We start from the raw sequence: 72,089 nt of genomic DNA, 5'->3' as shown, positions 1-72,089 counted from the left end.
AACATTTTTTTTATTTTTTTTTAAATTACAACTATTCAAATAGCACTTTAGTCCCTCGATAATTTGTCAAATTTCACTTTAAGCTCTCGATAATTATAAAAAAAACCGTACACACGCATCGCATGTGCCAAGTAGGTAGTTATAATGATGATAATGGTGATGTAAAGGAAAAATATTGTATGATGCTGATATTTATTAAGTCCAAATGTCAGTTTCCTAATTTGAATAATATTTATCAATCCATTGTTTATCACCGTAAAATAATATTAAATATATACATTCGTAAATAATTATGGAAATGAAAAGGAATTGGCCCATTGGAGTTACATCACTTGACTCTAAGATCCTTTTAGTCTCCTCCCTGCAAGAGCCGAAACAAGAACTTAATTATCTTCCTGCCCAAAACAAATCAAGGATTACTGGTTTTGTGTAAGAAGCAGAAGAAGAAAATGGTATCTATCTCTCATGAACCATAATCTGTTCCAGCAGTACTCCTTCGGTCATGATCGCAGCAGAGTGAGTTCCTTGCATTAATCTCTCGTTCATTCAGATCTGATGTTAAAATGCCTCAAATGTACTATTTTTGTCAGGAACTTATGGAATAATCTAAATAGATTGAACTTGTCAGAAAAATCAGGGACCATTCGGTGTTGACATAGACGGTACTGTAGGAACAGTGCAAGTCAACCCCGTCTCTAATCTCATCGCCTTTTCTGTTTCAGTGGAAGAAAAGTGAGAGAAAAATGCTTTCATGTGCAACTGTTGAGAAAAATTTGTCAATATTTTGTCGAATGCTGTCAAAAAAGTAGTAATTTTGTCGGCAAATTTTTGAATAAATGTATCTAAATGAAAGCAATGAGAAGAGGTAGGTCATTTGGGCCTGGCATATGGTATCTAACTCAACTATTCTACGTCGAAATCCATTTCTTCTTTAATCTCATTCCATCTTTCTCTGTTTCAGATAACATAAGGGAACAGATCCACGTTGGATTTTCCATCTCCATTCGCTTGTTTTCTAATGGCAGACTGTTATTCAAATCCGCTTAAATATGTAAAAGATGTTGGAAAAGTCATAGTTACTGAGGTCATTTGGCCTCCCGTCAAGCTCCTTATCAATTATTGGTGGTGCTTCGACGGAAATGTTCAAGGCCTGAGGGATGAAATCGGTTGTTTGGAAAGGGAAAGGCGCAATATGGAGGGAAATATTGAAGAGGCTCGGCTTCGTGCCGAGAGTGCTACGACTGAGGTCGCAAACTGGTCAAACGAAGGCACTCAGAAGCTTGCGGAGGCGACGAGGATTTTGCAGGGCTGCGATGATCTTAAGCGATGGAATATAATCCCGCGGTATTCGGTGGGAAAGAGTGCCAAAGAAACAGCAGAAGGCATCGCAAAACTACGAAAAGAAGGAAATTCGATTAGGATTGCTGATCCAGCCCCTCCGGCATCAATGGTATCTGTCTCTCACGCACCAACTCCGGAGTTTCAATCGAGAAAACGCATCGAGGAAGACATCATGGAGTCTTTGAAAGATGGAAATGTCCACATGATAGCGATCTGGGGCTTGGGAGGTGTTGGGAAGACAACTATGGTGCGAAGAATGGAGGATAGGGTGAGAAAAGAGAAGTTATTTGACGAGGTTGTGACTGTAGTTGTCAGTCAACAAATTGACGAGCTTAAAATTCAGAAGCAAATTGCAGAAATATTACGTTTGGATTTGAGCGAGGAGACTTTGGATGGTAGAGCACATAAATTGCGCGCCAGGCTAATGGATTCGAAGAAGAAACTCATAATATTTGATGATGTTTGGAAAAGCTTTAAGCCGGAGGCTATAGGAGTTCCTTATGGAGGATGCAAAATTATTTTGACATCTCGGCTCAAAAATGTATGTGGAAAAATGGAAGCCAATAAAGTTATTGAAATACAAGTCTTAGACAAAAAAGAAGCTTGGACACTTTTTAGAGAGAAATCTGGTGATTGCGTTGATGATTTATATTTGCGTCCCATAGCAGCAGAAGTCGCAGCAGAATGCAAATGTTTGCCAATTGCGCTTGTAACCGTTGGTATAGCTCTGAAAGATGGAAGTATACAGACATGGAAAGATGCACTTTCACAACTGAGAGGAGCTAACCCAACGAATTTCCCGGAAGTTGTGAAAGATGTTTATATGCCTCTGAAACTGAGTTACGATTTCTTGGAAAATGAAAGTGAAAAGTCCCTTTTCCTGCTATGTTGCTTGTTTCCCGAAGATTATAACATCCGGATTGAGGACTTGGCTTTGCTCAGCTTTGTGTTACGCATGTTTGAGGGAATCTACAAAATTGAAAATGGAAGAAACAGAACATCTAATATATTGGAGAGGCTTAGAAGTCGTTCTTTATTGATGACTGGTAGCGATGAAAATGAGGTAAAAATGCATGATGTTGTTCGTGATGTTGCTATTTTCATTGGTTCAAAAGAAAAGCAAGGGTTTTTGAATGTGTCCTCGATGGATTTGTCTAGTAAAGATTCATCTCGCAATTGCAATTGGATGTCAGTGGACATTTCAATTGCCAATGCCAAGCTTCCTGTTGGGTTGGATTTTCCAAATCTTCGTCTCTTGATGATTCTGAATTCCAATTATTCAGAATTTCCTGAAAGATTTGATGTCAGTGATATTTGTTTTAAAGGAATGAAGGAGCTGACAGTCTTGTATTTTTCACATCAAAATTTTCAATCACTTCCATCCTCTCTGGAATTCCTAAAAAAACTTAGAAAGTTGCACTTGGAAAATTGTGAGGTGAAAGACATATCAATTGTTGGAGTGTTAGCAAGTTTGGAAATTCTTTGCGTCTGGCGCTGTCACGAAATTGAAGAGTTACCAGTAAATGTTGGGGAATTGAAATTTCTAAGATTATTAGAATTGAGGAATTGCTTGGAACTCCGAAGAATAGTGGCTGGTGTCATAACAAGCTTGGTTGGGTTGGAGGAATTGAAGATAGTTGATTGCTTTAACAAATGGGAAGCAAAGGGAAATGTAAGTGAAGAAAGGAATGCTAGTCTTTCAGAACTTGAGTCTCTCGGCAATTTGACTTGCTTGGAGATTGATATATTTGATCCCAACTTGGTTGCCCAAGAGATATTGCTTTCAAAGCAGTTAAGAAGATAACGAATATGTGCTTCTGAGTACCGATATTCATTTGATGGAAAGAAGCATGAGAGAAGAATCACACTCCAATTACCGAGAGACGTGACAGTAGGAAATTGGATTCGGCGACTGGGAAAGAACACCGAGTCACTAGCATTAAGTGGAGATGGTTCAAACGATTTTAATCTAGGAGAGATTGAAAGCTTGAGGGAGCTCGTATTTCATAATTGTTCAACGGTGGAGAAATTGATGAATGCAATCGATTGCAAACTCCCCATGTTGGAGCACCTGCGGCTGAGAAATCTCGGAGAGTTGGAAGAGATAATTGATGGTCCAATTCCAGAGGGATCCAATTCCTTCCAAACTCTAGAATCACTAGCTGTTGACTATCTTCCCAAGTTGGGATATTTGTGGAAGAGTCCAAATCAGAATGTTTCACTGGTCAACCTCAAGACCATAAGCATTGAAGATTGTTCCAATCTACGATATCTCTTCTCAATGGCAACAGCAAGGAGTCTTGTACAACTTCAAAGCCTTGTAATACATTCATGTGATACGATTGAACAAGTGTTGTGGAATGAAATGGAAAGCAACACAGAGGCTTCTGTTATTGAGTTCCCAAAGTTGAAGGCACTGACACTGTTATATCTGCCAAACCTTTTAGCTTTCACCCAAGGAGTTGAAATCATAAAATCCCCCCTGTTGATAGAACTAGAAATCGGAAACTGCCCAAATCTCCGAACCAAAATCGACCAATTCCCTGCCGGCATGATTGAGAAGATCGTCGTTAGTGGTTCTGACAATATAGAAGAAATATTTAGGGATGATGGAAATCGCCACATCATATTCCAAGAATTGAGGGTACTGAGACTGGAGAATCTCTCATCCCTGACAACATTTTACGGAGGTGTTGAAAGCATCAAGTTTCCAAAGCTGGAAGAGTTGTTGATTGGAAATTTGCCGAGGCTGAATAGTTTTGTGGCAATAGATTCAGAAGCCACCCACGACCAGAATTCTCTTCATTTATTTTGCAATAAAAAGGTACGTCTTTTCTTCGTATTTTAAATAATATAACGTCATATGTGTCAAGATGCTAATTAATATACAGATCGAGAAACAAATATTTCATCGTTATTGGGTTTGAATAGTAGTATAAGGAATATGTATAAGATTCATATACTGTTTTTTGTTTTATTTTATAATCATGGCCATTGCTAAAATGGAATTTCTTTGAGATTTTTTTTAATGTTTTGTTGCATCAACAAATAAATCGTTGATATTTTATTGTTGTGCTATTTGTAATTTAGTGTTAACTAGCAAAATGGGAAGTGATTATGTTTTCATACAGTTTTGATTACTTATAGTCTATTTGGATTCTACATTTACATTAAAATGATTTCATTTTGAGCAATCGATGAAATATTATATAATTTGTCTATCTTTTACAGGTTGAAATTATTGGCCTAAAGACACTTGATCTATGGAACATGCCCGATAAAATAAACAATATGTGGTGTCGCCACATCCCAATCAGTTTCTTTCAAAATCTTGAGACCTTGATTATATTTAAAGTTGATGGCATCAGAAACTTAATATCATCTTCAATAGCAAAAGCTCTTGTTAATCTCAATACACTACATATATACCGTTGCAAAGAGATGATTGACGTGATTGAGGATGAGACACATGTAACTGTTAACTCTGTCTTTCCTAATCTGGAATATTTGGATATTGAAGTCAATTGTAAGTTGAGAAGTTTTTGCCAATGGAAGCACGCATTTGAGTTGCCATCACTTGTCGATATTCAAATAACTGATTGCCCCCTGATGAAAATTTTCACTTTGGGATCGTTAAGTACGCCGAAATTACATCGGTTCCAGATAAATGGCGAGGACATTGAAATGAAAGACTTGAACGGTGGCATACATCATTTCAAAAGTACTAAGGTAAGTTTCTACGAATATCCATTACATAACTATCATCTTATTACAATGTATATTTGTTGTTTATATGTTGCATATGTTAGACTTAATTTTTGTTTCAGTCAAAAAAGTATGACCCCTCTTTATATTTTGTCTTCATAATTATACTAATGGTTATGATGTACTGAACTTGTATATTTAACATGTGTCAAATTCATTGTTTTGATAGGTTAGCATTTTTATTATTGTAATATGCTAAGAGTATACTTTTTCTTTCAATATTACAAATCTTTTTATTTGGTAAACATGGTTTACTCATTGAATTATCGTAACTACTCTTCATTATGATAGGCTAATCCTAAATTTGTTTATTATGAAACTGCTACCTGATCGGGGCCTTGTCATTTCGCTTAAATGCGATAATATATAGCAGAATGCAAACGAAGATGAGAACAAGGACGAGAACAATGAGGATGAGAAGCATGAGGACAAGAAACAGATAAAAGGCGAGGAAAACACGGAGAGCAGCAACAACAATCTTATGTGAGGTGATGGTATTCAAATTGATTTGTTTATGTTTTGCTAGTTTGGATTCACTTGGGTGATAAATATCATAGGAGGAAGCGTGATAAGACAACAAGAGCCTCTGATTTCAGCAAGTGCTCTGTAAACCCTTGTTTCTTGTATCTAAAAATAATCTTCCTTTCAAGTTGGATTTTCTTGCTTTAATATGTCATTGGATGTTGCGTACTTAAACCAACATATAATAATGTATTTTGGTTGACTTTAGATGTTAAATCTTTCTCCAAGCTGCTTTCCCCTGCTTCTCAGCTTGTTTAATAAAAATATGAGGTGCATGCAACAGGTTGTTGTTAGCTTAATATGAATTTTTCAAAATTCTGCTTTAATATATTTCCACATTCTTGCATTCAAAATTCTGCTTTAATATATTTGTGCCTTCAATTTTTGTTCTTCGTACTTTATAAGAAAATATTGTATGTAGTTCAATCCTTCCCCTATACATCCAGAATCACCCTATATAAGTATACAAAATATTAGACAACAAAAAAAAACACACAAACCATATATGTAATAAATTAATCAACCACAATAGTATATGAAATGACAAATATGGTGTCAAATCGAGTTGAACCTGAAATCTGGCCCGAAAAAATAATCAGGTCGGGTTCAAGTTGACCATAGGCGAAATCCTACATTGCCAAATCACGGGAGAGATACTGGACATCTAAATGAGCGTGTAGCAACCTCTTGTGACGTGTTTTAAAACCGTGAGATCACGGACCAAAGCGGATAATTTCACAAATGGTTGGGCCATTACAAACAAATGTACAGTATCAAAACTATAATTTTACCCATAAATTACTGATCATTTGGATGATATGGAGTCTACATTTTTGCTTACCTTGAAGAAAGTACATTAACAAGCTGCTGGCTTAAACACGTGTTCTAAGTAGTAACAAAAATCGCATAGACCAGAAGTTAAAAGAGCGAAAATGGCAACTCCCACAGGAAATTGGTAGCTCCAACACCACTGCACATTGTCGTCACTTATTATGCGGCCTCCCAAAAACCTAAAATCATGGATCCACCCATGGTCCTATTCTCATAGGAAACCCTTCAATTAATCTTTTCTGAGTGTCACTACGTCCTTGTAATATATCTTTGATGATTTCAATATATGTTACTCTTATATATTTCTTTCCTAAAACCATCCACACAATTTCTTTGTGCACTCGGTCAAATATTTTTTCTAGGTTAATAAACAACATGCTTAAGTATTACTTTTCCTCTCAAAACATTCTTCTAAGGAGGTGTATAGCCTCCATCTTCGACCTTCCATGCGTAAATCCGAATTGATTTTTTGTCACCTTACGTACTCTTTTATCTTAATTTTTTTTCAATCACCCTTTCCCAAAGTTTTATGGTATGACTCATTATCTCAATGTCACTATAATTCACGGAGTTTTGTATATCTCCATTGTTTTTAAACAAGGGAACTACTATACTTTTTCAACTGGTTGGGCATTTTCTTTGTTCTTCATATCTTGTTAACTTGCTTTGCAAGTCATCCAATGGCTACCTCGATAAGAATATCATTAGGTCTTACTGTCTTTTCGGTCTTCATCATTTTCAAATCTTCATCTACCTTTGAAGTTTGAATTCTTCGATAAAAACACATTTTTTTGAATTTCCTATGAGGCTGATTATCTTGACCTTCATTATAAAGGTGATGAAAATACTTCTTTCATCGCTCTTTTATTTCCTGGTAATTCACTAACACCCTACTTGACTCATCTTTAATGCATCTTATTTGATTGAGATCCCTTGTTTTCCACTCTCTTGATTTAGCTATTATATAGATCTAGTTTTCCCTTATATTGTATCTTGTTTTCGATAAAAGTCTGCAAAAGCTTTATCTTTAGTTTATTGCACCACTTTCTTGGCTACCACATTTTTTTTCTAAGTTTTACTCATTTTTAAAAGTGTAAAGTAATATACAGACGGCTCTTTTGATCTCGATCACTTTCTTTTCTACTTCGTTTTTCACGACCAAGATTCTTTTTTTGGTGGAATTCCTTGAACCATCTCATCCTGATCTTCATAAAACTTTTGTTTACTAGCTTCATCTAATCTTACTTGAGATGCATAAATAATGCGAAGTATAATATTAAGGTTTTTTTTACTACTACGTTCGAGTTCCTAAGGAGATGTAGCGGTCCTCGTAGTCGAACCCTTTCATATTTGACACTACACCTGAGTCCCTTTGGAGAGGTAGCAGTCCTTGCCAAGATGTTGCAGTCAGACCTTGAAACACCTTCTTTCTGGGGAACATCCTAGCATTAGAAAAATAGTTAAAGGGGGAGTGCATGCATGAAAATTACCAAAGTTTTACGTTGGCGCAATCCTCCTCCTTTAACTGGGCTTGGGACCGACCAAGGCGGAATTTCTTAAATTGTGTGTGGCGATAAATACAATTAGAGCACAAATACAAATAAATTCAAACCAAACAATAAAAAAAAAATAATAACAATAATAAAAATAAACCAGATCTTTCATACAGTTAATCAAGAAATAAACTTCGATATCTATTTTTTTCAATCATTTGTGTTTTGTCTTAAATCAAATTCCTTTTTTTAGTAAAATGATTTTTAAAATGTTATGAAAGTACAGAAATAAGGAGTTCGTCGGTACTTATGTTTGTTTTAGTAACAAGGGATTTTTTTAGTAGTTTGTAAGCTGGATTAACATGTGGTTAATTAGGCTATTTAATGAGTTTTTTTTTTCTTTTTGAATTTTGATTAACTTGTGTATGGAAAATAAATAATTAGATATTTGTGGAATTTCGAAATTGGTTTCATCTACACCATGAAAAATATTAATAGACTAATACATTCTTACTTTTAAACAATCAAACACATTTCACCTTTATGTTATAAAAATTTAAGTATATTTACCCCTCTCATATGGGTTTTATATTTGATTTTTAAAAACCACGAGGTCTAAAATACTATTAATTTTACATAAGATGTTTTTTGTTTTTTTGATTTATTACATGGTGTGTGTTGATGCAATTAGCCCAAAATTTAACTCTTGAATTTGAATTTTTTAATTACAAATCACTTCATCCAAATATATCATAAATAATGTGAATAATTTCTTTCACTATAATTCTCAATATCAATATGATGTAGTGACATAAACGTCTCTCAATAAATATAATAACATAAATATCTCTCAATAAAAAAAACGTGATTTCGAATCCAGATTCGACCAGCCGTGAGTCCTGATTGTAAAAAAAACTTTCACTAATCCCACTACTATCATTTAAAACCTTATTTNAGAATTTTTAACGTACAAAATGGTACTCAATTAGAAATTTAATATATTGAGACAAAAAAATGTCGATTTGTTATGTTTTTGCTTCTTAATTAATTTGGTTTCTTATTGCTTATTTATAGCAGAAATTGTTTTTTGTTCTAATTTTATAAACAAATATATATACTATTTATTTATNGGAACCAGTTTGGGCCAAAGAAAGCGACTAGCATTTATTCGGCGTTCAGGACCATTCACATTATTAGGAATAAATTATTATTAATTATGGCAACCTTGGAAGGTATGTTACTTTGGAAAATAAATAATTAGAATTTTTAACAAACAAAATGGTACTCAATTAGAAATTTAATATATTGAGACAAAATATGTCGATTTGTTATGTTTTTGCTTCTTAATTGATTCGGTTTCTTATTGCTTGTTTATAGAAGAAATTGTTTTTTGTTCTAATTTTATAAACAAATACATATAGTATTTATTTATGTACATTTTTTTGTGTTCATTTGGAAGAAATAAAAAAAAAATGTTTTGTGAAACTGAAAGATATATTTTATTTTTTGAAATGATTCAAATGAGCATCAATATATACGGTCTTTATTTATGTATATTTTTAATTTAAGTAAAAACAATTGTCATATATTCAAAAAGCAAGATGGTATAATTTAAATTAAATAATATTAAATTAGAAATATATGAAAGTATAATATATTCCGTTGACTTATACAATACCTAAATTGTAATTGATCATTAATTCCTCAATGCAAAGAAGTGCGGTAGATGAAAATAATTTTTAACAAAGTAAAAAAATTATAAAATTATTGATCGGTGTATATATAATCACCATTTCAAATGAGAAACATCTAAAAAATATACCAAATGTAAGATTGATTTGTGTTTTTACTATCAATAATGCAACTCAAAATTTTAACAATCATATATGTTTGGATCATTCGTCGAGGCTCCCAAATAATTATATATTTAAAGTCATAACAATTGAATACGTCATTCATTATAAAATCGAACAGTTATCACTTTTATCGAAATTTGTATAAATGATATCACTACGACTCAAATGTTTTAAGGAACACAAAACCAAGACTATACAAAATAGGAACAAAATGTGACATTGTACTTCAAAAATTACATTATTGTCCATTACATGGGATCCTAAAATCGAATTTCAACACCAAAAAAAAACAGAAAGAAAGAAAAACAATGTAATAAATCTATACAACTTCTTTAACCTCACCATTATTATTATTATTATTATTATTATCATTATTATTCCTATATTTTCCCAATAATTCTTTACTCCAATCCCAGAAATTCAAAACAATGTAAGTCCCAATCCCACCAATCAAACCATACGCAATTGAATAAGTCAAGGGCATCAAAAGCAAAGTGACAAACGCCGGAATCGCCTGCCGCATATCATCCCACTCCACCTCAACAACCGCCCGCATCATCAGCACGCCCACCAATATCAGCGGCGGCCCCACCGCCCACGCCGGGATTGACGCCAGCAGCGGCGTGAAGAAGAAAGCCAGCATGAAGTACCCCGCTGCAGTCAAAGCCGTCAGCCCCGTCCTCCCTCCTTCCCTTATCCCCGTCGACGACTCAATGAACGCCGTCACCGGCGATGTCCCTAGCAAAGAACCCACCACGATCGCCGAAGCGTCGGACATGAACGCGAAGTATTGCCCCTCAAAATTGCCAGCCGAGTCTGTAAATCCGGCGAAACGTGCCATGGAGTAGAGGGTTCCCGTGGTGTCTAGTATGTCTACGTATAGAAATGTGATCAGGGCTTCCCAGAAATGACCGGTTCCGATGCTTTTGAAGCTCAGAGCCCCGGCTGTGCTCTCGATTTTGTGAATATCAACCACTTTCTTGAAATAATCATAGGCAGAATCGCCGGCGGGAGTATTTGGAAAAGCTGTAACCTTAGTGTTTCTGAACCAAGAAACAGCGGTAACGAAGATAATCCCATAAATCATAGCTCCCTTAATGTTTTTCACCAAACAATAAGCGATAATCACAAATCCAACCACGCCTAGCCAGAATGTGGGGCTCTCCATTCTGCCATTCAAACAGAGTATATCACCGGATACTGTACCACCGGGGATCAACGAAACAGTTCCGTTTTCAAATGTCGTCACCGGCGCCAAGGATGCGCGGGATGAACTGGGGCAAGCCGCCAGGGTGACTAATGTGGAGGAGCTGTAACCTACTAAACCAATGCCTTGATTGCTCTGCAATCCAATGAAAGCCAAAAACAATCCGATTCCGGCAGAGGAAGAAATCCTGACAGGCTTTGGTACCAATTTTGCAAGCTTGGCACGGAATCCAACGGCGGAGATTAGTAAAAATAATAATCCTTCGATGAAAACGGCGGCTAATGCGCTTTGATAGGACACAGTGCCAGAGCCGTGGAAGCCCACGACGGTGTAGGCGAAGTACGCGTTGGTGCCCATCCCTGGTGCTAAAGCTAACGGGAGATTGGCGAAAACTCCCATGATTACGCAGCCTATGAGGGAGGAAGCAACGGTGGCGACGATCAAATCCTTTCGGGTTTTCTCCAAACACGCGGCGTAGCCGGGGTTGACGGGCTCGAATTTGCAGGTGACGTCTGGTTGAATAAGGCGGAGATTGGAATTGTTCACACAGTCGGAGGGGGAGACCGAGGGATCTGAGCAGAGAGGGATGCAGTCGGATACCGAGCACGTGCCGCCAGAATCGGATAATATGGAGGCGTTGACGGCCAAGATGTAGGCCATAGTGAGAAACGTGGTGGTTCCGGCACGGATCTCGGTGGTGAAGGTGGTGTTCCTGTCCTTGAGCTTGAATCGTTTTCCGATTCGGGTTTTCGCGACGTACGAGTTGAGGCAGGATACCGTGGACTGTATGTCGGTTGGCGGCGGCGGCGGGCCTGACTCGACGTCCATTGTGGCGGAGGATCTTATGATTCTTGTTTTGGTATCTGAACTAGCTAGTTTTTCGAAGTTCGGTGAACTTCTTTTTATATTGTGTTTTGATTCTATTTTTAGACATCACATATTTATATATTAATTTATTTATTTAATATGAAAAATTAATATTTAACATTAATTAAATTGGTTTTAATTACTAATTTATAAATCTTAATTATAAGTACCAAAAATTAAGGAACGAAACATGTCCCTCTGTTTTATTTAATACTACCACATTGTGAAAAATTATAAAACAAAAAATTAATAAAAATGCGGTATAAATAGTTAGATGGTTAGAAAAATCAGATTTAAAATCTAACAATAATATAATAAAGATATAACAATAATTTTAATTTAATAATTCACCAAATCAATATAAAACCAAATGAAAATTAATTATTAAGTTTGAGATGAGTTTAAAATAAAATGGATATTTACAGTATTTCTGTAAAATTAAAAAACACCTCACCAAATTGATGCAAATTAGTTAATAAAAGGTAGTCAACTTTAATCGAACTTCAATTATATTTAATTTTCATTCGTTTGGCAATCAAATCTTGTAGGTAATTAAAATTACAAAAAAAAAATCCTGTGAGACAATATCATATGTCAATTTTATGAGACATATCTTCTATTTGAGTCTTTTATAAAAAAATATTATTTTTTATTATAAATATGAACATAGTTGATCCGTCTCACGAATAAATATCTATGTATTTATACGGTAGAAATGCTATTCCATCCCGATAAAATCGGTATTTTATTTTATTGGCCATCTAAGAATTTTTATGATATTAAACGTTGAATACAGATAAGATGGTTGACTTTATGATTCCTTGGTCAAAGGAAGCTTTTACCATGCCATGAAAATAGGGATTTGATTATTATTTAAACCTGAAAATTTCAAAATTATAACCAACTACAGCTGTAGTCTCGACGCGGACATGCGATTTCAATCAAAATAATATTTTGCCAAATATGAACTCTACCAAAAAATTCAACGTTTGACAAATCTTTATTCATTACCGCAGGTGTGAAATTGAATATGAAAATGCTATTCAGATTATAGAGATTTCAAATTCAAATTGTGTTTCCGACAAAAAAAAGTGTTCGAGCTGATAGAATATGTGAACATTTGATCAATGATCAAAAGTTCGATTCTTCCTACCAACATTTTATCGGACGAGTTTGTCACGCAGGGCTTGCCCAATGTGGTTAACATAAATAACATGATTTGCAGGATATTGTGTTGGTCTAAAAATTTACTCATTACATATCGAAAAATAACAGTTATGAGTTCCACGCCATTAAAAAAAAAAAACAATTTATACTCGATAATTTTTTCTCTCTATACATAAATATAAAGTTTATCGGTTGTGTCCGTTGAAGACAAAATTATTTCTATAATTTATTCGACCGTATAATGTTGTTTTGAAGAGTTGGATTCTAAATATTGTCAGATCATCCCAATTAACAAATTTGGTTATGTGTACCTAGAGCCGTACTTATGTTCGATGAGGCTTGAAGCGAAAATTTTAAAATGGGTTCTTTTGTTGCTATAAATAATGCTAAAATTCAGTTAGCAAATAATAAATACAAGAAATAATATATTACATAAAAAAACAAGTCAATAAATATTTGATATAATTACATAAATAAAAATGGTCTAGCTATTTTAAAGGGAAAAAAATCATATCAAATTTGTATAATCTAGTTTTCGAATAATTTCTTTGTCAATTAACAACATAGCTAGCTCATTTAGTCTATTTTGTGACATTATTGATCGAAGATAAATGTTTATTATCTTCAACTTCAATAAGCTTTTTTTACTTATGCAACTGTTACTAGGATATTTAACAAATTTCTTATAAGTATATAAGTATTTGATAATAAATCATTCAATTTTGCCAAACACTGTAGCATCTTAAAAAATTGTTGAAGTTCTATACAATACTTCATCAAACTAGTTAAAGATTAACTCGTTAACTTCTCCAAACTCAACAAATGCCCCAAAGTCTTTTGATATTATTTAAATTGTTCAAACCGAACTTGAAGGAAAGATCGAGTTTGATCAATTATAAACAAAAAATAATCAGATTACTCTTCTTTTTATTTAATATTGGGAAAAAAAAATTTATTTCAACAGATCATCAACTCAAAATATATATATTGGACACCTCAAGGACCGGGCCTTGAGGCGGTGGCCTCCTTAGCCTCATAAAAGATCCGGCCCTGCGTGTACCAATAAACTAAAATTCTATTACGCAATATGTAGTAAAAATAATAATAATTTATAAATAAATAAATAAGCTAATTTAATTTTTCGTTATCGCCATTTATAAAATGGTCAAATTAATTTTCTGTCAATATTAAAAAGATACAACTTTTTGGACCTCTCAATTATTTGTTGATAAAAAATGTGAATGTTTGAACAAAGATCAAAATTTTGATTTTTTTTGCCAACATTTTTTTCGAACGATCTTATCACATAGGGCTTATCAATGTGGTTTACTTGATTAATGTGATTTGTATTATATTGCGTTAGTCCGGAATTTACACGGTACGTACCGACAAATAGCAGCTGCGGATTTACACATCATAAAAAAAATATGAAACATGATTTTCTTCGATTATAGTTTTTGTTCGATTGATATAAGAAAATAAAGGTTTGTTTCGCTGAAAAAAAAGTTCGGGGAAATGATTTTTGGACTAACATGAATATTTGAATTTGTTTAAAGAAAATAAAATTCTTAGTATAGATGTTAAATAATGTAAGAAATTATTTAATAAAATTATTTCAAAAGTGTTTTAATCTAATTATTTCAAAATTTAAAGTACTTTATTTTACAATAACATGATAAAATGTTTTTTTAAAAAAACATTGTGAAAGATTCTGAAAAAATGATCATATTTACGTCGTGTACGTGGGTAAGAAGAAAATTAATCATGGAAAATGATTAATGTTTTTTCAAAAAAAAATAAATAAATAAAACAAAACAAATTTCGTTTGAATAAATTGACTATGTTTTTCGAGTATTGTAATAAGTGAACGTAAGTCTCTTGAATCTTCATCTGATTGATTAAATAAGTAACTTGGAAGAAAAACTTTTAAAATTACTCAAACACGCACAAATAAAGAATAGTTCTATTGTGAGACGATCTAATATATATATATATATATATAAGCCAGAGGAAAAGAAAGCAAAAGCGATTCCCGTAGTAGCGGCGAGCGAAATGGGAGCAGCCTAAACCGTGAAAACGGGGTATATATCGTTTAACGGATTGACCTGATACATCTCTATCATAAAAAGTAATATTTTTACACAAAAAATAATATGTTTTCATAATTTGGATTGGATCATAGTTATCTTTCATAGAATTAACGAGTGAGACGATATGAATGACAAATTTTTTTCCAATAAGATGGGTCCACTTGTCATGAAGGCCCTCATTTATCGGAGCATGATTTCTCCACGTAACTCAAGCAAAACCAATTATTATTTTTTAAATAAAAAAACAAAAACAAAACACTCGAACTAAACCAACAAATATTTGAGCCACCTCCTCTATTTTAAATCACTAATTTTTTGTGGTCCAATCTGAATTATGAGATTTTCAATGGATAAAAACCAAAATTTTAAATATAAAAATTTCATCTTAGAATCATACAAAGTCTCCCTCCCCCTAATTCTAGGGTGTTCCAAAACATCAACTTCCTAATTAATATAGGGTTTCATCGAAACTTATTACAATCCAAATTAAATAAGGCAAAAGTGAAATTGGTTCAAATGATTTGACAATAATAATGTAAATAATTATTGAAAATTATACTTTTAATGGTATAAGATAGACATTGAATGTTCCTCATGTTTTGTTTTGTCTTCACTTTACTTTCACTTGCAAAGATGGACCCAGCTATCCTTTGTTTAGTGAAAGGAGACTTGAGATATTAATGTAATTTTAAATTATTTCCTTTCCATGTAAAGAAAATTAAGTGCACTTGCCCTTTCAAATAAGTAGTTTTCTTAAATACACATCTCCATGTTTTCCGTTTCACAATGGATTGAAATTTTGTATAATTAGCATCTGAATCGGGTGGCCAGTTATAATTAGGGATGTCAATGGATCCGAGTTTTACCCAAATCCGCAATGGACCCGCCCCGTCTGGGGTGGGTTTGGACATACTAAATGGGTCATGAGACGGGTCTCGGGTCCAATTTTTCAGACCCGTCTGGGCATGGGACGGGTCATGGGTCATGGGTCCTATAATACCTACCCTATATCCACCCCATATATGTGAATATAAATACTCTAGGGTTTTAGTTTTATTAATTTTTATTTTTTTAGCAGCTCACCTCAAGGCTCAATCATAGACATCTCTGATTCTCCCACAGACTCTCACTTTCATTTCTTCAGCCACCATCAGCAGACAGCACCGCGGCCATCCGACCACCACTGATCACCGGGTGAGTATGTACTAAAAACTTGATTTATTAGTTTTGGAATAAGGATATAATTCTCGGTTGTGGCGATTTTGGAGCTGGAGGATTATTAGTTTTCTATTGTGTTGTATTTAGAGACTTGTTTGTTTTATAATTCAGTCATGTGATAAGAAGATTACTGTTTTCATTAAAAAAAATCGGGTCTCACAAGTCTCGCGGGTCTACCCGGCCTCATTTCGTATTCGGGGTGGGACGGGTCCGAAGAATATTTAATCGGGGTGAGACGGATAATGTGTCAAAGTTTTCTTCATGGGACGGGTCTTGGGTTTAGTCATACCCGCCCCATTGACATCTCTAGTCACAATTTATCGATCTTTCGTTATGAATTATTATTGTTGTGTGACTATATATACGATATAATAATCATGCCAACTTGCAATTTATTGAAATCGAACATGAATCATTATATATGATATTGACTCTGATATCAATTATAAAATTCAACCACTTCAAGTTACTTAGGTGTAGTTGTCATAGGTTGTATTTGTAAATATATAGCCGCCAAAAAATAGTGTTTTGATGACTAAGTAGGGGTGATTATTAGTTCTTATTCATGATTTTTTTTTAAAAAAAAAACATTTAGTCCCTTATTATGTATTCATGCATCTTACAACAACAATGCTTTGACACAACATGCAATGTTTTAGGTAATTGGTCTGACGACTTATTATTGTGTGGAAATTAAAATTTACATTATCTATGTCTAGGAGTAGGAAGACATATGTTTAATGGCATGTCGTTCATTTCTTATATGTCAATATACCAAGAACACCAAATTAAAACATAATATTGAACATGAGATAACGATACCCACACACTAGTTTAGTCTTTTTGTTATGGTTGTAAAAATAAGTGAAAAAGGTATTTTTTATCTTATATATTTGTCATTTTGAGATTCTGGTTTTCGATTTTATCAAATTTCAATTTTAGTCATGTATCTTTTATTTTTTGTAAATTTAATAATTTTACATCGAGAGTGTTGATATGACATTACATAATTCATCGTCACATTGGAACAAAAACTAAAATTACCAAAAAAAATAAAAATAGATAATTAAGACTGAAATTTGATTACATACATAACCAAAATCACGAACGTTTTTTTTTTTAAAAAAAAAACAAAACAATTTTCCTAAAAGTAATGTCGAGTTTGAAAGTTACAATAAAACTAATTTCATTGATGGATGACTCGAGAGGTTGATGACTTGATGTGATATATATACAACAATTTTTTTTAAAAAAAAATTGTTTCAAATATTTACAACTCCAAAATAAAATTGAAAACAAGGAATAAGCGTATCGTGTTTGTCTAAATAATATGGTGAAGGATGAGATCTCTCCGGATTCAATTATTTACATATAACATTTACAATCATGACAATTATATATGCACAAAAAATAGAATAATCACACATATCTATTCTTAATGATTAAGAGAGCTTCCCTTGAAAAAAATGATTAAGAGAATTATTTAGGTAACCATCGTAATCATCTACTTTTTTTTTCTTTTTTCTTTCCTTTTTTTTTTTAAAAAATCTTTGGGCAGTTGGGATAAAAGCACGTAGTGAAAAAAGATCCCACTTTCATTTGAAAGCGCGCACACATATATACGAGTAAGTATTTTGTGAGATGATTTCACGAATATTTGTCTATGAGACGGGTTAACCCTACCGATATTCACAATAAAAAGTAATACTCTTAGCATAAAAAGTAATATTTTTCATGCATGACCAAATAAGATATTTGATCCACGAAATTTATCCGTTAGATCGTCTCACAAGATACACACACTTAGTATATTATTATGTGTATATTGTGTATTTGTACAGTTTGTTTTTTTAAAAAATTAGTTTGAAATTAATTCAAATTTTCTCATGCTTATAATATTTATTATAGTTATAGATGATTGATAGAAAATAAGAATATATTGATTGAAATAAAGGAACGCATCAGTTCAAAACCTCACCAAAAGGGCATAATTTATTAGCTGTGTGGATGCTATTGGCTTACAGGCTTGGGTTCCTCCAGAGAAGCCACACTATCCTTTATGCAAAGTGGTCAAGGCGAGTGAGACCAATCATCATCTCAAAAATATCATATTCTTAAGCTCTACAATTCAAAGGAAAGATTTGAGTTATTCTCCAAAATTGCTACATTTTTTCGGAATATACATACCAAAATTTGCATTACCAAGTAATTCATATTTTGAGTTGGATTCTAACCCCAAAACAAGGGATTTTCTTTCACTCGTCAGAAGAGTAGTACAACCAACGGGAGGAGATCCTCCGATGTAACAACGCGAGCGTCACGCTAGTATGCTCTCTTGACCAGACCAGATGATATTTATGGAAATATAGGAATAAATTATGGGATGCATTGCATTATGAATATGGAAATGTCAAATTATATGATTGAAACCAATATTTGGATTCATTGATTCAATCCACGAGTGGGGATTATTAATCACTTCAATGGAACTGAATCTCTCTTTCTCATCTTCCTTTTCTTGAAGGGGACGTCTTCAAGTACCGCATGTGTGTGCAATTGGCCTAACACTGTAACTAACAACCAAAAATCCCACCAATTTACGTATCATTTACATGCCGTGTTTTTTCAAAGTGCTCACTGGATAATCAAAAAATACCTCGGGGTGATGCCGGTTTGTCGAGGTTTACGCTCGAATCCGTCGAGAAAAAAAGAGCTCGGGGTTGAGATGGCGTGGGTTTCATTACAACCTTTGGAGGTTTATATACACGGAATCGGTGGGAAATCAGGGTAGCTAATTTCACCTTATCTTCAGGTAGACTCGGTCTGGCTGACTCAGACCTTAGAAGCCCACAGTTTTATGCTTGGAAGTCGTTGCTTAGGTTCTGCAAATTTATGGCCATGGACATCATCTGCTTTCGAAGTGTAGTCGCCACACCAACAAAATGGATTATTAAGAGAAATGTGAAAAGATCCACAGCACTACTGCTTCATTTTTCACCTGGCAATATCGTGCAAAGGTTCACCAAATTCAGAAATATTCCATTGCTACATAATTCAGGCTACCGTTTATTCAGTAGTATCCCATGTTTGAGGTATGGCTGAACAAGAACATAAACAATATTTCAAGTAATGCCAGAACAACGGACCCACATTTATGCATGTCTTCCGAAACATGGATTCGATGTTGAGCCCTCTGCCTCATCTGATGAACGTCAACATGCTACAATGCAGTGTGACCTAAGAAAGGTTCAACTTTATGCGTTCTCCTTTCCTTTCCTCTTTCAATCCAAACACCCAACATCATAAAATCTAATCCTTATGGTCAGTGGGCGAACTCCAGCCATCCACCCTTCGGTCGCCTTCCTTTATCATGTTAATATTACCTTGATTGCAACATCCTCTTGCTTATTACCAAAATGCTACAATGCAGTGTGGCCTTAGAAACTTCCAACTTTATGCGCTCTTCTCCTTCCAACACCCAACATCATAGAATCTAATCCTTATGGTCAGTGGGCGAACTCCAGCCATCCATCTTTTTATTGGTCACCTTCCTTTATCTTGTTAATATTACCTTGATTGTAAAAGTGAGATCATGAGACTGATTCTGCAATGTCAGGAAAGGTATTTTTTGTTCAATTTTAAAACATAAAACTTACTACATTAACACAAAGACGATTCTCCCGCACAAGAATCCTTTTATATAAAGAGCTCAAATGTGCTTCATTAGATCACGATTCAGCATGGCAGGACTTTGACAGCTTATCATAGTGTTCTTGATCAGTCAGCAGAATTTGACTCAATGTTATGAGTTGTGGGGGCGTTATCTGTGACGAACAAGACTGACCTTCAAGAAGCGACAATTTCATGAGCTTTTAGATAAAAATCTCAGCACATCTTTCAGCATTCTCCAGAACTTGGCTGCTAAAGAAATGTGTGAGGATTCTGGAGGAGAAAAAAATAGAATAGTGAGTTATATCATAATGGTAAATTGACCAGTTGAAATTTCTAACTTATAAATCACATTGAGTCATCACTTAAGCAATTCAAACACATATTTAAGGACTTCGAACACACTGATGACTAGGTAAAGAAACTAAATATCAACCAAGTTTCAATGGGGGGTAGAATGGGAACTTGGTCAATGTCCCACATTCCCCTCAATCCAGAGCAATAAATTATGTTCCAAAACATATACTTTTTAACTGTGTAGCTCATAACAATAACCAACTTGTATCAACAAATTTCACAACACAACTTAGGACACCAACTACAGCCCTTGATCTATGAACGTGTTTTAACTAGTGATGCAAATTTTCATCAGGTTTAGACCTTTAGACTGACTTGTAATAAACTTTACCAACTTAAGACATACGATTCCATCCTAATAAAAAACCTTAGCCACTCATCAAACAATTGCTGATGTGTGTTCAAAAAATGTGGAAACATACTAACTTGGACATCAATGCGGCAACATAGTTTCAACTCAATATTATAAAAGCACAAGAAAAAAAGGAAATAAACCTGAAAACGAAAGCTCTTAAAAAGGGATCTTGATAATGTACATTACACAAACCTTGTTCGAAAAAAACTTAAGCCTATATGTTATGTCTTACTTAAAAAACACACGTATGACAATCAAATAATCCAACATATGCCTATTTATGAATCCTCATTGACAAGTTCAAAACAAATTATATATCTGATCCTTCAAAAAAAAGTCCTCCGTAAGCAGAACATCACACCTTGTTTTGAAAGAAATTTTTTTTGGAGAGGCGGCCAAGGTGGCTTAGTACATACATGCAGAAATGGGAAAATAGATGAGGAATTTACAAGGAACTAGATTAACAGCCTCTATGGGTATGAGCATTTTGTAAAACTGTAGTGGAAGAACTTAGATCAAATTCTCAACAAATAGTTACGGTGGTACATTGTAAAGGTAGTGAGCAGTGGACATGAACTTCCCATGGTTTTAGTGGCAAATAAACGTGGACGCCTACTGAAATAAAAGTCAGACAATATTTTAAATTCATGACCATGGTATTTATATATGAAAAGGAAATAGGTTTCGCAAAGTAGTCCACCAGAACCCACCGAGAATCATCATCGAACATGTTTTCTTTAAAAACTTCAAAAAGTTGATTTTCAGCCTATAGTTTGCACAAAAAATAAAATATGGCCCATAGAAACCAAAGTTTGACCTTCACCAAATTATGCAAGCACAATGCAAGATAATCACTCAAAAGCCTAAGGCATGCTAATCATCAAAACCTCGCATCATAAATGTAAGGGCAGAATGGCAGACGTGGATACTTTTCCTTTACTTTCAGAATCTTCAAGAACCGAAGCATTACTACTTCGGAGTTATAGTCTATCACATTGATATAATTTTAAGCCTTCCATCTTAGCATGCTCGTCCAACATAAGACCTACAAACTGATAGGCGGCCATACTCACGGCATCACAAGTTTCCTGCACCTCAAGGTATTGAAAACAGTACTGCTCTGCTGAGGAAAAATGGATTTTCTGTTCAACTGGTGCATCGGCAAATTCTAATTTTGGGGTGGCAAATGAGTATTTTGTCGTTTTGCCGCCTCTAATTTCATTGTGGCTAGTCTCAGGTGAGTGAGATACAGAAAATAAATTTTTCTTGATTGTCACTTTAAGAGGATCATAATAAACCAGTCCACATTTTCCAATACATCCTGATAGGTGTGGTTTCCTATCTGTGCATGAACAATCTAGTATTTTTGAGTCCCTGCATTTTGTGGAGAGAACAAAACTATGGGTTTTATCTGGATCCATTTCTGTGGCATGCGAAGATATTAGAGGTACATCCAACTAACTGCTTGGGGACAAAAGAGGGAAAAAGCCATTTGACTTAGCTGCTGATACAGGCGAAGTTTCACAGATGCTTTCTGAGCTGCATTTTGAAACATGAGAATAATGTCCACAATCCTGAGGGTTCTCCCTTACATGTTCATCGTCATCTGATATACAGAGGAGATCACTATTTTCTAAAACCTCCATGTAGGCGTGAGCAAAATCTTGATCAAAAGCATGCTCAGGTAGAAAGTACCATACAAATTCTTTCACTGGAGCACTGAAAATTAATACATGTTCTACCTCCTTTTGTATTTCTTTCTTCCTTCATTAATCCTTGGGTTGATAGATGCATTTCTGAAAAAGACAATCTTCTGACACGTGGACATTGAGATCTATTATTGATAATGTCAATAAGCCTGCAGTGCAATAAGCCTCAGAAGATGTTGTGCAAACTGCCTGATACCCATGAAAAATTGTCACATCTTTCAATAGTTGAAAAATATGCTTCATATTTGTTTTGGAAATGTCCTTGTCACCAACAACTTTTGGAAGAAACTCTCCAATTATCGTCTTCAAAAACCAATTGGGTTTTCCGTATTTAACTAATCCCCCCTGTGAGTATCTCAACAAAAGAATATAATCCTTTACTTGTCATATCATCAAGAAGGAAGAATACAGATTTGAGAACATCGTCGGAATTAAAAATTTGTAAATCCTCTAGAACACCATAGTGTTCCGTTTTGCAGTTAAATACATTATATCCTCATTCTATGCAACTTCTTATGTCATCATAGTTCACCTGGAATTAAACATTACAATTCCAGAACATAAGACAATAACTTCAATATGCAGAATGTAAGTTCATGTATACGTTCAAAGCAGTGTTCTAAATGGCAGTCGAGGCGGCCACCTACCGCCTAGGACCGCACCGCCTACGCATAAGGCGGGTGTTTTAGGCGGCCCAAGCTATACGGCATTGGGGAGGCGGGTCGAGGTGGGTCGAGGCGGTAAGCAGGTGGGCGAGGCAGCGAGGAGGCGGGCAATCAAAATTTTTAAGTTGTAGTCAACAATTTTAAAAACCTAGTCAAAGTCAACTAATTTAAATCTCAAAACCCTAGCACACCCCACTTTATTTTTTTACTTTTGGTTTTCACTATCAAGTCTCAACCACTAAGCTCACCACACAGTGTATGCCGCCCGCCGCCTGCCGCCGGGTGGAGATTTGCTTCTATCCTCTCAAGCTAGTGAAGCTCAAGGTTGGCTTGTTGATGATGGTGATGAAGATGAGGTCGAGCCGGGTTCAGGACATACTTGGAGAAGGGTAGCGGAGGACTCGGGAGCGGATGAAGTGCTACAACCAAGGAGGAGTGCAAGGAACATCCTCATTAGAAAACTTGACGAAGATTTAGATACATCGGAGGAGGAGAATGAAGAAGATGTTGATTTTGAATCCGATTATGAGAGGATCATGGATGTAGTAGATGGTGCATATGTGGATGATTTGGAAGATTAGTTATGTTTAGTCTAGTACTTGTTCTAATGATGAATAATGGATTGAAACTTTGAAATTTAAACTTAATTTTTTGGTAAAAGTAATATATTACTTTGTTAGCATAATAGCATTAATATGATAATAAATCTTTATTAATTATCTTGTTAGTTTGCACATTATCTAGATGATATTATATTGTATGGAACTTCTTTGTGCTTAAATATTATTTAATTACATATCTTACATAAAAAATATGACTATTTGTGATTATATTGCATGATTATATATGATTATCTATAAAAAATTACTTTAAAAAATTCAACCGCCTGGGCAGCCGAGGCAGTAGGCGGGTCACTGACCGCCCCGCCACCGCCTCCCGCCATTTACAACCTTGGTTCAAAGTATGCAATTAAACCACTCCATAAGCATGCAATAGAAGGATCAAAATAATGTAAGTGGTGCATTTTTCTTCAATAATAATCTGGGGTTAAATCTTCTTTCTCTTGAAAATTTGATTTTCTTGCTAATGAAAGCCAAGGGTTCTTCAGATATTTTGAAATTGTAGAGTATTGAATGCAATTTAAGTCAGGAAGTATGCTCTTACTTTCCTAACAAAAAACAAGTTTGTGGTTAGAGGAGATGAAGTAGAGAGGGTATATAATGCTCAAAATTGGAATAGATATTGACTAATTTAGTTTCTAAATAAATACCAATGAAGTTTCTTGAGATTTTGTAATGTGGTCTCCCCTTGAATATGGTGCCTAGACTATTATAAAGTAATTCCGAAATATCCAAGACTCCAAGTCATTCTTAGTCTTTTCCTTTCACTTCAATGCTGCTACTTGGCACCGAACTTTAGTTTGGCCCAGAATATCAAAAGAAAAACTAATTAAGGGCAATCAACAGGGAAGTCATGAGAATATTAACGCCTGAACCATACACCCCTATGGCCGAACAAAAACAATGAAGGGAGAGTAAGCCATTTTATCACCCAATTAACAACACATCTAGGTGCAAATTATGAAAATAATCGAAAATCAATTAATCAAGTGTTACAACACAGTATAGAAAGAAAACTCACATCGTCTTCTCTAATTACTGACTCAGCTAGAATCCCGCAAAAACAAAGGGTAAACACACATTACCACTATTATTCACTCAATAGTAGTAGTTTTATTCACTCAAACACAAACACGTCATCAAACACATTCCAACTAAAACAGCAAGGTTGTTTGTGTAACCTCCTATCCAAACTCCAACCTTAGCCAACCCAACTTCCCAGTCACATCCCTACTTCACCATCTACGATTAAGTCTTAATTCCTTTCAAAATGTTGTTACCATCACAGTATACATCAAATATTTGACAGTGAAAATTTAAAACTCACTGCCACCTGTTAACCTGGAGTAAAACCATATTCAAACCCTCTTTAAAGCCAAATCATTAGAGCTGTGGGATGCACTCAGCATTACGGGTTTGGGTTAAAAGGTAGTGGGCTGGGTCCAAATAGGGTAGTTATAGAAATAGAATATAAAAAAGAGGGGTAGTTATTTTGGGATGGGGGGGTTATGTTCTTTCAGTTATTTGCTATCGGAATTTAGGGGAGGAGAATTATATTTTCTCTTGTAAAAGGAATTATTCCCTTGGCTGGGTAGAAATACTCAGATCATAGATACAAATTTAGTATTAAGTTCTGAAATTATTGTTTTCTAGTTTGGAAAATTTGCTCGCAACACTCAGCTCTTCGCGGCCAATCTAAACAGTATCTACCCGTCTATCAGTATTAGATGCATACACCATAATCCAGTGTATTATATAAACACAAACCACTTCATTGGCGTCAACTTGGTGGTAACCCTTAACAAGTTGCTCCCTTTCCAGCTGTAATGATGCTCAATGGAAACACCAATATTAGGCCATAAATCCTAAAGGAAAGCCCAAACATAAAGGTCGGAGCCTCCAAACTTGTTCATCACTTGAAATTGAGGAATCCTTTTGGGATTATCACAATCTATAAAGTGTTATCTGGTAAATTATCAAGTTTGATGTAGTATAAACAATGTAAAGCATAGAATTTCAATTTTTCAGCCAGCATCGTACAAATATTTAGCATTACGCTACTTTATTACTTCTTTTCTTGATCAACAATGAATCCCAAAACAAGAATTCTCCACGATGATCACCTCATCAAAAAATGTAAAAAAAAATAATATAAAACAAAAATGAAGGAAACATAAAATTCTGTGCATACTTATCATTGGGTTTCCTCTACACGTTCTTGTTCTCTTTTGGACAAGGATAAACCCATCAACCATCTAAGAAGTAATGTTTCAGATTCATATACAAAACATGCATCAAAAGAATGAACATAAACAATATTAAGAATAAAATGAAGCATAGAAAAAGCAGGCGGAGGAATTTTATAAATTACCTGGGCTTGAGCCTAAGAAGAGACTCATGATCCTTAAGTTGAGATGTCAAATCTTTAAAATCTTCCTTATGCCATCCTCTTCCAGTTAGTAGTACTTCAAAATTCTCCTCCATGGCAACCGGAAATAAATCCTGAAACAAAGTTCGGGCAGATAAGCTAGGATGCACTTGCCCAAAATCTGTACACACAGGATACACGCATACCTCATACAATCATTTACGAAAAAACAGTAATTTGATAGCAATATATAGATATTGAGGCTTTGGGAACAATACACATGAGTAATCAGTCGAAGAGATAGAAAAGAGCCTTCCCCCCAACCTCTGAACTCTGAGCAAGCGAAGCCATGGATAGTGAATAAAGGGTTTCCGACGACGCAGCTGCGAAGGCCATCGAAGTGAGATTCGGCCTTGGTTTCTTCGAAGGCTTGGGTGCGTGCAGAGAAGAATTGAGGAGTAAAGGTTGCGACAGATTTTTGTAAGCATAGGCCAATCTATTACGTAGATATGGCCCATGCCAAAAATTAAATTTTATTTAAATATTAAATCAAACTGATTTAATCGATATTTTTAAAATTAATATACTTAGATCGATTAATTAGATTTAAACAAAAAATTTATAAGCTCTTATAAAATATTTGGTAATTTATTTTTTAAATAGTAAGTCGTTTTAAAATAATTAGATCACATCAATTTGTTTCACATTATATTATTTTATTAAGATCAAAATATCCCCACCAATTTTATAATATTTCAACTATATCATCTTGTAAATTGTAAATTTTCAATTATTATATTAACTATGTGAAATAATCTTTCACGCATTAAATAATATAAAGGTAAATTTAAATTATTAACTATTTTTCTTAATTATTCAAAAATAATAATCCATTAAAAATTTGATATTATAAACTAATTTTAATATTTATAATAATATTTTGAAACTTTTTTTTATGTAAAAATATGTCCGATAATATTTATTTGTAATTTTTTGTAGAATGATGTCATTTTTTTATATTTATAGAAATAAAAAAAATCTTATAATATCAAACATAACAACATTTTTCAGATGCTAATAATAAGTTTACCCAAAAAACTTAACATCTTATTTTATAAATAAGATCATATAATTTATCAGCTCATCAACTATAACCCCAAAAGAACTAGATTCCGTAAACAATATAGAGGAAGAATGAAAGGAATGTCTTATCGAGGTAACCGCATTTGTTTCGGTAAATATGCTCTTCATTTTATAAACTATTTTAAATAAGTGTCTTTAAATGTTAACAGATAATAATTTGATCTAAAAGTAATTAATTGTTGATAAATATATTAATCCAGCTGTATATTTCAAAACTAATTATTCAAAATATACAAATTTATTGTACTGATTTAATTTAAATATGTGAAATAAAATAATTAATTTTTTACCCTGATTTTGTCCCTGATGCGAGGAAGCAGAGTGTAGAAGAGTGCCCAAGATATTAGAAGACCCGATAATAATAACTCGTAAACTAATATTTCACATGGACGATGTAATATTATTTTATGTAATTAATGATTAAAATTAATAAGTATTAGTTTTTGAATAATTATTTAAAATTATTGATATAATATAATAAATTAAATAATTAGAAAACTATATCGTTACTTGTAAATAGGGATTAAATAATAAAGAAATATAAAAGAATTTATTGACGGTTGTTACCGGAGGAGGAATAAAAGAGGGAGTAGAGAGAAGAACACATAAGTTGTGATATTAAATTTATCAGAATTTCCCCTATTAGCTCTAGATGAATGCTGAACATCATAATTTCAACATCATATTTGCTCTATATTAAATTTATCAGAATTTTTATGTTGAATTAGCTCTAGATGAATGCTGACTTCGTCTCATGTTCGGTGGTGATATGAAATTGCAAAGATGATGTTGAAATATGAACTTTTTATTCAATTAAATAACTTTGTATTTAAAAAACAAAATAATTAAAATAAAATAAAAAAATTAAACATAATAAAAAAATCACATATAATTAAAAAATGTGCATAATTAAAAAAACAAAAATGCACATGATTAAAAATTAAATATTTTTTTCTGATGTATTAATAATTTTTGGATTTTATTTTACTATTTTTTAAATTTAAAATTTTTATTATTAAAGATTAATAACGGACCTCCAAATTATAAATAAAATAAAAGAAGTAGGCTCTTCACGATAACCGAAGCGCTTCATCGAGGCATCATCGGCCACTTCACATACTCTCAACAAATATGACTATCACATCTCAAAAGTTTTCAAAAAATTTTAAATTACTAATTTATATTTTTATCTTCATCAAAACTATTAAATTTTTACATGATCCTATAACTACTGGCATAAAAAAATATAGTAAAAACCCATAAATTTAAAAGTAACAAAAAATTATTCAACAAAATAAAGAAAATATATTTAGCACTAAAACTTTTCATACATATGCACAGATTGCATGTCAAGGGAACAATGTTGGCCAAACCTGGACCTGGAAATATTTAGAAAAAACAACTAATTTCATAGCGAAATGTTACACAAAATAAAATACATGGGTTCACAATCAAAATAGCAATAGCCATAATCTTCCGGTAAACTTTTCCCATATTCAAGCTGCATTAAAATAGCAAAAATGCAGAAAAACGAATCAAATAATCCTACAAAAAAGCCGGTCCGAATACAACCCATCCTCGATCCTTGTACCTATGTCTAGTACCTAAGACCTTTAGCAACTTCGAAGAAATGAGCAACATTTTCCTCAGGTGTACCTACTACGATGCCATGTCCAAGATTCAGTATATGTTTCCCTCTACCAGCTTTTTTCACAGTATCATGTATACGGTCAGTGATGAATTCTTTTGAGCCAAAAAGAACACCAGGATCCACATTACCCTGAACTGCCACGTTGGAGCCAAGTCGACGCCTTCCCTCAGCCATGTCCACTGTCCAATCCAAGCTAACAACATCTACACCGGTTAGTGGTAGTCTCTCAATTAGGCCACCTGATCCACTGGCATAAAGAATTAGTGGGAATTCGGGATGGGTGAGTTTCACAGTGTCTACTATTTGTTTCAGGTAAGGTAGACTGAACTCTTCGAAATCTACGGGGCTAAGTTCTGTGGCCCAAGAATCGAATATCTGAACGGCTTGAGCTCCCTTGTCTGCTTGGTACTGAATATATTTCGCCATGGAGGTTGCAAATTTTTGAAGTAGTGCATGAAGGACCTATATTCAAAGCATAAGTTAAATGAGTAATTGATCAATACTCGGTACACATATTCCTTGGTTGGAAAGCACCGAGAAATAGATGACCTTGTACCCATAAGCTCAAGATGAAAACCCAAGACCAAAAGACAAGCATTTAAGGTAGAAGAGCTTGTAAAATTTATCAACAAATTAATCATTCATCACAGAGCCAATGCATGATTGTAATATTGTCCACCATAGAGATTTGAGAAGCCGACGACCTCCCAATCTAGAGGATTTTCACTCATCTATTCATACCTTAATCTAAACTATGATGTGAACACAGGCCACATTATAATTTGACTAACTAGATCATAATCCTTATTAGGTAGTCCTTTCCATTGCACAATTCCCAACAAGAGCATCAATAGGTCATAAACACAAGAAGATAACTCAAATTCAAGATACTGCCTATTAAGTTCGAGAATCACCCCACCTTATTAATCAGAACAGGTGGAATTGTAGCAAAAAACAGTGTTCCTCAACAAGTAGAAGAAAATGAATTGCCTAAAATCCAATAGCCATTCATCATCACCATTTTCTTAGACTCTGGTTTATGAGTATTAGATCAAAATCTGTTGTGTGCTAGAGAACACCCTTCAGAAAGAGGAATACCCTCTAACACAGTTGGAAAACTAGTGAAAATCGTCCAGTGTTTTAAAAGAAAATTAAAATCTGTTAGGTACTTCAGAAAATTGGGCTGGATAAGTAATGATGGGGTTATTATCACGGGCCTGGATAAATCGAGTCAAGAGAATTCTAGAACCAACAACTTGGAGAAGAGAAAGGGATTAGGAGGCAATAATATAAATTAGCCGGGACAGAAGGAGATGGGTATTCATTCATGTTTATTGTGTTTTATTCTACTAGAGTGAGTGCATTCTTCTTGTAAAAAGATTCTATCCTTGGTTGAGATATTTATCAGATTATATTCAATATTTCATATTAAGCAAATATGTCTTCTTTTTCTACTAGTCAATATTTGCAGGATAAATTGTTTTAGGAGATTTAGATCTAACAAAATCCCTCTTTCAGATAAGTCAGATACCATGTTGAAGATTGGTATACTATCAGCAAACATCTACACCTTGGGTTCTGAGAAAGCCAATCTCTTTATTTTTGAGAAGTGCTTCGAAGAACCTCCTTCAACTACATAAGAAGCCAAGGTGAAAGGAGCGCCGACAAAACCAAGAACCGCAGCTTCATTATTTACCTGGAAAGAATGAGAATTTCTTGGTCAACATTTTTTAAGGCATAAAGCGAAAGGACAGAAACATTTAAGTAAATTATGACGTTCACTCTATTCCTTTTGTTCCATTGTGAACTAAGTCATATCATTCAATCGTTCATCAAATAGAATGCTGTGTAATGTTATAATAAATGATAAGGTAGAAGGCTGTGTAATGTTATAATAAATGATAAGGTAGAATGCTGTGTAATGTTATAATAAATTATAATAAATGATAATTTCATCGAACAATGATAATAATATACGGAAATGAACAGAGTAGTGAGACCTCCTCTCGCAGGATAGTTAAAGCTTCCCCAACATATGGAACTGACTCTTCAGGATTGAATTCTCTCACTTTCTCAACATCAGCAGCGGATCTAATTGGATCAAATATGATAGGACCCTTACCTTTTACGATATCAAATGGTATGTTCATACCAGACAAAGGAGTAAGAATGTCGGAAAATAAAATGACCTGAAATATAGCAAATAATCCGTTAAGTATGAGTCGGAGCACAGAAACTTGGAATTGGGTTCTCAGTCTATGAAAAAAATTGGTCATTGTCATATGGAACTAAAGATTATCTCAATCTAATACCGACACTTAATATATGGAACTTTTACACAAAACAGTGAGAAGGAATGGGTGGGTCAGTTAATGAAGATCCCATCAATAAATTGCTTATTGTAAAAGTAATGTCTTCAACAAAAACATCTTACCCCATCTGGTCTGAAAACTTTCCATGGCTGAAGGGAAATTTCCACCACAAGATCCACATTTTCTGATCTCTCACGGAAGGATGGATACTTCTCACAGAGGGTTTGGTAACTCTACCAAAAGGAAAGGTAAAGAACTCCAGGTTCAGTATAAAAATAGAAGACTGTGACTAGATCGTGAAGCCATACTAGCAAGTATCTCCTTAGATCCACATAATTAAGAAATAAGAACTGTTTAAGGTTGGCTCACACATGATCACATAAAGATGTTTCATTATCAGTTCCACAACCATATTATTGTGGAAAGTCAACTCTTTATGTGGAGGCAATTACCTAATCTTGAATAATTATATTACCTTCAAAACGTTAGTCATTACTGATACATCGGTTAGGATACCAAGGAAGTTTCAAGGATCAAAATTTCCAATAATCATTTAAAACCATTTGAGTTTACACATGAAACGAGAAGATCTTGTAATTGTATAAAAATCTAGGTTGTGCAATTGTGCTTGTAATGAATGAATTTATTATTTAAATCCTCTGCTTTGAGGTCATAATTTTGAGCACAATGAAGAGTTCGATAGCATAATGGAAATGAATTTCTTAGCACATCTTTACAACTTGAGCACAATAAAAAGGTTATGTGCCAGAATAAGAGTACAGTAGAAAACTATAAATAGATTAGGCTCATTTATTTGAAAAGATTGTTTTCTTTGTGTTAGGGTGGCAACTATGAATTTAAAAGCATAAAAAATCTTAAATAAATTAAAAAAGAAAACCTCTACAATTCAGAAAATCCATTTCTTCATGTCCAAATAATATTTTGAAAGAAACATTACTTCCAAATTGGGAACACACTGAAATATCTAAGTGTAAAAACAGTTTTTTTCAAGTTGCTTGACATTCTTACTCTCATTGGAAAATGCAAACAACAAAATATGCGAACATTTCTCTTCCAAGTTTTCAATTTGGATGCACTATTATATATGAATAGCATAGGCAGTGAGCAGACATAGGGCAGTCTCTGCGGTTGGAATGCATTTCTATCAGTTCACTCTTCAACGAAGTTAATGCTTTCCTTATTTATATGTTCATATACTTTCAGTTTATACAATATTATTCAAATGAAATGCCATCGAAGAGCAAACACAATAGCTAGCCTAGTAAGATAAAGATATGTAGCATAAAAAGCACGAGTTTAATCAGTCATACAAAGCCTACCTTCATGTACCTCCCCGCTTGTCTCATAAGCCAAACCGGAGGTCTCTCTACTTCTTTCCCACGTACAGCATCAAGTAACAAAGGTTCTGTGGCATTGATTGCTTTTGGTTCGGCAACAGCCCCTGCAAGATTAGACACAAATTGACTAAAGTCAGGTTTCATCAACAAAAAAACTCAGAAATATTATACTCATCCATCATTTGCAACCATGATGAGATACATGATTAATCGATAAACGAAACAACACATATAAAAATCTATCGGATAATCCACCCTCCTACCAGAGGAAAAACAATGTCAAACAAGTGGCTAGAGAATTACGATGACAAAAGTCAGTAAAGATTGTTAATCTAAAGTGCAAGTATCCGCTACAGAATCAATACTTAACATTCCGGAAACAAATAGACATCCAAGAATTTGTTGTTAAGATTGAGACCTCAATCCCAAAAATGATCATCTAAAGCATGAAGTGTACGAAGCTATGATACCATGTTAAAATTGAGACTTAGACCTAACTCAAATTCAAAAACTAACTAAGTGTGGAGGATTGTCAAGTCCTTATTTGCTCCCAGTGATTTTATCAGACCTTTGTCAACCTTGATTTCATTCATATCCAATTAAGTTTAATTTGTCCCTAAAGAAGCATAGAATCAGTAAATTCAAAGTAAAACTCGGTATTCCTCGTAATTTATCAGGACAAAAGTAATCCACGAATTAAATGTACAAAACAAACAGAACATCGTCATCATCAATAAACGGATAGAAAATTCGAAAAAGGAAGATAATATAACCTGCTACGGAGCAAATGAATCTGGGTTTTTTATTTGAAAGCGGGTTGAAGTTGAATTTAGCAGAGATTGAAGAAACTGAGCAGCCGTAAACACAAGCCATTTCTCTCAACTCAATTTCCTAGCTGGAAATTGAAAATTCCTCGAATCCCAAGTATCAAATCTACGTAAATCTTGGAAACTACTTCCAGTCAGCTGATTAACTATATTTTCATGGCGAAGCTTTAAGGGAGCAGCGAAAGGGTTGGATAATGTGGAAGAAGATAAGGGGAAGAAATCTCATCCGCTTTCAGCGCCCCGGCCACTCCCAAAGAGTTGTCTAGTCTCACGGATCTTAACGTGTGAGACGGACCAACTCTACTCATGTTCACAATAAAAAGTAATACTTTTAACATATAAAGTAATATTTTTTCATGGATGACCCAAATAAGAGATCTGTGTCACAAATATGACCCGTGAGACCGTCTCACACAAGTTTTTGTCATTCTCAAATGGGTCCAATATTCGATCGTAAATTACGAATATTTAATTTAATTTCATTAACAAGTAAACAAAATTACGAATATTTAATTTAATTTCATTAAGAAGTAAATTACGATTTACAATTTCGACTACAATTACATACGAAAATGATTTAGATTTCACTTGATTCAAATTTGAGTTTCTGATTTTTAAGAACTGGAATCGTTCTTTAAGTCATCGATTTCGGTTTCAATATAGAAACTGTGACGAATAATCCAGCGTAATAAGAATTACACCTAACACGATTCCAAATAAAAAAAAAAAACTTCAATCATCTCAATTTTTTGAGAAAGAGAAAAAAATAATATCTAGACCTAAAAAATAATCCGAAACTGACATGAATCTCAATGACGAAACATTAACGATTCATAATAAAATATAGAATATACAGAATCTCACATAAAGATTTTTTTTATGAATTGCTTTTTTCAAATAGTTAAATAAGTCGTATTTTGCTCAAACCAATAAAAAAATTTTGAAATTATATTTAAAACCACTAGCAGGGGTGTTCATCGATCGGTTCGGTTCGGTTTTCAGTTTTTTATTTCGATTTTCGGTTTTACAAATATATAATCTGATATACGAACCATTTTTCTTCGGTTCGGTTTTCTACCGAAATGGTTCGGTTATTTCGGTCGGTTATTTTGGTTTTGATACAATTATTTAAATTAATAAGATAAATATATTGTAAAATATAATATGTTATCTTTTTACATGATTTTTTAGTAAAACATTTAAATATAAAGTCTAAATGAATTACATAAACAACAATCAACTAAATATTATTCAAAATAATTCATTATTCACTAATATCATCTCAAAAAATATATAATAAAAATAAAATTATTAATTTAATGAAATTTCAGTTTTTTCGGTCGGTTCGGTTTTAACATATATAATCCGAAATCGAACCAAATAAATTTCGATTTTAACATTTATATATGAATTATAAAATTCAGTTTTCGGTTCGATTCAGTGTTCGTTTTTTTCGGTTTGGATTTTCGATTTTTTCGGTTTTATCCGAAGTTTGAACACCCCTAACCACTAGTAGAAAACCGAAATAATTAATTATAGTAAGCATCAAATGACTAAATGAAATATAATATAAAAATAGGAAAACAATAGTTTCTCTTTTGATTTTTAAGTGATGATCCCGATTTCAATTGACGGAACACCTTTGGCCCTAACTTTCTTGCTAATTAATATATGGAGTACGAGTATATTGAGTATATTTTTTTATACTAAATATTTATATAAAATAAGTTTTTCTTAATGTAAAGTTAATATAATTTGAAAAAAAATAAAGATTCAACTTTTTAAAAGGACATTTTCGATGTCAGTGACTTGTTTCTAAATAATATAAGATTATTTAAAAATATAAGACAAAAAAAGTCCCAGATGTTTTACATGTGTCTTAAACATTTTATAAAATATAAAATTTTAAATAGTTTAACAAGATTAGCCCAAACAATCACCAAAGTCATTCGAACACATAGCCCAAATAATATAAAATTGTTTTTTACTAGTTTCTTCCCTATGAGAATGGTAGGTTATGATCAATGTCATTGTGTGTTAAAGAAAGTGCAGTATGCAGGAGAGGTGGAGAAGCTGGATCCTAAATAGGAGGGGTCGTTCAAGGTGATTCGTAAGCTGAGTTCGGGTGCATTCTACCTGGAAGACATGTTGACCAAGGTAGTGACGTAAATTCGAATTTTTTTTGGGACTTAATTAGCTATCTATCAAATTGATATGGCGTCGGAGGGCGCATTTGCAGGCATACTTAGATAATTCATTTGACAACTCGACAATATGTGGTTTTGTGAGGTTTAGAGTGTTGTAATTTTGTCATTCTTGACTTGCAAGGTAATTTATGAATTTACCCAATTTCGAATTCTCTCTTTTGAAATTAGTGAAGTGATCTAAATTATCCAAGGACATAGCCAAATAAAATCAATATCCAAATTTGGAAGATTCATGCTAACGATAGCATAGTTGTCGCTCCTGCGAACCTGGAGAAGAAATGAAGTAGATTGTCATCCGCGTCACAAATAAAGTGTTAGAAGCATTAGGAAATACCTAACGCAAATACTCTGAAACTCAAGTCAGCGACAAAAATTGCATAGACAAGAAAACTTTAATGGGTAAATGAAAAGTTACCACATATAACGAGCAAGCTTGCACTATTTATAGGCATATTCTAATGGCTTTCTGGGTTTGGAATTAAGCGGGGGCTTGGTAGCTTTAATTATGGGCTCCAACAAATAATTAAATTAAAATAAATATAAGACCCAATTTAATTTAATTGAGTGAATATATATAATTAAGATGTGTATAACCAATCGTCAAGGGTTCTTTATGCTAAAGTATTACTATATTCAATAGCATTTGTAAATTTATTTTTTACAGTAAATTTGGATGCTGACTCTTTATAGTCCTTTAGAACATGACAATATGACGTGAAAAAGGGCAAATATATGAATTTATATAATAATAATCATATATAGCAATTATCATGAATTCCGAAATAATTTATAAATACGTGAGATCGTGACACCTATCTTACAATTACCAAAAAGACAAATACAAATAAAAAAACTCATCTTACTAGAATATTCAAAACCTATGCCATTTGCCATTATTAAAAAATGAAGTCGTGGTATGTACTAATCACTATCTAATTAAAATCAAGAATTTATTTTTGATTAATTGATATATACTATTATACATAATTACACCGTCAAATGTTTTATAGAAAACTAGATACAAGTCCTACACAAACTACACTAAGGGCACATACATCCGACGACGATATACAATTTACATGTAAATATATAGTAATTCTCGTGATGTAGCACAAAATTTGCACATATATCAATTGATATACGATCATGTATATTTAAATATCGCTACTATATGTTATTCTGAAATCTCGAAATCTTTTAAATTATGAAATATATCATCATTAGTTTTAAGAAAACTTAAAAACTAGACAAATATATATATGTGACTTGTGGACTTCCAAGACCATGAAATTCTTGAATTCAAGAATTAAATTAGAATATACATAAATAACATTAATTAATAAACAAAGAGTAAAATATCACTTGGGGGTAAACAATGGGGCGGATTACTTGCCTAAAAATACGGGTCAAACAAGAATACATGGTGTCATTTCCTTTAAGTCTAAGCAAATTTTACATANTGAAATAACGTTCCAAAAATTTCAGAGCCAAGCAAAACTTTGCTTTTGTCCTATCTTGTTTCTTCCATTAGACATTAGATTAGTAATAATTCAATAAACTAATAATAGTTTGCACGAACACTTCGATTCTTTTAAGATTTTATCATTAAATCGACCAAAGCTGTTTAAACTTAGCTTTGATGGTAAAGAAAGATTTTTAGTGCTTCATATATATGCCCCTTTTCGAATCGATTGAATATTGTTTTAGTTAGTTTCGAAGAATAAAAATTTTGATGGATTCTATGCAAGATATTGTATAATTTATATTTTTAGTCCTATTTTCAGGCAATGTGGAATGATAGTATCCGGTGAAAAAATAATATTGCACTGAGATTTATTTTTTACTAGACATATCAAAACGAACTAGCAAAATGGGCCGACTTGACCAATTATAAGTATAATTTGTCAGATTGAGACGAACGAACCCGTCACCCACTTTTAGGTCGGTCAGGGTGGTCTGCTATTTTGGCTGATTGGAAAATCTCAATTTAATCCACTTATTTTATATGAACTGTCGGATCTAACTCAATTTGATATCTTTGTTTTTATCTTAATTGATTAAAATTCAATTTAGGCTAATTTACATTAACAAATTTGTTGTTTTTCCTATATCACAAACTTTTTTTTTCCCCTTAGAACCAAATAGCTATTATATCTAAATCAATTTTTACTATGTCAAGTATTTACAATTTTTAATTATTGTGAAACACTTACAAATCTACTAATGTTCAAAAGTTTTAAATACGTTTTGATTGTGAATTAACTCTAAATATTGTCTGATTTTGTAAATTAATTTTTAAAATTGATTTGATTTTTAACCACATTAATTAAAAAGACTGTGGGTGAGATGTCAAATATCAGCATGAATATGTTAATAATTCCACAATGTAGAAAATAGGGCACATTATATTGAAGGTGATGCTTCATTTTCAGTGAAAATAACTGAGAGTCATCACCTCATAAAAAATGAACTAAATCACATTATTAAAACTGTGACAATTTATAAGTACTTAAAAATTATAAAAAAGAAATAATCGATGGTAAATAATTGAGTAATATTAATTCCTCTGATGTCCTTGGAATCGACACATTCGTTACATCGCAAGCGAATGCGAGAGTTCTTTTTTCAATATCAGATATTTTTATTATATGAAAAGCACATTTTTTGGTACTATATGGAGATTTTAACCATTTAAATCATTTGTAAACAAAAATTTATCAATAGTTTGCTGTGATAACTAACAAAAACGAAATAAAAAATTAAGTGTTTAATTATTTCTATGTGTAAATTGACTTACTATTATGACCAAGAGAACACTCACGAGTCTTGAGCAATAGGTCACAACCAATGACAAAGCTGCGATTTATGGAACTCGAACGAGGAGGGGAACCCATGTATGTGTGTGCGCGCGCGCGGCAGTATAGACGGGTTTATATAATCAATAACTCATCCCATAATTTTAATGAATAATTTCAAAAAAAAATTCGCGTGGTTAATTTTCAGCGTCTTCTTGATTTTCGTATTAATTATAATTTGAGTAGTTATATTTCTGCATGTTTAATTTTCAGTATCTTCTAGATTTTATTTTAATTAAAACATGAATTGCTATATTTTTTGAAAATTTATGTAGTATTTTCAACTTGTTTTTTTTAAAACGAAACTTCTAATCAATTGATGGTGCTGAATGTTTAAAATTGAATCCTCTTCTGATAATTTTTTCCCCAATTTCCAAGATGAAACTTTGGACCATATTCTTAGTAATATTCTTGCCTTTTAAGCACTCTTTTTTTCTAACTTAACCCTCTATATTTCTTTCTTCAACCTTTAAATCTCTCCTTCTTTCTCTCTTAAACTTTCTTACTTGGTCAATCAACAGATAGTATGCCTGAATGTCAAGAGAAAGGTAAGCAACAACGGACACAGATTCGTTGAATACCTCCAAACTCTTAAGTTTTTAGCATGAGCACCCGGGAATCTGATAAAGGGGGTGATTCGATATATTAAAAAACAAATATCCATTGGTTAATTTTCTACAAAAATATATATGATTCTTTTTCTTTTTTTTTGGTTTTAAGCTATACCTACTCACACATTCGAACAACCCTTTTATTTTCTTGATCTTCGTAGTTCATCCTTGGTGGGAATAGAAACTGATCCTTTTAATTTCTTCATCTTCACTAGTCTATACACCTATGGTGGGTTTTGGGTGGATATATTACGATTTTATGTGTGACTTTTTAAAAAACACAAGTTATTTTGTCGAAATCCATTGAATTGTCCCTCGAAACCGTCTTGCCCCTACAAGCAATTCTTGATCCGCCCCCCATTTGGAACTGCAATCTTGATTTATCTGGTGAATATATACCATCTTCCATGTATTTTTCTTCCTGAAATATTTTGTGTCGAATCCTTTTGCAGGGAGATATTTGAGGAGATAGCGAAAAAGATAAAGAGAGAAACCAATGTCTTCCCTCCTACACGAGGAGGAAGGAGGCATATGCTAGGGCTACCAGCCGGAACCCTAAACACAGTTACGCCCTGTGCTGCCTGCAAGCTTTTGAGACGACGTTGCGCGCAAGAATGTCCCTTTTCTCCATATTTTTCGCCACATGAGCCTCAAAAGTTTGCATCTGTTCACAAAGTATTTGGAGCTAGCAATGTTTCCAAGATGCTAATGGTAAACCGTAAACCCTAAGAACTCTTTCTTATATCAAGAATATGGCTCTAGCATAGTATGAGTATCCTTGAAATTTTTGTTTGAGTTCTCAAGAATGCCTAAATTAGCATAGCTTGTTCTTGTCATTTTTGCAAGGTGGAGATATAAATTAAATTTAGGATATTGGTCAATGAGAATGAAATAAATTATTTAGAAAAACAAAGTGCGTAGAAGTTAAATTGTTAGGCTTAAATAAAAGAGTTGATATTTACACCGTATTTCTTGTAATTTACACTCCTTTGTGAATAAATTTGACATATATTTTATACATGAAATGGAGTGTAGATAACATAAAATGGAATATAAATATCAACTCAAAAAAAATGTTAAGCTTTAATTTTAATAAATTATTTGATTTGATTACGTTATATGAAAAGACTAGAATACAAATGTACACGTGAAGATATTATTTAATCGTATTTTCAATTAGGAAGATTTAATAATTTTTTTAAAAAAAAAACATCGAATAACTATAAATATTTTTTTTATTCAAAATAATGACTAACTACCCTTATTTCTTATAATAGAATCCCGAGTTGTATTTGAAGTTTTATCAATTCACTTCTTTAATTTACTGTGAATTCATGGTAGAGGCATTAGGCTCATTTAAATACAAAAGATTGATTTTTATGTGTATTTTTCTTCATATTAAAAATTATATTTTCCAATATATTGATTTGCATCCCGAAGACATAAGTCCGGCTGTATTATTTACCCTTAATTCTTTATTCCACTTCAAAATTATGTAATCATACACGTGAAAAGCCGAAAATTTCAAAAATCATCACGTAAGTCAATGATCTACATTGGAATTTTGCGCTCTAATTAAGTTTAAATTTATTGTTACTATAATAAGTTGGTTTTTTGCTTATTAATCTGATTTTCGTCGAAAAAAAGTGTACTATATGTGCAAAAAAAGACCAAATTGTGACTAATTAACTAGATGTTAAGAGATGAGAGAGCGAAATCCGTCATCTTTGAGCAACTAATTCGATTATAATCTAGAAATATTTACTCAAAAATCATGTGGTTTATTAATTATTTTAATTTAATTTCTATGTCGTTCTAGGAAGTAGCTGAAAATCAAAGAGCAGACACAGCCAATAGTCTTGTTTACGAGGCCAATGTAAGGCTAAGGGATCCAGTCTACGGTTGCATGGGAGCCATTTCTGCCTTGCAGCAACAAGTTCAAGCTTTACAAGCTGAACTAAACGCAGTAAAGGCTGAGATTTTGAAATACAAATATAGTGAAACCAATGACAATATAATTAATCTTCCATATTCTCATATTGTGGCAACACAGTCATCAAACACCGTCTCGATCGCTGTGCCGCCACCAACACCTCAACCGCCACTGCCACCAACTCCTCCCTCCATTCCGATCACACCGGCCATGTACAATACAGTCGTCGTTACGTCTAGCCCTGCTGACTTTAGCACCATAACTGATGGAAATATTACTTATTTTGGTTAGTATGTTTAATTTGTTTATCTAATTTATTGAATAAGTAAATTGGCATTAGTCATGTTTAACTTATATGTATTCAAGATTTTAATTGTATCCGTTAATATATTTTTTCTAATTTATTTAAAATTTTATGAATGCCTGGTGTCATTTCCTATTGTATTAATTAGCAAATTTTATTGTTATTTTTATTTGTCAAAAGCAAGAAATCCAAACTCTCAAATGTCGTTGGTTCTCTTAACGATATAGGGGAAAAACTAAAATTTATTCTGTTACTAGATTTGGGTTTAGTCCTAATTATTCAAATTTTGGTCATGGTGCAAAAAATTGACTAATTATAAGAACAAATACATATATAGACCAACTTATGTTAATAATTTAAAAAATACATTTTTGTCATGTATTTTACATTTTTTCTTTTGCATTTTTTATCATGTAAATTACATTTTTATTCTTATTTTTTTGCATTTTTTTCATGTTATTAGGAAATTCATGTTTTTAGTCCACTAATTTGTACCATTTTTTTTCAATTTTAGTTTTTTTCAAAAGAGTGTTGATATATAACTGAAATGTGTGTGAGAAAATTACAATTTTTTTTCTTGTAATTTGCATCCATTTTGTCATATTGTTGACGTGTCTGATTACCACGTCAGGCTCCGGCGGAAAAGAATTAAAATAGCAAAATATTAGACTAAGAGCATAAATTGATCAATAACATGACAAAAAATAAAAAAGGTGCAAGTTAAAGAAGTAAAAATGTAATTTCCAATATTAATTGTGTTTTTTCCCCTCAAATATATACCACATGTCCACATTTAATAATGTTTTAAAGTTAATTTTTAATGAGAATATTTTACTATATATACTTTAGATTTCTGTATTTTGACTTAAACATGACCTAACTTGGCATATGCATAGAGATGTGACCAGATTTGGTCTAACGTCCACATTGCTTTATATTGTAGCATCTGACTTATCTTACTCCCACAATTTGCCATGATATTTAAATATTTAATAATTAATAATGAACAATAATAGTTCAAAAATATTTTCAACTAAATATATTATTTACTTTTGATTAGTCCCCATATCTCATGTTTTTGAATCTTTCTTGTAGTCGATAACAAGACCAAAAATAAAAAAAAACATATAAGTTGGTGAATAAAATTTGTTTCGGATTATGCATATAAAACATATTAACTTCAAGAGATGTTTTGATCTTCAGGTATAATATATAAATGTAAGAAAAATATGTTACGATTTCTTTTACAATTATCAATTGGAACTCCGTAGAATAAACCAATAATTCTCATAATTCATGTAAGATATCACCTATATTCAAATTTGTTGACTTAACACTTATAACATACTGTAACTTCACAAACAATTGACCAAATATTTAAGTTCTATGCTAGAGCTATTTTAAACAGACTGAAATTGTGCATGAGAAAATTACAAATTTTTTCTTGTAATTTGCATCCATTTTGTCATATTAATGTAGGTCAATTTACTGTACGTCTACGCTAATTTGCATATTTTTCAAATTTTCCGATGCCACGTAGCACTCAAACGAAATAAGATTTAAAACCGAAAAAATTCAAAATTAGTGTACAAAAATCAAATTTTGCAAAGTTAGTTGACCAAAAAAATTATTTTCCGCACAAAAGTTAGAAACCTTATTTTATTGTCCAAAATTACCATTGTTTAGCACCTGCGCGAGCACACGGTGAAGTACAAGTACATAAAATTCAAATGTAGACCGAATTAGTGTTGTCACAAACTCGAACCACACAAATCAAGCAACCAAACCAAAAAAAAAAAGAGAAAAAAGACTTGGAAAACACCTAGTATGATTCGAAATCAAAAGATGCAACTTTATAAAAACCACAAGATTTTAAAACCCTATGGTGAATCAGTCTAATTGAGCCTTCTGCAATTCTTCCTTATTTCACCACTGGATCCAGTCAAGGGCCTAATGTCACCCATCTTGATCATCGCAACCACAAAATCGGACTTGAAGACGGCCATGTTCTTACTGTACGTTCTTACAATCGAATCAGTCGACCCTCCGTTAAACAACTGTTGGTCGGAGTGGAGGAGGCCACGACGGTTCAAAAGGCTGTTGAAATAGTTGTTGTCGAAGGTTGTCGGAGTCTGATCCAATGGTGCCAAATTGTTGTCTCCCACACCATTTTGTCTGGGGCAGTTCCCTTGTCTTGTTTTTGCTAGGGACCTATCCAAGTTGGTTTCGTTGTATATTCGAGCTCGAAAACTTGTGCATCTTGCTTGTCCAATTGTGTGAGAACCTGCACAAAAATTAATTGGTCCCCGGCGGGCCGTTGCCTATTAGACTATTCCATACATTAAATTCTTACCACGAAAATTTGGGTTAACAATAAAAGACTTCATCTCACGTATTCATCAAATAATTTTTTACTACAAACATTCAATATAATAATATCGTATGTCTCAAATATTAATTTCCGATATATGTTCTTCGGCCTCGCTCCGGCATACATGTTCGGGGTGTACTAAATATAAAACTATTGATTACGCGACATTCTAAGAGCTCAAATTTTTGGGGAGGAACATGAGCTTCTGCATGCATTTTTTTAGTCGAAAAAAACAACAAACCAAACCTGATAGGGCAACCATGTCCTTGGTAGAAAGGCCAAGAGCATTGAATCTTGAAATAAGGGAATTGAGATTCGAAGTTGGAGGGGGAATGCTGTTATTTGCAGCTGCTTGGCTTGCTGTTCTTGCATCTCTTCTGCCTAGTTTTACCCGCCAATTAGGCCCTCCTAACTGCAATACAAATTAATTAATTTGAAATAGATCACGCATTCAAAACATGCATGGAATTGCAAAAGCCAATGATAATACTCACTATGACAACGGAGTCACGTGCAGCAATGGCTAAGGCATCGGCACAGGAGACGACACCGGGGCACACTTTCTCCAGTGCAGACTTAATCTTGTCCACAACATCGAATCCACGGGCCGAATTCAGGTTCGGAACTGCCCTTTTCTCGCCTGTGAAAGACGATGTGTCGTCGAGGAGGACTGACGCATCACATCCCTGACAAAATATATACCGTGTGAGTTAAGTGTTCTAAGTCTACGTTAGTTTAGTGATTGTATTGAGTGTTGCACAACGTGGGATATTCAACAATGGACTGAAAGAAGGTCAAAAGCATATTGTAATAACACTTTTTCACCTAGTTCTAAAAGACTATTTTTTCATTCTAGAAATCATATTATAAAAAAGATTTAATTGAGGCAAGAAACATGAAAAGATTTTGTTAGTTTAGGCAACAAATTTATATTTAAATTTTCATTTAAAAGTACATGGGCTTCGTTCTCAAAATCATCGTCTAGTAAGTTGGACCAAAACCCAATAACGGACAAGTCAAAGGACCAGACAAATCATTTTCTACCTATGTATATAAAGCACGGGTAAGAAATTTAGAATGATATATATTGATAGCTTTTGCGGTAAAAAGTAATGATAAAGTGGTGGGGAACTTTACATTAACGAAGCAATCGTGGAAGAATAAGCGCAGAAGAGAAGCCCCCATTCGAGCTTCTCTTTGAATTGCCTTATGTACCACAGATTTCACAGTAGTGAAAAGCTGTGGACAAGATTTTGAGTAAAACTCTGCGGAAAGTTGAGCTGAAGAGTTTCCTATATTCAACAGAATCAACAAAACTAGAGCCAAATTAATGCCATGATTCTTGAAAAATATCGAAGTTAAAGCCATTGGAAATATATTTTCGGTATATACTAGCTATATATAATTTGGTGCTGAAACAAGAAAGGAAGTTTGTGGTGCAGATACTGGTGATGAAAGCTCAAGAATTTATAGACGGTTAGTCGTGGGTTGAACTTTGAATACTCTTTCATTTTTAAATTGATATAGGCCAAATTTTTCTCTCCCAAAGACGATTTTGTAAGTGTCGTTCTGAATTTTTCTTCCAGGTATTTATTGCTTTATTTGTATAGTTCTATTTCACATGAGATAAAGTGAAAGTCATCAACGCGCAAAGACATTTGCGAAGGAAATAGAAGAATAAAGTAAACATTAGTGAACATTGGAAAATTTTCGAATTCGTCATATAAGTTGTCATGTCCTATAACTTCTCAAAATTAAGTTTTAGCTTTTGTTAGTTTTTGATTCCTATTTCCCCCAAACACTGACATGACGTCATAAAATACTGACGTGATACTGAAAATACTAACATGATATCAGAAAATCGTTGATATGTCTAACCTCATATGAACAGTATTCTAGCGAAATATGACTAATTAGTAAAAAAAAAAAAAAAAACAAAGTTACGCGATTAAAATCCAACATTGATAAGTTAGCAGACAGAAATAGAAAATGGGACAACTTAGAATTTAGATGATTAATTCACTGTTTTCCCTATTCTTTAAATGAGTTCTTTCTATGGTATAAGCTGCGGAAATTTTATAAGTATTTAACCACATGGATCACAACCATCTGATTAATATAGTAGAGAATACCAAACCTTAAAATATATTTGAAAAAAGAAATTAATAAATTGTGATGAGATCAAGAGACGCTAAATTAATTTTTCCAGGGAAGGAAAAGTAGTTAACAACCATATTTTCTAAAATAAAATATCATTCTATCTAGATTTCATCTACTGTTGGATTGAGATTAATAGATGCAAAATGACATTTCACAAAATCTCGAAGATTTTCCTTGTGAAGCGCACGGCGAATTGTATTGCACATACATTCATTTATCATGTCAGTAATATTCGATTCAGCATCAACACTTTGACGAAAATCAGATTATAAGTAAGATTAACTTATGATTGATCATAAATCCGAGAACCAAAAGTATGTGTGGATCAATTTATAAAACCAATTCAGAATTTTTTGAGAGTATTTGTCGGAAAATAAATTTGAATTATACATGTAAAAATAATTCTTCAGTTATTGGAGAGGTAGGTTACCGAACGTTTTTCTTTTTCTTTTTCTTTTTAATCACCGTACTTTTGGACTTCTTTGCATGGCAAATCAACTTTTGAAAGATGACCACGTAAAAGTTCTACACACTAAGTCTCTTTAACTTTTTATAATGATTAGGTAATATAGGTCAAATGAATAAAATCAGAGGTGAGATTTTCCTATGTATATTGCATTATTAAGAGTGATGCATGTTGTGACTGATATAGATTATATAGATTTTTGTAGATTGAAAATTTAATCATTGTTATGTTCTAGCTATTTTGTGACAGATTTTGTATATTGAGACTTTCTGTTTTGATATATATGATTAAACAGAATGACTTTTATTAATTTTTTTGTGTGGATTATACTTAAATTTGAACTAAATTTATTATAAAAACTTGATTTCTCGTTTCTGTGAATGAAATTGAATTTTTTTGTACAAATTTTCTTTTAATGACGTGCAAACATACGCCGTTGATGTTCTTATCCACGACGTGCGGTGCGCGCTGTCGATTTTTGTATCCGCGACGTGCGGTGCACGCCGTCGATGCTTGTATCCATGACGTGTAATGCGAGCTGTAGATACCATTATTCGCAGCGTGCGGCGCGTGCTGTCGATTCTCGTATCCACGATGTGCGGGGCGCGCTGTCAATTCTTCTATACACGACGTGCGGTGTACGCTGTCAATACCGTTATTCGTAGTAAGCATTGTCTGCTATCAATACCTATGACTTTCAACACTTTTTAACTGTGCATCGTGCAATGCACGCTGCGGAAAGCCTATTTGCGCGCTGCGACAAGTCATGTTTGTTGTAGTGATATAAAAATGAACATGTTAAGAGTTAAAATTATCTTGAGTTTAAGTGATAGCAAATAATTGATGACTGTTAAGTTGTCTAGTTGGTTTTTTAGTTCCTTATAGGATATCTCGATGGATGTCTGCGCATGTTGATCACATGCATGTGTTAAGACTACTCTGTCTGCTGCTACCATTTCAAATTAAACCGAGCTCCTTAGATTCTTGAAAAGCCAAGAATGACGTCGACGACAGAGGACAAGAAGAAAGCTAACATTGACAACGTGGCCAAGAAGATTATGTATAAGACAGTACATCAAAACATGTTCAGCAAGATAAAGACGCGTTCTATAACTAAAAAATTTGAAAGTACTTGTCCAGGCTGTGTAAGAGTAAATTATCGGATAAAGGAAAACAATTAAGTTTTTAACCTCATATTTGAGAATTTTAGTAAATGTAAAACTTTTTTTTTTAGATCTTAAATTGATGTAATTTAGTCGGGACAGTTGTATGAGTACAATCAAAATTTATTTGAAACTTTACGAAAAACGTTGGTTGAAGTCAAAAGAGTTCTGGGGAAAGAACTTCGAACAGGTCATACTTAACAATTTTTTTAATTAAATTAAATATATATATATATAGTTCCATTCAGATTAGAAGCTTTTATTTCTTCATGACTCATGCACACATTACACGTATGTATATAATATTATTTGTGCGTGTTGGAATTGGTTCGAGTGTTTATACCACATGAGAATTCTAAATTATAATCAAGTATTTTCCCGTGTCGCATCAGCAGTTAGAAAAAAAATATACAACTGAAATAAAAAATTAATGTACCAAAATCAAAATTTGAAAACTTAATTAACCAAAACTTAAAATTTAACAAGTTACCGAACCAAAAAATTTATTTTTCCTAATTATTAATAGCATCAGTCATTTATAAAATTTTAAAAAATACTTCAACTTTATATTAAATTAATTTATTGTGCATATATTATAATATTACATGCGTATGTGAACCCTTTCACAAAGCTGGTACCATTTCAAACCAGTGACTTTTCAAAAGCTTCTAAAAAAGGGGCATAATTTTCTTCTGATTTGGTAAACTAGCTTTAATTTCATATTAAATATATACAATCTGATTACAGTTTGGTTCTAGCAGTCAAATTAAATCAGAATCGAAACAATAAATCTACTCTCGAATTTTAAACGTAACAATTTTAGTTTTATAAATCTAAATTACTTGCATAGATTATATTTGATCCATGCCTTAATTTTTTAAATTCGAAGAAATATTTTGTTCCAAAAAATATAAACAATTCATGGTCAAAATCGTTACAATTTGGAGACAAACTCTATATTCTCGAATTACTAGTTAAAATTGCAATGAAGACTATGTATATCAGAGAAACTAGTACAATATAATGTGTTTTAGCATATTAAATATTGTTAATGTATAGTAGATTTGCATGTGAATCAAATATTCTTTTAAGTAATTTCTTATTTTTATTTAATTTGATTAAATTGTTTTAAATTTTTAATAAAACTTATTTTATTTTTACTTTTTTCTTTAATGATTTATTTGTTTTGTTGTTTTAGAGGTGATGAGATTATGCTAGAAATTAATATAAATATTATTAAATATGGGTACCGGATTATGGTAGAGCTATTTACTATTTATATTAAGAGTAAGACTTTCATGACAGGGTCTCACGGATCTTTATTCGTGAGACGAATCAATTATGTTCATATTTACAATAAAAATTAATATATTTAACATAAAAAGTAATATTTTTTCGTGGGTAACCCATATAGAATAGCCGTTTCACAAAATTGACCTGTGAAACCGTCTCACAGGAGTTTTTGTGTTATATTAAATATGAGTACCGGATTATGGTAGAGCTATTTACTAAGGATGAGTAGAAATTAGATCAAATTGTAAATCAAACCAAAAAATTAGTTTGGAATTTGGATTATTTTTTTATTAAATCTATTATTATTATTATTTACAAGAACATTAAACCATTTTTTAATAAAATAATTTATGTAAGAAAAAAAAAATCTTTCAGATTTCAAATTAAAATTTATGATCATCATTGTTTTATCACACGATTAAAATGTGTGAATGAGTGGATCTATCAAACCAAAAGAAATGGAATTCACGATTGTTGAGCCACCAAAAAATCTATCATCATCAAGTATGTCTTTCTTATCATCTCCAACCCCTGGGCTATTTTTTAAAATAGCGCAGCTCCATTTCCCTCTGCGCCAAATTTGGCACAGCGCAGAGGGAAATGCAGCTGGCGCAGAGGGAGCTTTATTTTTTTCTGTTTTTTTAATTATAAATATTTATATTAAAAATTATAAATATTATTTATATAATAATATGATACTATTATATTATTTTAATAATTAGATATATTTAAATAACAGTATAATATTTATTATATTATTTTAATAATTAAATATTTAATTTTAATCATAAAAAGTGAAATATTTAATTATAAATATTTATGAATAGATTTTAAAATAATTTTATAATTAAACAACGGGAAAAATTTATAAATAGATTTTAAAAAATACACATTTAATAACTAATAAGAAAATAAATAAATAAATTCAATAAAAAAATATTATCGAAATATTCTTTTTTAGAATAAGATTTGAAGTATATGGGTTGGAGATGAATATAGTATTTGGTGCATAAAATGCACTATTTTAAAATAGAGTTGCTTTAAAATAGAATTTTGGGTTGGAGATGGCCTTATAACACAATTAATTTCGAGTGGTTATAGCATGAAACCCCTTTTATATTAAATTAAATCTCTTTTACAATCATATGTTTTAAAAATTTAGTCACGTCTACGTCATTTGTTGAGGATTTTACGTATAATTTTTCTTATCGTTAGTGCAGAAGGTTGATTTTAATCCATCACTGCTTCCGAAGAGGATCAAATATGCCTACCAAATTGAGTTCACGTGCCACGTCCCGAGCCCGGGCCCGTGCCTGCGTGAGTGCATAATGGGCCTCTATAGCAGCTACTTCGTATTCTTACTCATTTTACGAAAATGATTAACCCAAGCTGTTATAGAAGTCTATTGTAGCCCATTATAAATTCATTTTAAATCTTTAATTTATATCATGTAGGACAAGAAGTATCACAATGAGCCCCTATTTCAGAACGTTATGTCTTGGTCGCGGTCTGGCCTCTCAATCCACCGGCGCCGAGAATATAGAGGTAACTCCTACATGTTCAAGAGGTGGCTCCCGTAATGTAGCACTTTGCCCCCGCAAGTTCAAGATGTGGCCCCATGCATGTAACACTTTGCCCCGCATAGCACTTATTTCTCGGTGTTCCTTGCTGTGACCGTCTCTGATACCATTCTGTCACACCCCGAGCCCAGGCCCGCGCCTGCGTGACTGTACAATGAGCATTTATAGCAACTACTTCTTATTCGTCCTCATTTTACGAAAATGATTATCTCATGTTGCTATAGAAGTCTATTGTAGCCCATTCTAAACTCATTTTAAATATTTAATTTTTACTATGTAGGACAAGAAGTATCACATCACGAGTCCGATAATCGCACCATGATAGTGGCTATCAAAAGATTGTAGCTAGGAGGATGTTCAACAAGTTATCCATCTCCTCTTTACTCGGTTCAATATCAAGGTGGCCTCGTGCCTTTTTCTTTTCTTTATATATGGGTTATCGATCAACAATTTTTCCAGATTCCAGTGATCCAGTGGTTCGATATTTAGCTAGTTTTCTCCGTCCACTCAAACTGTGCATGTTGCTAGGCAATCTGGACATTAATTAATATTTAAGTTTCATATATTTTGATACATATGTTTGCCTATCAGGAAACTGGCTACTGAAAATTAATAATCTTCTTGACATATGAATGAATAAATAATTACTTGTACCTACAAATTCTTGAATAACAGAAATAGTTTTCAAATTTTGCATGCCTTTTTTTCCGAGTAAAAAAAAAAATCACAATTTATAATTCTTTTTTCAATCTTTATTTTATTAGGTTAGTCTAAAATTAATTAAACAATCTCAATATTATTAATTGATAGGAATTATGATTTAAAAAATCCCAACAAGCTTTACCCATTGGTATATATAAGTGCAATATCTCATGTTCATATGTCGTTACAAATAAAATTTTGTGCGGTTTTACTAGAAGAAAGTAAAATTATATGTAATATGAAAGACAAATTACGAAAGTATTTAAAATGTATTTACAAAATTTTTATTTATTTTTTGTTACAAGTGAGGGGTCACCAGTCATTGAACATTTATCATATTATGATTCTTCTCAAATAGTTTATTATCATCTTGTTTTTTTCAATGATTTCATCTAGAGAGTGAGACGTTCTCACGAATCTTTATCTATGAAACAGGTAACCCTACTGATATTCACAATAAAAAGTAATACTCTTAGCATAAAAAGTAATATTTTTTCATAGATGAGCCAAATAAGATATCTTTCTCACAAAATACGACATGTGAGACTGTCTCACACAAGTCTGCTGGAGGGGTTCGAATAGTTGTGTATCTTCGTTGGTATTTTAGTGCTTCCGAAGCCAAATAATCAGATGTCATGTTTTGTTCTCTATAAATATGGTTGATCTTGACTTCTCACTCTCTATTCAAGAGGTTAATACAACAATTTTTTTTTTTAGTTTTGACGATAATTCTATATCGACACTAGACATTTCTAAAATTTATATGTACATTATTTTTTAAGTACAAATAAATAATATCAAAGATCAAAGTCCTAGATACTAAAAATATAATTATCCCAAATTTATTTTTATATTTTTTTAAAAAGAAAATACAATCAAATGAACTTGATTAGCTATGGGCAGCCCAATTTTCTTTCATTTCCACCCCAATTTTCATTCAAAACCTAAAGCATCGTTTGCGTGAGGAACACAAAAGGGTGAAGACTATGGGGGATCAAATTGCTAGAGCCGAGGAATTTGAGAAGAAAGCCGAGAAGAAGCTCGGCGGCTGGGGCATTTTCAGCTCGAAACACGAAGACGCCGCGGATTTATTCGATAAAGCCGCTAATGCCTACAAGCTCGGGAAATCATGTAAAAATTTTAGAAATTTATGATGCAAATTCATTTTTGCTGTATTAACCGATCGACCGATTGTGCTCGTTTCATCGGGCCCGATCTTATTTTGTCCTATATCTGCTCTTAATTGATTGTGATATCGCGAATGTTGATAAAATATTGACCGTCTCTTGGTTATGAACTGGATTTGCTTCTAACTTTTAGGATTTTCCTGTTTTGCCTGTTTTTATTATAGTTGATTTCTAAATTGATGACGGATGAATACCCGATTGTTTCATTTAGTTTTTTTTGGGTAATGAGCATCATTAGGTGGAGTTGAATTTATTAACTTCTGGTATTGAATATATTTAGGAGAACTCTTCTTGTGAAGATAAGAAATGTACGAGTGCCGGATTCTCTTCAAAATATTTCCATTACCTTTAGTTTTGGGTGGTCCGTGTTGCTAATGTTGGAACATGTTTTTTTAATCAGGGGATCAGGCTGGTGCAGTGTATGTAAAGTTGGCTCATTGCTACTTGAAGGTAAGCTTTGTGTGTGGCTGGAAGGCCCGCTTTGACTACTTCAAAGTTAAAATTTCATACTTGTGTTTGTTATGCTTGTAGTTGGACAGCAAGCATGAAGCTGCTAATGCATATGCTGATGCCGCTCATTGCTACAAAAAGACTAATATAAAAGGTTTGCTGCTTTTTCCTTTGATGTTGGCAGATTAGTCGTCGACATGTGAATTTGTTTTGTGCTTTGTAGTTATTTATATATTGGCATAGAAATGTCTTTTCTGAAGTTTTGAAAGTGTGGATACTTGTTATGATAAATTTAGGTTTTGGTGTAAAGAAACAAACCTAAAGCCGTTGCTGCAGATATGCACCTTTACTTGTTAGTTTCTTTCTTGTTTGTCTTCCTCCACTTCTTGGTGCCATTTTATTTTCGATACGAAGGACCTGTTATACATTTGTTAATGGAGAATAATTGACTTTCAATTGTGAACCTGGTCATTTATGTTCATAAATTGCTCTGTTGTTGACCCTGCTTCTTTTTTCTCATTAATTTCTCTCGATGTCATAAGAGTCATTTATATTCTGTCACTAATTCATCTCGGACACTTTTTAGAGTCGATATCATGCCTGCAGCAATCTGTTAATTTATTTCTGGATATTGGGAGGCTTAACATGTCGGCCAGATATTACAAGGTAAACATACTGCACCAGCAATCTAGTGGTATCCAAAGTTGTTTCTTTTATTACATTTTTTTGTGATAATGGACATAAATTCCTCTTCCATCATCAAGTTCTGTTCTTTATCGTTAGAAAATGATTTTTCTGCTTCGCGCAACATATGTCAACAATCGCATTGACTATTATGAAATATCAACCGCCACAATATCACATTTATCAAATCTGGTCAAACTAAGATCAAAGTGATCGAAAAACTTGGATTGATACTTCTTTACTTCTCCAGGAAATAGCCGAGTTGTATGAGCAAGAAGAGAACTTGGAACAAGCTATTGTTTATTATGAGAAAGCTGCTGATCTCTTCCAAAGTGAAGAGGTGTCCACAGCTGCAAATCAGTGCAGGCAAAAAACTGCGGAATTTTCTGCGCGACTGGAACAGTTGAGTTTGATTGCACTCTATGTATAGTCTCATGTTACTCGAACGGAAGTTCTTTCATACATATATATTAGAACCACTGGCTTCAGTTCTCCTTTCATCTTCTTATTTGGGCTTCATAAAAATTCATCATTTTGGGTCTTTGATAATTCTGTGCATTTTCCTTTTTGATTGAATATGATTTTCCATGAATGGATTTCATAAAGTTTTGAATATTATCCTTTGCATGCATGCATTTACATAGTATCCTTGAGCTATAAATGTGTGTACCTGCTGATTCAGATTGTCAATTATATTCTCTTTGTGTACAATATTAATGTAACTTTAATGGATATCCATCCTTGGCTTCTATCAAAATAAGGAGTTAACCAAATTTTGCATTTCCGCAATCGACAATCTTCTTATTTAACAGACCCATTTTACTATTTCTCAATCTCATCGTTGTCGTCTCCATATTCTGATCATAATGACATCGCTAATATTTCTTTTCTGTAACACTTACCGGTACCAATGCAAGTTGTTTCGATCGAGGCATAATTTAATACAGCTCTGTTTGGTATTCTATCGATATTCATTATTACATGGAGATGGACAAAATATGTTGCTATTTTCATCCTTAATCGGTGCATTTGTGGTTGCGTGTCTGCTGTTTTCCACTCCATTTAACGAACCTTGTTTTGCGTAAATTATTGACGACTGTTGGACATGCAAGATGAAAAGGAACCCCACCCCACCCCAGGCACCATTTGATCATGCTCTTTCGGTCTGAAAGTTTCTTCAGGTGGAAGTAGACAAAATGATAATTGGTAACATTTTTCTCAGATATCAAAAGGCTATTGAGATTTATGAAGACATAGGACGGCAATCATTGAATAATAATTTGTTGAAGTATGGAGTTAAAGGGCACCTTCTTAATGCTGGCATTTGCCAGCTCTGCAAGGGTGATGTTGTTGCAATCAACAATGCATTAGAGCGATACCAGGTATATTTATTTCAAGGTACACAAACCCAACTCTCTGTTATATAATATGTGCTGATGATGTTAATCTGTTTCTTTATTTTTAGGATTTGGATCCAACATTTTCTGGAACACGCGAGTACAGATTGCTGGCGGTATGTCATTTTATTTTATACTCTTCTTCTCCATATCTTGATGGCTATATCCAATCCTTCTGTTAAATGGATTTTTCTCGTGTTAAAAAACTTTGGAAATCATTATGTTTCTTCTGTTTTTGTTATTGCTACTAGCATATAATTTATGCTTTGTTTTTCAGCATATATCTGTTTTTTTAATGAGAAGTTCATGTATTTATGATTGCTATACGTGATCACAGGATTTAGCGGCTGCGCTTGATGAAGAAGATGCTGAGAAGTTCACTGGTGCTATTAAGGAATTTGACAGCATGACCCGTTTGGTGAGTGAATTGTCTGTTGGTTATTTTTTAAACTTGATTTGGAGTCTTATATCGTGAATTGAACTTCTGCAACAAGCCTACCTTTGTCGATAATCTGATTCAAATTATTTCTCCATGAGGCATGACTTTATATTTTAACGCATTGTTTGTAAATCAGTCATTTTTTAAACTTCGAGCCAGTTGTGTACATTGAATTAGATTTTTTTTTTATCATCCCTTACATTATGTTTAATTTTAACGGACTATTCATTAGGTTTCATGTGTCAATATGTGATATTATTTTAGTAAGAATGTGTAAGTTGTTTGTTAAACAAGAAATTAACCTTTGGTTGTGTAAGTTGTTTGTTGAACAAGAAATTAACCTTTGGTTTATTTGATAGTCGTCTGGCCTTTAGACGCCACTGTGTTTTGTGATGAAGGTAGGCAAAAAGGGTATGAAAGAAAAAAAAATTAGATACCACTTGCATAAAAATTTCGAGCTCGTGGATTTGGGCTCGGGATAGTTTCACGCTTTAAGAAATTGAGAAGATATTTCTGGTAAAAATATCCAGGATGTAAATGTGCATATTGATCTGGTATTTTTGATAACCTATATTTTGAAATAAGCATTCAATGTCAACTTAATGCCATGCAAAGGAAAACATTTCAGGAATTGAAACTTGTGCTCTCGAAAAAAAAAAGCTCCAGAACATTTGTTCGAAAAGTTTGTATTCTTTGGTATGTGTGCTGAACCATAATTTTTTTTATGGAATACGAGGAAATGATAAATGTTATTATCATTAAAAATATTACTCTGCTGAAGCATCATTTGTAATGTTGGAGGTGCAGGTCGGTGAGGTTCTTTCCTTCATTTATCACTTTGTTGTAGAACCTAAAGTATGAATTCTCAAGCATTGAAATGCATACCAAAAATCCGTTTCACGTAGTATGCTTATGGTGAAGTCACTGGTCAATCTCTATAACTTTGTCTCTTTAAACTTGTCTACCACTTGGCTTGATATCTTATTGCATTGTTTGTAAACCAGTCATTTTCAAATTTGTGGATCTGTATTACATTTCAACTTTTATCATCCAATGGAGATTTACTTAAAACTACAGCTTTGACATACTTTGTTCAAACAGGATGCATGGAAAACAACGCTTCTCCTCCGAGTGAAGGAAGCATTGAAGGCCAAAGAGCTAGAGGAAGATGACCTTACCTAAAGGGCTTCGACATTGTTTTATTTGCTGTGTATTATTATGCCTTCATTACTCTTGAATTGCTTCGAGTATTGTACGACTTGATGACTTCTTAATTGCGCAGAACGCTCTTGATTGTCTCCTAGACTTGTGTGATTTGACACTATATATGGTGGTTTGTGAGACTTCACATTGTTTCAATTTATGTTCTGTTGTTTAGATGAATTTCTACTTTCTTTAAAAAATAATGTGGTATATTTATCAAGGTTTTAAAAAAGCGCGACGAATACCGAAACATGCCGTCAAACTTTAAGCTATATAAGCTTAAGTTTATTTTGGGCGAGATTTAACATGAAAAAACACTCTGATAATGAAATCTATTCCCTGTACATATGTCATGGTTCCTTTCTTGGAGGTTTGGGTAGGTTTTGTTTAGGTGCTTTAGGGATTTTTGTTTAAAAATTGTATATTTTCAAAATTTATTTATTTGAAATTTATAATTTAACTTTTATTAAAAAATTAAAATTAACTAAAAAATTTGCATCACTTTCTTGCTCTTTTTTCGCATTTAATGTGGTCGAACCAAGGTTGATCGCTTTTTTCACGCTTTTGCTCATATCAAATGTTTTCGTCGTGTTTCGCTCTTACTCGTGGTTTTTTACACTTTTCAAAACATTGATATTTATATATTTGAAAAATATTCATTTAAGTATACATGAAAAAAATAAATGAGTAAGTCTCTTGTGAGACGGTCTCACGGATCTTTATCTGTGAGACGGGTCAACCCTACCGATATTCACAATAAAAAGTAATACTCTTAGTATAAAAAGTAATATTTTTTCATGGAAACCCAAATAAGAGATTCGAACCACGAAATTGATCCGTGATACCGTCTCACAAGAGTTTTTGTGAAAAAAATATCACTTATTTCAATTAAAATCTATACATATTATAAAAGTGTGAACCAAGGTCAAAGTTTTTCTATTGTGTATTGTCAACTTTGTCCTTAGTTTGTACATACAAGATAAATTTAGTGAGGATGTTTTTGTAAAATCAGTTATTATGATCAGGACAAAATTTTCAGACTACATTTATGCTAGATAATAATCAAGTTGCCAAAAAAACTGAAACTCTAAAATTATTTGATTTTTATTTTCTTGTAGATGAATTGAACAAACTTTTTTCACAAAAAATATTAATTTGAAAAGATTGAAATACCAAAATATACTGGTTTTATTTTCTTATAGATGAAGTGAAAAGAATTTTTTCACAAAAAACTTAATTTGTAGATTTTTTCACAAAAAAGTTAATTTGTAGAAGAATAAAATACCAAAATTCTTTGGTTTTATTTGCTTGTAAATAAAGTGAAAATATTTTTTTCACAAAAAACTTAATTTGTATAAGGATATGATGTTAAATATATTTTATTTTACGTTAATTAAGATTAATTATTTTAAAACAAATAATTAAATTAACGAAGCCAAATAATTAAATTAATTTTCTTTTTCTTTTACCAAGGTTGGTGTCATAAAGAAGGTTCGACATTTAATTACATTTACAAAATGATACAAGAATTATCAGATATGAAAATAAATAATCCTAATAAATATTTCGTGGGTATTTGTTCTATCTATATTTCTTTATCAAAAAGAAAGTCGACTAATATTTTTCAAAGCCTTGGTTATTTACTAAAATTTATTTAACGATATAAGATTGCATAAATATATTTGTATTAATTTTATCTAATTTTTTCTCTTTTTAAAGGCTATAAACNTTTTAATTTGGTGATGATGTTTTTGTAAAATCAATTATTATGACGATGTCAAAATTGTCAATCTACGTATGTTAAGTAAGGATCAAGTTGCCAAGAAGACTGAAACTCCAAAATTCTTTGGTTTTTATTTTCTTGTAGATGAATTGAACATATTTTTTTCTACAAAATATTAATTTGAGAATATTGAAATACACAAATTCATTGGTTTTATTTGTTTAGAGATGAAGTGAAAATAATTTTTTCCCAAAACAATTAGTTTGTACAATATTGAAATACCAAAATTCTTTTGTTTTATTTGGTTGTAAATATAGTGAATTTTTTCCACAAAAAAAAAAAATTATGTAAGGACATGATGTTAAATATCCTTTATTTTACATTAATTGAGATTATTTAATTTAAAGCGACAAATTAAAATAATGATGCCAAATAATTAAATCATGTGGGTTGGTGTTGTGAAGAAGGTTCGACAGTTAATTACATTTCACGAAAATGATACGAAGCATTATCGGATATAAAAGAAAAATGACCTTATAAATATTGCGTGAGTATTTATTATATTTATATTTCTTTATAAAAAAAATCCAACTAATATTTTTCAAAGCCTTAGTTTATTTTTAAAATTTAACAATATATGATTGAATACATATAGTTTTACTAATTTTAACTATTTTTCGCCTTTGTAAAGGTCAGAAACTATAACAATTACTTATTTGATGATCTTGCAATTGACGAGAATGTATTTTTATAAAATATGGATATAAGCAAATCAATTATAGCTTTGTGTAATCTGAAATGACATATCTTTGAAGGTAAAATTTTAAAATTATTATGAATAAATCTTTATAAAAATTATTCATTAGCATTACTCAATATTTCTCCTATTGATAATAAGAAATGTCAAAATTATTTGATTTTTATTTGATTATAGATGAAGTGAACATATATTTTTCACAAAATATTAAATTGAATATGATTTGTTTTATTTTGTAAATTTATAATCTTTTGAATGAGTTTATATATGCAAGAAGTTTTTCAAGAAAAAAATTAATATATAAAAATTTAATACTTCCAATAATATAGTATGAAATATAAAAAAAATATGTTGATTGTAATTTTGAATTTTGTATTTAAATAATTTATTGCATAAATCTGTTATATCACTAAGAGTTAGGGGTGTTCATCGGTCGGTTCGGTTCAGTTTTTGGTTTTTTATTTCGGTTTTTTCGGTTTTCGATTTTACAAATATAGAATCCGATATCCGAACCATTTTTCTTCGGTTCGGTTTTCTACCGAAATGGTTCGATTATTTCGGTGGGTTATTTTGGTTTTGATACAATTATTTAAATTAATAAGATAGATATATTGTAAAATATAATATGTTATCTTTTTATATGATTTCTTAGTAAAGCATTTAAATATAAAGTCTAAATAAATTACATAAACAATAATCAACTAAATATTATTCAAAATAATTCATCATTCACTGATAATCATCTCAAAAAATATATAATAAAAATAAAATTATTAATTTAATAAAATTTCAATTTTTTCGATCGGTTCGGTTTTGACATATATAATCTGAAACCGAACCAAATAAATTTTGGTTTAACATTTATATCCGAATTATAAAATTTGGTTTTCGGTTCGATTTAGTGTTCGGTTTTTCGGTTTGGATTTTCGCTTTTTTCGATTTTATCCGGAGTTTGAACACTCCTACTAAGAGTTGTACACTTTTTGATAAATTAATATCATATTTTTCAGTTGTCTAAACGATGAAATAACCAAAATTCATTGGTTTTATTTGCTTGTAAATTAAGTTAAAAGATTTTTTTACAAAAAAGAAACTTAATTTGTAGAAGATTGAAATAATAAAATTCTTTGGTTTTATTTGCTTGTAGATTAAACGAAAAAAATTTCCAAAAAAACTTAATTTGTGTGGAGACCTGTAGAGGCTAGAGAAAAATATACATTTCTTCTCAAAATGGGCAAAACGATTTAAATAATTTATAATTTAACACATTCAAAATATAAGAAAAAATTTCAACAACGAAACATTGAATGCAAAAAGATATCAGTAGATTCCGAATAACAAGAAATTAAAAAGAAAAAAAGATGATCATCAATTGTCTCAATTGTAACAATATTTAAATATAAATAATAGAAGACGATAACAACAAAAGAATGAACATTGAGGATAATTAAATTATTGCACATAAAGATTTTCAACATCAAAATTATTATATATAAAAAAGTTGTCCAACAAAAGAATCAAAAAATACATATATGAAAATGCAAATGATTGATGTTGACAACAACATAAGATTTGCTAATGAAGATGATGAGAATATTGTTTTTTTTTTCAAAAAGAAGAAAAAGCTGATGAAAAAAAAAATTGTGAAAGCAATAAAAATTGAAAATATAAAGGAAGAAAACATTTGACGCAATAATTTAATTTAAGCTATAGAATATATTATTTATATTGTATTTTTATTTTTCATAAATNAGATCAAATATTTAATCTACACATGACTTATTTATATTTTATTATTTATATAAAGTAGAATGAATTTCAAATTACATCATTATTGGGTGGACTTGAAATATATCATAATTAACATGAAATACTACTATATACACATGAAATGAGTGGCTTTGAAGTTTACGATGTTGCTTCACTAAATAACAAAAATACATTTGAATGTATTGAAATCCTTCCATTCAAGAATAACCTTAGATTTTTAACACATAAAATTTTTAAACAAGTATCTTTTGCACTCATTTTATAATACTTGTTGTACAAATTATATTACATTGAATTTACTGCATATAATGTTAAAAGAACAACCAATATATCGTATTGCGATATTTACAACAATTATATCGTGAGATTTTGTTGTTGTCTAATGAAATTTTATATTTAATTTATCATGGGATTTTGATAAATAAATTTTTTTTATTGATTTTTTTGTATTGAAAGAATTATTGTATAAATTTAGTTGTACATGTAGCATTACTCATTTTCTATGACTAAAATAACATGAAACTCATTAATATATAATTTTAATTCTGTAAATTAATATCTTCCGATCTCATTTATTTAACAATAATTATTGACAACAAAAATGTATTTTCACGTGCGTCGCACGTGTCTTTACTTAGTTAACATAAAAATATATAGTCGCCAGATAACCAAATTAAAATATTAGACTATCGAGAACAGACTTGATATTATGAAAAATAGCGCGAATAAATATTTTGGACATATTTTGGTTTCATTGAATTTCGTGATATCATATTGAGATGAATAAAATTTTTGGGGATATCTTTAGTTTGAAAACGTTAAAATACGATCTTATTTTAATAAGTGAGTTGATCCATTTTTTAGTGACCACAAACTTTTTAATAAACTAACTTTTCTTATTTTGGATTTTCATCCACTAATTTTTCGAAGTTTGATTCAGTGTATTATCTTTGATTTTTATTTTTTGTGGTTTCACCATAATATTAGTGTGATAGCAGAAAATACTGATGTGACGTCAGAAAATACTGACATAACGTCGAAAATGTTGATGTGATCGAAAATGTCTGACTTGTCTAATTTCACGTTAACAATTGAATCGAGATAGCCAAAAAAATGAAATTTGATGTATTAAAACCAAAATTTTAAAATTTAATAAACCAAAGCTCGAAATCGGAATTAGTGGACCATTTTTTTTCCAATAGCTTATAAGTTGTCAAAAAGTTTTTTTTTTATAACATCTTTCATTATTTACAACATCCTTTAAATATATAAAACATCCTCTATGAATTTTAGCTTTGGAGAGATCATCAAAATAGAGTTTCTAAAAGTTGAAATAATATATTCTCAAAAAAAAAATTGTTAAAATAATATAAAGCAAAATTGCCCTTTTGTTAAAGTTGAAGAAACTTTTGATACCAGGTGTATGCATCGGTTTAAGTTATATCTATTGCCCTTAGTTTCTGTTGATTTATCTATATGAATGAATTTTTTATATTTTATGAGTAAAACTCATTAATTGTGGTGTTATGTATATTCTTCATTAGATGTATCGATAATAAATGGAAGATTAACTTAAAATTGAGATTGTTAAGATTGAGACTTAGACCTAACTTAATCTCAAAAGCTAGTTCAAGGGAAAGATTGTAAGTTCATACATGCAACTCTCAATGACTTAATATGGCTGATTTGAGATATCTAACACCCCCTCTCATTCTCAAGAATGAACAAATTGGGTATGAAATTTATAAGAGATTATCAGGTGACTCATAGAGCTGTCAAACATATAACGATGAGTCTAACTCAACCTCAAAAGTTATTTTAAAGGAGAGTATTATCAAAATCTATATATACAATTTTCAATGACTTAATTTAATCGATGCGAGACAACAAACCAAGTTTATTATTGATTTTTATCATGTATATCTATCAGTGTCATAGTTGCTCATATATCTATCATAAACGAGTCATGTTATTTGTGCTCCATTTTACACTATATACACTTCATAAAAAAAAAAATTGGAAAATAATTCGAATGAGACTCGCGAGTCGACTCCTGAAACAAACTAGAAGAACAATACATGTCGTGAGTAGATGTTTGTGGTATATTTATTTTCTTAAAATCGATGTCAAGTTCTCATTTTAATATTAAGTTATGTGACTTTAAAATACATTTCAAGTGAATAAAAAATTAATAGCCAAATAAATATGATATGATCAAACGTTTACCATTAAACCAAAAGTTATAACTGTCAGTTAAGGCGCAACTTTTTTTCCTTATACTTATAGCAACACAGAATACACCTATTTGAGTGCTAATAGGCCCATGAATCCGGAGAGGTGTATGTTTTTCTGCTGATGTGTCTCATATCTCTTAGATATCAGTCTTACTCTTTTTCTATTATCGATCTTTTCTCCAGCAGAGACAATATTACCCGTTAAGATATGACGTTATACATTTACGGTCCACCTAACCAACTAGATCAAACAGCGCAACGTCAGTAGTTTGACACACGAGAATTTTTCAAGACGTTACTCATCCTAATTCTACTCTCTATCAGGCACGTTTGACCCAACAAAATCATTGAGTTGTGTTTTCAACATTTCAAAATTGAAATAACTTATATAACATTAAAATACATATATCAACATGCTTTTCCTTTGTTTATTGGCTCTCGAAGAATCTACTTTAAAGGAAATTGCATCGAAATTTCCTTGTAATAAAAACAAACGAGTTGTTGTCCAGCTTAGACGTTGGACCATAACTTTGTGCACTCAAACCTTGTCTTGATGGATGGACAGAAAGCTTTTTAGGTCGTGGCATCGATTATGGGATACATTTCACATATCTATTTTTTTATTATTTATTAATTATTATTTTGGATAATATTATTATTAAATTCGACCCATCGTTAATTTGTCCTTTGAGTAATCGTCTAGCCGTAATTAATATTCTAGAATGAGTAGGTATCTTGTGAGACGGTCACAAATCTTTATTTGTGAAACGAGTCAACCCTACTTGTATTTATAATAAAAAGTAATATTATTATCATAAAAAGTAATATTTTTTCATGAATAACTCAAATAAAAGATCTGTCTCACAAAATACGACTCGTGAGACCGTCTCACACAAGTTTNATACATTATTTGTATCTACTCGCATTTTATTTACATAATAAATAAATAAATATGTATGTACGTGAAACCATATTTTTAAATAGTTTTTTTGTTCATTTATTTTCATTGAGTAGTTTTGCGTTTTTATTATTCGATATTTTTTTTATTTGAGCTTTTTTAATTATTATATAATTTTACCCCCTCGTTAAATCGACAGGGTAGAGTTTAACATGCCCTTTTTAACTCCTTGAAAAACAATAAATTAATTAGAAAAAGGTCACCTTTTGAATTGGAGGATAGGTGCCAAAACCAAGTCTCATTCTTGAATTTTGTCTTCTATTTTTATTTTAAAATTATCATCTTGATATAATTTTTTTATCATAACAAATCAATTTTTATTATGTTTGTGCCTTCGAATTTTTTTTTTTTGGTTATAAAAAATTATAGAAAATTATTACATTCATACTATATCTAACATATATGATGTCAGAACTGTATTTTTGTAATATATTTTAATTAGTTTTTGCAAATTTAGTCTTTTGTTTTGTAATTTTAGCTCGTTCTATGGTAAAGTATTGACATTACATCAAACAGTCATGCTTGTAATGAACGTCTGTACCACTCTATGTAGAAAATGACCAAAATTATCAAAAAAAAATACAAATTATTGTAGATCGAAGCCAATTTTTTTTGTAATTGTTGTCGTTTTTCCACATCCAGTTGTTGATGATTGGTGCTCGATTTAGACACTTCAAAATTTAAACAAGTTTAAAATTGTATCATTTACATGTGATTCATTGCATAATTTAACATATTTTAAATTAATATGATTTTATATTTCCATAATTGTAACAAAAATGCATATTGCGTAAAATGAAAAGCTGAATATAGGATAAAAAGATTGGTATTTTTAAACATAAATCAATAAGAAACTCGATTTAAGTTTAAATAAAATTTCGGGATTGATTCATTTGAACAGAGAAATATGTAACAGGACAGTTTTCCACAATACATTCGACCCAATTTGCTTTCGGATTAATCCGATGTGATATCTCTACGTCTATCGAGTTCTGGACATGAGTCTAAACAAACTGAATCGAGCTTACTATCACTAATTTTAAGGCTCAGATTCAAGCCTCGTAAAAAAGTCCAAGTTGCTGGTGGAGAGAAATCTTTGTGGGTTAGCACCTGCGTCACAAACAATGTTAGTAGCGTTGAGGTTTGCCTTTAAATTGAGAGCTAAAAAGAATATCTTCCCTCCCTTGAATAATGAGAATCCTCTACTATTTATAGAGTTTTTAAGGTGTATAACGGACTTGAGCCTTTATAATTAATTTGGGTCTCAATAATGAATTGAATAATTAATTAAATTGGGTCATTACCCATCAATATTTATTTAATATATAATAATATTATATTAATAAATATTAAAACGAACGAGCGACTCACGGATTATTGAACAAAATAATTTCTCATCGAAAAAAATTCTAGATAAAATGATTAAAAAAAAAATAGTGTCATAGACGTCCTCATCCTGTGTTTGATGGAAATAATGTTGCTATAAAAAGGTAACAACTGAAACCTGACATTTACATTGGACATTTAAATCAATGAATTACATTTTTTTTAAAGCTATCATTGCAGAGGTTTTTGTTATAAAATATAAGCCTCAAAATGAAACATCAAATTGAAGAAAATTATAATATTTTCAAGTTCGGCTCGAATTCAATACTTTCGAATATAAGTTAACTTTTTGAATAGACCGAAGAAGTTCAAGAACCGAACTCAATTCGTTTACACATTAGTTGTAGATTATTTTTTTTTAAATGAAAAAGATTATGCCATTGACGTGCTTGTCCTAATTTGGAGGAAACAATGTTGCTATAAAAATGTAATAATTGAAACATGACATGTACACTGGGCATTTAAATCAATAAATCACAATTTTTAAAGCTATTATTGCAAAGATTCTTATTATAAAATAAAAGACCCCAAAATAAAGCACCAAACGGAAACAAGGATTTTATAGTGAATTATTGAAAGATTAGGTTATTTTTTTGGTTTTGGTTGGGTTAACTCTTAATGGTACTTTAATGTCAGATTTTATATTCTGGAAAATTCCAAAAATAGTATAAGATTTTGGGTCTCTGGTTAATAGAAATTTGGTTTTTTAACAAAAAATTATTATTTTTTTACATATTTAATCTGATTTTCGAAATAATGCAAACACGACTATAGATATTGTTGATAGAATAGGTCTTATGTGAGAACGTCTCACGGATCCTAATATGTGAGAACGGTCAACCATACCGATATTCACATTAGTAAATAATACTCTTAGCATAAAAAGTAATATTTTTTCATGGATGACTCAAATAAGATATTTGTCTCACAAAATACGACCCGTGAGACCGTCTCATACAAGTTTTTGCCTTGTTTGATATATATCCGGCGGTAGGGGTGAACATGAGTCAGATTTGGATTTGGGTCTGGTCTGGGTAAAATATTATCAAATTTCTTAAAATATATATTAAATTTGAATTTATAGTTTTAAAAATTTAATTAAGACATAGTTAGCCTAAAAACACAAATATATTAACGTAATCAACTAAAATGTAATAAAAATCTACAAATTTATAATCTTATCTATATATTAAAATTAAAAAAATAAAATCATGTATTTGAATTAGTTGATCGGGTATTCGGGTAAGGAATTAATATCCTCTATCCCATCGAGAGCCCGAAAAATTTCGGGTATTCATCGGTCGGTTCGGTTCGATTTTCAGTTTTTTATTTCTATTTTTTCGGTTTTACAAATATATAATCTGATTCCGAACCATTTTTTCGGTTCGTTTCGGTTTTCTACCGAAATGGTTCGGTTATTTCGGTCGATTATTTCGATTTTGATACAATTATTAAATTAATAAGATAAATATATTGTAAAATATAATATATTATCTTTTTACATGATTTCTTAGTAAAACATTTAAATATAAAGTCTAAATGAATTACATAAACAACAATCAATTAAATATTATTCAAAATAGTTAATCATTCACTAATATCATCTCAAAAAATATATAATAAAAATAAAAATATTAATTTAATGAAATTTTGGTTTTTTCGGTCGGTTCGGTTTGGTTTAGACATATATAATTCGAAACCGAACCAAATAAATTTTTGTTTTAACATTTATATCCGAATTACAAAATTCGATTTTCGGTTCGATTCAGTGTTCGGTTTTTTCGATTTGAATTCGGTTTTTTCGATTTTATCCGAAGTTTGAACACCCATACGAAAAATAATTAAAATTATCCCATATTTTTCCATTTGGATTTGGGTCAGTTCAGGACCGAATTACTCCACCCAAATGTTCACCTGAATCTAAGTCATATCATCACTATGTCTGAATATAATAAATATATGAAAATAATAATAATTTATCAGACCAGAATTATATATTTGCCAATAATAATAATTTATCACACAAGAATTATATATGCCAACCTGTATTACTAATTTTAGAATTTTCCCTTATTTGCATGAATATTCATTCACATGTACAAGTAAATACATGTATCAGATTATTTTATGTTTCATCAACAGTATTTATTGATCTATGATATGATCAAATATTAGTCATTAGATCATCAATATATATATCAACTTACATAAAATATGAGAGACTCACGCGATTTAATGATACTGAAATATGAAGAGGAACACTCTCGGTGTAATATAAAATAATCAACATTTATGTGTGTGGTATATGATCGGAGCCAAAAAAATTATATGACACAAAAATCTCATATATTTTTGCTGTCTATGCCAAAATTATATATAAAACACAAACAGAAATACATACATACATATACATATATATACATATACATCTATATATTATATACGTGGGAAACGCCCAATAAATCCGACACGACTTGTATCATAGTACGCCGGACCCGAGTCATCGAATGTTCGAACCCATTCACCAAGATTATAGGCCTAAGGCTGATACAACTGGGCTCGAGTAATTAAATAATAATTGTTATATTGAATAACCAAATAAAATACACCACAATATAAATTAAATTACAATATTTAAATTTCAAGAAAAAATAACAACAATATAACATATTTTACTAAATTGTCTTAATTATGTTTTTAGATAATTATCAATTTATGTATTGATGAGTTCACAAAATTGTATGATAGTTTTCCGAAAAATTATTATCTTATTAATTTATTGAAATTATTAACTTAACAAATTGGCTCAAGTCAGGACTGAAAAAATATTATTTTAAAAAAATTATTAATATATTGAATATTAATTTATAGAGATTTTAGTATATACATTCTAGAATTTATTTAAGCTAAGTTAGCACAATTATTACCCATACATTATATAAATTCTAGGGTCTAATATAATATATAAAATATTTATATGATCACAAAAACTCATGTGAAACGGTATCATCGATAAATTTAATTTGTGAGATAAATATTCTATTTGGATTACTCATGAGAAGTATGAGTTTTTATGCCAAAAATATTACTTTTTATTATAAATATGAGCATGATTTACTTTTCTCATTAATAAAAATTTGTGACACCGTCTCATAAGATACCTACTTTCATATATATATATATATGTGTGTGTGTGTGTGTGTGTGTGTGTGTGTGTGTGTGTGTGTGTATGCATGCACCAATTTAGTGACATACACTGTGCATATTTCAGCTGACGTATTATTAATGAATTAAATAAATTCTCACAAATGCTTATAAAATGTTTCTCAATTCCCAATGAGTCATCGTGTATAAAGTATTTGTAAAAGGTGTGTCGATCATTGAGTCTTTTATTTAGCACAACTATCTTTGCATCGTTCATGGTGATGGATTTATATAAGATAAAATTAAAAAGACCTACAATTTTACTTTATAGTTGGTCGATTTTTCCCACGAATATAGATTGACAAAAATAATACTTTTGCAATTTGCCTTTATAAATTTCACTTTAAAAAAGAAGTATTAATTTTCTATTTATTTATGAACTCGTTTGTTCAACCTTTATATAATTAGGAATAATGACATATTTTTTTATCTCGTAACTTGTATTTTTTTAATTTTTTTGTTATCATTTAATTTATTATTTTAGTTCATTAACATACATTTTTTTCGATTTTAGTCATTTTATCGGAGTGCTAACGTATAATCGNATGGATATAACCCGGTGACATTCTGGTCAAAGAGGTAAAAGATTTAATTTATCTTACGGAAGCATGATGGGCCTTTAATTTAAAAACGAAAAATCAATGTAATTAGAATTAAAGTTGAGGGGTATTTTGGGAAACTGGGTATTGAAACCAAATTTAAAAGAAAAAGGGTACTGAATCCTAAGTTACCCAATAATTAATTATGGTGTCACGGTGAGTCAGATTTTTAAAATTCCGAAATATCCGTACTAAAATGATTATTTTACTTATTGATTATTTATTAAATTTTAAAAAGATCCGATATATCTCTGCTACACAATTAATCTATCTAACGATAATTCATAATATAATTATATATTAAAGTAACCAAAATAACTCTACTCAAATATTTGAGGGAATAATTTTAGTCAAATTTCATTTTTAAAAAATATAATCTCCAAATATATTTGAGTTTTTTCAAATATACATAAAAAGATCATTTTTTTTAAATATTTAACCAAAATTATTTTACTGACTATCCTTAAAAAATCATTATACATGCCCAAGCCAATTTGACTAGTGGCACACTCTTTTCCTACCCTTAAATAAAAAAGTCATTATATATAATTAGAAACAATTTTTTTTAAATTATAATAATAATTATATATTTTAACATTAGAGATCAATCATTTATATGTTAATTGATTTAACTCTAAAAAAAAAATATTAGAAATGAGACTATTACATGACACAACATGTACACGTATACATTCACACATACATTATACATATTGTTACAAATGGTATATGAATTATAGAATGAATTAAGGTATATGATGTATCGGTGTCGTAACACCCAAACAGTGTCGTCAGAAAACAATTACGGGTTGAATTAAGGTATTTGATGTATACACTGAATAGTGAAAAAGTGTGTGAAAGTCATAGAGTGAGCTATCACCACCATCTACTTTCAAAATGTTCGGCAAATATTACAAATGTTCCACATCAAACATTAAAATTATGAGTAAGTCTCTTGTGAGACGGTCTCACGAATTTTTATCTGTGAGACGAGTCAATCCTACCGATATTCACAATAAAAATTAATACTCTTACCATAAAAAGTATTAATATTTTAATGGATAACCCAAATAACAGATTCGACCCACGAAATTGATATGTGAGATCGTCTCACAAGAGTTTTTGTATAAAACTAACACAGATAGCTTACAAACAGCATCCATTTTTTTTGTTTGTTTTCAAACTCTGGGTGGTGCGCTAAATTTCTAATTCCATCGACTTTACATTTTCAGTCGGACTGAGATTGATTGATCATCATCCATTAAAAACATAATTCGGTTGTGGACAACTTCGAACTTCTGTAAACAAAAAGTGTGTGTGTCTGTGTGTTTTAATTTGTTTTGTTTTTTTTAAATTATCTATGTCAATTTACATATTCATATGCAGTTATTATTTTGAATTAACTTTGATAACACTTGAATGGAATGATACGATTTGGAGGCATACATTTAATTTAAAAAATTTTGAAAAATAAATTCGGAATGCACACATCTTACAAATTCAATCAACACATAAATATCAGTTACCATTATATATAAATAAAATCAACAGATTTTTAAAATATTTAATATCAGTACTCTGTCAAAACTAATCTCACCAATACAAATGCAACTTTTTTTATTTCTTTCTCAATTTTTTTAAATTAAATATCAAAACTTACACAAAAAATCTTGTGAGACGGTCTCACGGATCAATTTCGTTGGTCGAATCTCTTATTTGGGTGAATCCGTGAAAAAGTATTATTTTTTATGCTAAAAATATTACTTTTTATTGTGAATAACGGTAAAATTGACACGTCTCACATATAAAAATTAATGAGACCGTCTTACAATAAAACTTACACCATAACATAATAGAATTTGGATCATGATACGTGTACACTTAGGGTTATTTATTAAGTGACAACGTGTATTTGAAATGATAAAATTATTCTAAATATATTTTTGATTTTTTTTCCAAATAATTTAAACATTTCAAATATATTTCGTGAATCCATTTTTAACCTATAACATTTATCATATAATTTTGCAGTTTGCAGGTCATGATTACCCAAAACACCCTTCAATTTCTCTATATAATTGGTTCAACTCCCAAATCCTTCTCATGCACCCTTCCTCTCTCTCTCACACTCTGCATAGGAAGTGAACTGGCGTCGAATCAAGAAACTCCGGAGGATTCTAGAAACCAAGCGGTCGTCGCGGCCCTCTATGCCGCCTTGAAGACCTGCGACACGGAGGCAATCCAGAAGATCCTGGCCCCCGACCTCGAGTGGTGGTTCCATGGCCCGCCGTCATACCAGTTCTTGATGCGCCTCCTCACCGGGGAACATGACTCGCAGTTCCGGTTCTCGCCACACCGCCTCTCCGCCTTCGGACCCACCGTCCTGGCAGAAGGGTTCGACCAGTCCCGCTCCATTGCGTGGGTTCACGCTTGGACCGTGGCCGATGGGATAATCACCCAAGTGAGGGAGTACTTCAACACCTCGCTCACAGTCACCCGGTTCGGGAACACGAATGCACCGACCGGCACCGTGCCGCTGAGTTGCACGTTCTTATGGGAGAGCAATCTTCCTGACTGGGTCGGGAAAGCCATCCCAGGGCTTGTGCTCGCCATATGATCAAACTCCTTTTGCTCGTTTCCTTGGGGTATGTGTTAGTAGTCAGTGTATGGAGAATCAACGTAAGTGAAACACTCGTGTTTGTTGGTGATGAAGATGCATTTCTTCTGTGTGACGTTTTTGTTTTCAATAATGCAAAATGCTAATGCAAATGGAGGGATGTCGATTATTTGTAGTTCATCTGACATAAAGATTTTGAATTTGGAACAACTTATTGAAAAAAAACATGAATGCTTCATTGGTTTTTTTTTTTTTTTTTTTTAAATTTTCATATTAGTAACTTTTAATTTTCATATTAATAATACTGAAATTTAATATTAACTGAATAAAATAAATATTACAAATTTTATCATGAATTTTTATACTTAAATATCGGGATAATAAAACTACTACTTGATTCGAGATAATTAAAATGTATTAAAAATAAAATACGCCATTTTATACT

The 72,089-nt window shown here is 31.7% G+C and overlaps 8 protein-coding genes across 9 annotated transcripts; 5 read left to right on the top strand and 3 right to left on the bottom strand.

Moving 5' to 3' along the window:
• Positions 1-368: 368 nt before the first annotated feature.
• On the top strand, positions 369-3,145 carry LOC140982569 (disease resistance protein At4g27190-like). The gene is made up of 2 exons (XM_073449129.1): positions 369-516; positions 962-3,145. Exon 2 carries the CDS (start codon positions 1,019-1,021, stop codon positions 3,143-3,145), a length of 2,127 nt encoding a protein of 708 aa, XP_073305230.1. The 5' UTR covers positions 369-516; positions 962-1,018.
• Positions 3,146-3,365: 220 nt separating this feature from the next.
• On the top strand, positions 3,366-5,835 carry LOC140982570 (uncharacterized). Of its 2 annotated transcripts, none has more exons than XM_073449132.1 (3): positions 3,366-4,165; positions 4,573-5,070; positions 5,480-5,835. In XM_073449132.1, the coding sequence occupies exons 1-3, from the start codon at positions 3,374-3,376 to the stop codon at positions 5,591-5,593; spliced, it is 1,404 nt and encodes a 467-aa protein (XP_073305233.1). In that variant the 5' UTR covers positions 3,366-3,373; the 3' UTR covers positions 5,594-5,835. The 2 variants fall into 2 exon arrangements, with proteins under 2 accessions (XP_073305233.1, XP_073305231.1); XM_073449130.1 differs by having other exon boundaries at positions 5,477-5,835.
• Positions 5,836-9,996: 4,161 nt separating this feature from the next.
• LOC140983371 (adenine/guanine permease AZG1) lies at positions 9,997-11,924 on the bottom strand. Its single transcript, XM_073450405.1, has one exon. The coding sequence runs from the start codon at positions 11,841-11,843 to the stop codon at positions 10,128-10,130; it is 1,716 nt and encodes a 571-aa protein (XP_073306506.1). The 5' UTR covers positions 11,844-11,924; the 3' UTR covers positions 9,997-10,127.
• Positions 11,925-28,592: 16,668 nt separating this feature from the next.
• LOC140982689 (uroporphyrinogen decarboxylase, chloroplastic) lies at positions 28,593-33,639 on the bottom strand. Its single transcript, XM_073449336.1, has 6 exons — positions 33,338-33,639; positions 32,547-32,668; positions 31,329-31,439; positions 30,895-31,083; positions 30,465-30,590; positions 28,593-29,356 (listed from the first exon to the last, which is right to left on the bottom strand). The coding sequence occupies exons 1-6, from the start codon at positions 33,435-33,437 to the stop codon at positions 28,841-28,843; spliced, it is 1,164 nt and encodes a 387-aa protein (XP_073305437.1). The 5' UTR covers positions 33,438-33,639; the 3' UTR covers positions 28,593-28,840.
• A 5,248-nt stretch (positions 33,640-38,887) lies between these two features.
• LOC140982691 (LOB domain-containing protein 15) lies at positions 38,888-41,376 on the top strand. Its single transcript, XM_073449337.1, has 3 exons — positions 38,888-39,001; positions 39,517-39,775; positions 40,884-41,376. Exons 1-3 carry the CDS (start codon positions 38,988-38,990, stop codon positions 41,286-41,288), a joined length of 678 nt encoding a protein of 225 aa, XP_073305438.1. The 5' UTR covers positions 38,888-38,987; the 3' UTR covers positions 41,289-41,376.
• A 1,576-nt stretch (positions 41,377-42,952) lies between these two features.
• LOC140982855 (peroxidase 4-like) lies at positions 42,953-45,125 on the bottom strand. The gene is made up of 4 exons (XM_073449619.1): positions 44,810-45,125; positions 44,167-44,358; positions 43,919-44,084; positions 42,953-43,585 (listed from the first exon to the last, which is right to left on the bottom strand). Exons 1-4 carry the CDS (start codon positions 45,038-45,040, stop codon positions 43,197-43,199), a joined length of 978 nt encoding a protein of 325 aa, XP_073305720.1. The 5' UTR covers positions 45,041-45,125; the 3' UTR covers positions 42,953-43,196.
• A 6,806-nt stretch (positions 45,126-51,931) lies between these two features.
• On the top strand, positions 51,932-56,541 carry LOC140982856 (alpha-soluble NSF attachment protein-like). Its single transcript, XM_073449620.1, has 9 exons — positions 51,932-52,167; positions 52,624-52,673; positions 52,755-52,827; positions 53,260-53,339; positions 53,608-53,759; positions 54,580-54,739; positions 54,823-54,870; positions 55,092-55,172; positions 56,295-56,541. Exons 1-9 carry the CDS (start codon positions 52,023-52,025, stop codon positions 56,373-56,375), a joined length of 870 nt encoding a protein of 289 aa, XP_073305721.1. The 5' UTR covers positions 51,932-52,022; the 3' UTR covers positions 56,376-56,541.
• A 14,605-nt stretch (positions 56,542-71,146) lies between these two features.
• On the top strand, positions 71,147-71,897 carry LOC140983336 (wound-induced protein 1-like). Its single transcript, XM_073450336.1, has one exon. It carries the CDS (start codon positions 71,333-71,335, stop codon positions 71,642-71,644), a length of 312 nt encoding a protein of 103 aa, XP_073306437.1. The 5' UTR covers positions 71,147-71,332; the 3' UTR covers positions 71,645-71,897.
• The last annotated feature ends 192 nt before the right edge of the window (positions 71,898-72,089 follow it).

Source organism: Primulina huaijiensis, chromosome 8 (assembly GCF_012295235.1).
Source record: "Primulina huaijiensis isolate GDHJ02 chromosome 8, ASM1229523v2, whole genome shotgun sequence".
Taxonomy (NCBI): domain Eukaryota; kingdom Viridiplantae; phylum Streptophyta; class Magnoliopsida; order Lamiales; family Gesneriaceae; genus Primulina; species Primulina huaijiensis.
The sequence above is the reverse complement of the archived record's forward strand: the minus strand, read 5'-3'. Positions and strand labels throughout refer to the sequence as shown.

Bases quoted from the DNA above. Each gene is read 5' to 3' on its own strand.
- LOC140982569 (XM_073449129.1), top strand. From the start codon at position 1,019: ATGGCAGACTGTTATTCAAATCCGCTTAAATATGTAAAAGATGTTGGA.
- LOC140982570 (XM_073449130.1), top strand. From the start codon at position 3,374: ATGAATGCAATCGATTGCAAACTCCCCATGTTGGAGCACCTGCGGCTG. The intron at 4,166-4,572 runs GTACGTCTTTTC...TATCTTTTACAG, and splicing joins ATTTATTTTGCAATAAAAAG to GTTGAAATTATTGGCCTAAA. The intron at 5,071-5,476 runs GTAAGTTTCTAC...GATAATATATAG, and splicing joins ATCATTTCAAAAGTACTAAG to CAGAATGCAAACGAAGATGA.
- LOC140983371 (XM_073450405.1), bottom strand. From the start codon at position 11,843: ATGGACGTCGAGTCAGGCCCGCCGCCGCCGCCAACCGACATACAGTCC.
- LOC140982689 (XM_073449336.1), bottom strand. From the start codon at position 33,437: ATGGCTTGTGTTTACGGCTGCTCAGTTTCTTCAATCTCTGCTAAATTC. The intron at 31,440-32,546 runs GTAGGCTTTGTA...TCCTTTTGGTAG, and splicing joins AAGCGGGGAGGTACATGAAG to AGTTACCAAACCCTCTGTGA. The intron at 31,084-31,328 runs GTAAGATGTTTT...GCTATATTTCAG, and splicing joins AAGTTTTCAGACCAGATGGG to GTCATTTTATTTTCCGACAT.
- LOC140982691 (XM_073449337.1), top strand. The intron at 39,776-40,883 runs GTAAACCGTAAA...ATGTCGTTCTAG, and splicing joins ATGTTTCCAAGATGCTAATG to GAAGTAGCTGAAAATCAAAG.
- LOC140982855 (XM_073449619.1), bottom strand. From the start codon at position 45,040: ATGGCTTTAACTTCGATATTTTTCAAGAATCATGGCATTAATTTGGCT. The intron at 44,359-44,809 runs GTAAAGTTCCCC...ATATTTTGTCAG, and splicing joins TCCACGATTGCTTCGTTAAT to GGATGTGATGCGTCAGTCCT. The intron at 44,085-44,166 runs GTGAGTATTATC...TTTGTATTGCAG, and splicing joins CACGTGACTCCGTTGTCATA to TTAGGAGGGCCTAATTGGCG.
- LOC140982856 (XM_073449620.1), top strand. From the start codon at position 52,023: ATGGGGGATCAAATTGCTAGAGCCGAGGAATTTGAGAAGAAAGCCGAG. The intron at 53,760-54,579 runs GTTGAGTTTGAT...CATTTTTCTCAG, and splicing joins TTTTCTGCGCGACTGGAACA to ATATCAAAAGGCTATTGAGA. The intron at 54,740-54,822 runs GTATATTTATTT...CTTTATTTTTAG, and splicing joins ATGCATTAGAGCGATACCAG to GATTTGGATCCAACATTTTC.
- LOC140983336 (XM_073450336.1), top strand. From the start codon at position 71,333: ATGCGCCTCCTCACCGGGGAACATGACTCGCAGTTCCGGTTCTCGCCA.